Here is a 61,754-nt window from a genome sequence, read left to right as displayed (position 1 = left end):
TATATATATATATATATATATATATATATATATATATATATAGAGAGGATGTGGAGCGGACGTCTGCACTCGGCTTAAAATGCGGACGTCCATCTGTTCTCCACCCTTCGGCGCACCTCCACTCAAGAAGACTCTAGGAGCGTCCCCGACCACCTTCCCTCCCCGGCGAGTCCGTTTTCTCCAGTTTTCCTGCGAGATCGACTTTGTTTGAAGTTTTGGGTGATCTTGCCGGAAAACTGGAAAAGAATGGACTCGCCAGGGAGGGAAGGTGGTCGGAGACGTTGCTGCCTGCTGGAGTCTTCTGGGGTGGAGACGCGTCGTCACCGGTGCCGGAGGGTGAAGAACGGACAGACGTCAGCATTTAAGGCCGGTGCAGACATCCGCTCCACATCCGGCCTGTATATGTAGATATGTAGTAAATCCATCCTGGCCATAAAGCCGTGCATGAACTCAGCTTTCTATCTTAGTACGTGGAAGAATCACCAGTCCAAATAAGGCTGCCGAGGTAATTAAAATCCACTTCAATATGACATCCTGATGATTAAGGATTGGTCTGGATGAGATAGAGGACGTACGTTAGCGATTTCATTCTTGTGCTCCAAGGCCTCGCGGTTCAGGTCTAAGCCCCACTAACAGAACCATGCAGAATGCAGCTCATGGCGATCGATCAAGAAGCAACTTGGTTTTTCATCCGTGACGCCTTTTGTGAATCAAAGGGTCCTATGGTATATGTGTATTATTCCAACATATATACTGTACTTCTCTTAAACCTTAAACCATACCTTTCAATAAAACGATTTTTTTTTTCTTTTTCGTTTGACTTGTACGTGCTCTTATATGTTAAGGTTTGAAGTATTTTGGAAGGGTGACAAAACAGTGACCGACCTATCCTATTTATATTGATCATAATGATCATAATACAAGATATACATGAGTAGCAGTAGTTATCTTGCTGTAGAAGAAGAGATAATTACATAGAAGAGTAGGGTCATTTGCTACAGGTTTTGGTTAATCGAACACTTGTCTCTAACTGCTTTTGATTTGATGGTTTATCATCATGCCTGGATGGTATATCTCTTCTTCTGCATTTGATATTTGACAAAATGAAACCCTAAAATCTCTCTGTTTTTCTTGTTTTATTCTTGAGAAATACGTTTGGTACTCTTACTGTGTGTTTGGATCGATGCGGGTGAATTCCCGGGAATTTAATCAAAAATAAGAAATTTCTAATTTCTTATGACTATTTCTCTCGTTTGGATTGTGGAATTTGAAAGCTTAAATTTCCGTCTTGAATTCCTCACAAAATATGTGTCATTTGTCAATTTCCTTAACTGAGGTTAGTCTATAACTCTATATTTCAAATTCTTGTCATTTCAAAACTCTACATCATGAAATCCAAACAATGAAATTCTCAATTAATGGAATTTAAATTCATGAAATTGTAATTCCCATGATTTTGAAATTTCTATGGAAATTGAAATTACTTTATCACAAATGAATCCATATGTTGAGTGAGGACTACCATCCAGCGATAAAGAATTCAAGCTTCTTGCAGAAACACGTACGGCTTGCCCTTGTTGCGCTCAGACCAAATAACAGCAGCAATAACAGAGAGTAACAGCAGCAAGTAACAGAGTAACAGCAGCAACTAACAACGACTAACAGATGAACAAGAGATTACTACGGTGAATATCCCACAGATCAAATCTATGCAAGAACAGAGAACAAAAGAGAACACAAAAGGATTTAACGTGGTTCGGCAATAGCCTACGTCCACGGAGCAGCAGGGAGAATGAAATCCACTAACAACAAGGGTTTACAAAGTGACACAACAGCTCTGTTATCACAGCAGCTCTCAAATAGTGTTTTTCGGCAGCAGAACAACAACTACCCTCTTAATCCGGGAGAAACCCTATTACTACCCTTATAAAGCCTTAAGATGGCTTTTACAAAACAACCCTTAATCCAATACAAGATTAACATAGACAAAATGAGCCACTAAACAACAGCCCTAACTTCCCCGGATTCAAAACTTACCACTGTTATTGATTCAGTTACGATCTCCAATAAAAGAACTACGAAGCTGTTAGAATTTTACATTCTGGGAATTATGCTGCAGGCCTGCAGCTAGTAAGAGTACCAGATAAAAGTAGTAGCTGTGTACATCACAACTATCTAGCTAAATACGCAAACGCTCAAGCTTCATCTCTAGAGCGACCTTCGCTTTCATCGTCTTGACAAGATCTGCAGCACTCACATTTTCGACAAAGCACCTCTCCACAGCCCTTCTTGCTGTCTTTAGGCTCCAAAGTGAACTACTCACAAGAGTAGCAGAGTTTACCTGTCAATAATACATATATATGTAGATTTTCAGGCACATGTAAAGATCATACGATACACTTCAATACATATACAACCCAATGCATCAGAATACCAAACGAGAATAGTAACCCTTACATTAACATAAATCTGACAACTCAACAGGCGTTCAAGTTCCTGCATCCAAATCGTGATGTTAGCTAGAAAGATCTAAACATATAGCTGGTATGTATATATCATAGTGAAGGGGATCGGAGATTAGTAAAACATAAACTAAACTGCTCCATAGATGCACCTATCTGTGGCTCATGAGACTCTTCCGCTGTTTATTAAAAAGTCCCTGGCAAAATAAGAAGATATTAGAAAAGCTGAAAATTGAGACAATAAAGAGTGGGTCCATTTATAGGCTCATATCATACTCTCCGTTCAGTACTAACTAATTATGTTTCACTAAACCATAAACCAGCTCTAAAGCAAAAAAAAGAAGTCACCACTACAGAAAAGGAATAAAGGATTATGAAAACATAAGGAAAGCTGGAGATCGCCAGGAAAGCTAGGAAAATGCAGTAGTAACCCACCTTGCTGATGCCATGCATTATGCACAACGCACCTTCTTGGAATCCAATAAGCTTGATGAACTCATGATGCAGATCGCCATTCAGTATTTGTATACACTGAAATCACATTGTTATGAATCCAAGTAAGATTGATAAATGCTAATACAAAACAGCTGAAATACAAGCTGGTAACAATACAAAAAGAAATTGCAGCTGCGAAGTAAAAAGAAAAGGCAACATAACAACAATAGCATATAATAAAGCTTTAAATTCATACGAGAAATATTGAAACATCGGATGCAGTTAACAGAAGGTGAGTGTTTGAATCTGAAGCAAGTAATGTACGTACCCAGCAGATATAATTGACATGAAAATATAGATTGAAACGAAGATAATAAGTACATTATATTTAAGAATACGAGTATATATACAAGTCCCTAGCTGGATGCAGGATGTGGAATTCGTACCGTAGATGGTGAAACATCAGTTTTAGACAAGAGCTGGATGAACTCCCTATCCCTTTCAATATATCTGGATCCCTCATGTATTTGGTGGTTTTCATTTTGATGTAGCGCTTCTCCTGACCAAATATATTGATTTCATATAAATCAAAACTACCTTGAAATCGCAAAGTAGTCCAGAAAAGAGTTGGAGTATGAGCTAGGGCATATACCAGGTTCACTAGGCAAAAAATACCTTGCTCCTGCAAAGCAGGTCCTATCAATGGCCAACCTTCTCTGATTATTGGTACTATACAAAGCAATGACTTGTGAATAATGAATCTAAAGAATGGATTAGGAAGCAGAACGTAAGAACAAGGTGGAACAAAATAGGAATTGAAGAGGAAGATACGTACCATGGTGTCTTATGAAGCGCTCAATATAATAGATCCTTGGAAAGTATCTTCATTCGAAGTCCGAGGCCAAGCTTTTCTATCTCCATGCCATCCACTTTCCGGTCCTCCACAGCTCCGATTTGAGGTGCTGCTCCGAGGCCACAGCCGTCGCCGTCACCAGCGCCATCGCCATCGCCGTTGTAGTTTTACTTCTGCCAATTAAGTAGAAGTAGCTGAACGTCACGAGGAAGATTGTGATCCACGTTTTTATATGGACGCCAATGGATTAGCTAGGAAGACCTGATTGGACCCTGATTGGCCAGCCAATAAGGTCGTGACACATGGATTATCGGTAAAAAATAATAATCAGGGTTATGTTTTTTTGGCTAACTCGCACCATTCACACAATGCCTCTATTGAGTTCTGATCACCTGATAAACATGAACAAGACCACGAAAAGTTAGAACTTTACAAATATAAATTTCATTCGTCTTATTATATCATTCTAAGAGTATGTCACCGCCCATTCATATGATATCATATTATAAATACATAAGAAAAAAATTATGTAATTTCACCTTGAATATATGTATACACATACATTTTCTTTTGAACATTAGATATTAGAGAAAATTAATTACATTATGCCAATTCATGTTAGGGAGTACTCCACCTCCCGGCTGTTTTATACAAGTGGAATTGGAGTGTGAGCATTCTCAACAATAATTGAGTTAGACAGACCTTGAATCTTAATCGAATTTGAGTGAACGAAAATAAGGGTGCTGATAGGTACAGTCTGTTTAGGGTTTAGACTCTTATAGTCCGCTTGGCGTGTTTTAGTCCAAGGATGCAACATAGGCTTAAAATATTTATTGTTTAGAATCCAAGGCCGCAATTGGCGCATGAATTTAGTATCGGCTGTAATAGCTAATAGGGTTGTATTAATTCATGACAGAGATGTAAAAAGTACTCATCAACTCATCTCCAAAACCTAATAATGAATCCCTTTTTGTTTCTTCATGCCGTTTAGAAGAGATGGGAACTCAATATAATCACAAGTTCAAATACTAAGCTCTTTATCATCTTGTTTTAATTTATTTCGACCTTCGAGCATCGGACAACTTCTCTCGAAAGCTGTGTAGCAGCAGTAGTTCGACTATCTTGCTCTATAGCTTGATTTGAACTTTAACTGTGATCTACACTACTTGGGATTCTTTTACATCGTGCCGATTACAATATGTGTTTTCATGAGTAGATGTCAAGAGCGGGGTTGCTAGAAGTAGAAATTGCAGGGTTGCTTCGAATAATCTGGTTTGGGAAGCAGTCTGGTATCTGAATGTTGCAAACAAAACCAAAATTGTATATTGTATTAGTGGCGTGCTTGCCACGAAACAATGGTCCAATGCTTGTTCTCTTATGCAAAGGCAAACAAACTTTGGAAGCATGAAGCATTACTTGGTGACCTATTTGGGTGGCATGACTGATATGAAGAAATTGAAATGGACGAACTACAGCTCTGATTTCTGCTCTGATATCCACGGCAGAAATTAAGATTGTCATTGTTTGTTTAAGTTCTACTTTTAAGATTTTTGTATAGCCTGACGCCTAGAAATTTTGTAAATATAACTTCAAGAAGCCATGGGTAAAAGAACATATTCAGCTCTAAGGTAATGCATAGAACTTTCAAGTAGATAGCAAAAAGATTTGTTAATCATCTTTAGTATGTGTATATTTCTCAAAATTCAAACAAACTTAATGAAGAAGTGAAGATAAGAGCTCAACAAACTTAATTACGTTCAAGACAAACAAACTCGATCGAGTAAAATTATTATAACTCATACTATCATATCTCTAGCTATACACCAATTAAGCAATAATACTTGTTCAAGGAAAAGCAGTCTATACATATATGAATAATATGAAACCAAACGAATCTAAAGATGAGGCATTTGATGTCGAGCATCATCGATCGTTCTTGCTAGTTGTCTAGTAGCTGCTATCTGTATATACGCACCCAAACCCTAAATGGTACTGAAAATGATCTATAACGTTCTCTTAGACAAATATACACACACACACACAAAATTTAGAAAGAGTGAGTTCAGATGTGGATCTGGGTATTCTAATATTGCTTCCACGATCAAACTATCGGAAATGAATTAATAATCACCAAAATAAGAAGAATGTCATGAGTTAGTCTAAGGCTTTACGCATCAGACTTGCCGAAAGCTACCAGCAACTGGATTTAAATAGCTAGCTCTTCATGCAAGAAATACAGGAACCATTGGAATTTGGAAATCTATTTTATGTTGGACTCTGGTTATTTAACTTCTTAGGTACTCTCAGATTAAATGAAGCATAACTTTTCCAAGATTTCATTTCATTTTTTCTTTTCCCGCAAACACACATTACTAGCTTTAAGACATGCATAAGCAACCAGATTGCCTTCCATTTACTTAGATTATGGATGTATTACCTTAGATTATGCCATGAAGACATAGTCTTATTACTCTTATATACAGAGGCATTCAGAGGCGGACGTCCGCACAACCCTTAAAGTACGGATGTATCTGATTTCTCCACCTTCAGGTGTCGACGATGCCATTTCTTCTTGTCGGACGGACAACAGACCTTGATATTGAGCTTCCTTTTGCCAGTGGACTCGCCGGCTACAAGTTTGCAACCAACTTTGATAGGTTTTGAAGTTTTCAGTGAGGTTGCTGCCCAGAGCTCTGATCCTGATCTCCTTGACCTTCTTCTTAATGTCAACGCCGTCCTGGAGGCCTCTGGTGTTCATCCGGCAAGAGAAGTGCCGCCGTCGACGCCTGAAGGTGGAGAAATCTGTTTCCGAGACGTCCGCCTCTGAACGGGTCTGGTCTTATATATATGGCTTACGTTTTATGAAATTATATAACGTAATCGGACTAATATAATTTGAACAATAGATGGTTAATTATGATGTTGCATTGTAGCTAAGGAGAATGGACAAAACACTTGGAATTCCAAGTCTACATCTGTGAGTGCGTAAAATACAAGTCTGATCTGTAGCTGGTGTGAAAATATCAAAAATAATTGTATGCACGACGCGTACTGTGCAATTTTAGCTAGAAAGTAATTAGGAGAAGATAGAGAAGTACCGAGTGTTTGTGGTGAAACGAGAGAACTGAAATTAGGGATAGAAACTTGGACAGAGATGGATGATACGACTGGATCGAACTAGGCCGGGAAGCAAAACAATATGCTTCAAACAGTAACCATGTAGCAAAACAATATGCTTCAAACAGTAACCATGCTACAAACACTACAGAGATTACTGATTAAGTTTAATAAGTTACAAAGTCTTATGACTGCAGCAGAAACACAGCTGATAAAAAGTCATATAATTACAAAACAAGCTTTAATAATCAGTGGATTAGGAGAATTACTAATTGTGATATCGGAGATTGTATTCAGCAATCTTCTCCCACGATTTGAGACTCTTATCTTTGTAGTCAATTTTGTACAGTGCAAGTTTAGTTATGGGGAAGCTCATTCTAGTAATGCTCTCATCCAGAATACTAACTTTTTCTTGAGCTCTTGTCCTCTCTTCCTCTGTCAGATTCCCATATAGAAGACTCAAATGTGGCCTAACACCTGTGTAGAACACACAAATCACATTCCACGGAAAGAAAATTAGTGACAAAACTACACAAGCAAAGGCTCGAAGTAATACTTGATTTTGCAGAGTAATAGCATTGGCAAATCTAAAATATACTGTCTAAATACTCAGCAAGAATTAATTGGTTTACATTAAATGATCGAGCAACTGATAACTTCTATATATGTTATCGTATGATTTAGAGGACAAGGTATAGAAATAAACTTCATAACTTGGGTTCAGCATCAGATTTAAGGGAAGCGTTGTGATTCAAGAAGCCATGGGTAAAAAAAATATCATCCGAGTTCAAACTATAACCAACATCCCGGCTCTAAGGTAACGAAAAAGAACTTTCAAGTTTCAAGTATAACAAGAAGATTATCAATATTCTTTAGTATGTCCCAAAGTACAATAACAAATTGATTGGGGATGAAGTTCCATTATCATCCTAACAAAAACAAATTAATTATCATAGTTTCACAATGGAGTAGTGTTCTTAGATTTCTTAAGCAAAAACAAGATTAAAAAGCATAGTTATTAATATGCCAGTAGTGCCCTTCAATTCATACAATCGTATGTTCAGTTTTGAACAACTTTAGTTAACTCAAGACTTTAGAAAGAATATAAGCCAAGATAGAACCACCTCCCCCCTCAAAAGGCTATGTTTTTCATTCCTTCACATTCGCACATTTGTTAGAAACTAAAACATTACTAAACACCAACTGCAGTACTCCACAATGAAAAGAACTTACCGCTCTGGAAACCAAAACAACTTCCGCAAAATCCAGTTGCTCTCCATAACTGAGAGATAGAAAAAGGAAAAATTATATGTATCGGAGTAAATAATTGCATATAAGAAATATGATGTTTCACCAACAAGAAGTTTCACAGATATAACTTTTAAGTAACAAAAATCGTGCACATTGTGCAGTTTTATATATCCAAAGACAAAATGACACTGACAAATACATACAAATCAAATCAAACAACAAAAGATTAAAATGATATGAGGAAGTGGAAAACTGAATACCTTACTGGACTCATGTTCATTTTGAAATGAGGAATCAATGAGGAGCGAAACACACTGGTAATAGAAACTCCTAATTACCAAGCGGTTAACTATAGCTTTGTACCCGGAAGGAACACAAGACTGAAGAGATCTAAACTTATTAAGCACCTCTGCGTGTGTCATTCGAATAGACCCTACAACGGTAATATGTGGTTCAATCTCCGGACCACCAAACTCCGACCTAAGGCCCTGAATCACCTTCCTTACCTTGAGACACACATCATCTGGCAGTATCGCCCATACCGAATAGGAATGCCATTCATTGTCTATTATACTTGACGGAAAAGAAGAGTGCTCCAAAAGAGAAGAGCCAGCCTATAAAATAGCAGGTAACATCTGTAAATTTGTGAAGTGCTACATCTCTGATGAACTAGAGATAAGTTTATTTATACATAGTTATTGATGCATATTTTTGTCAAGGACTTGAATAGAAAACATAGTGAGAACTTACATTGGTATAACGATCGGTGTTCTTCAGCTCGTTGCCTCCCAAAATTGAAACTATACTGTAATTGTCATAGACAACAGTCGCAGAATCATCTTGCATGCTTTCAATGGGAAGATACTTGAGCCTTTTGGTGCTGAGGTTATAAGAGAATATGCGTCCCTTTGTGTCCTTTGTGTCCGCCATAAGGATCTCATCGCTCTTCAAAAATGCCAATGGCTTTTCAATGAGATCGAAAGATATGTGTTTAGTCCAACGGCTCTTTGGACCATCAAAATCATCCATCACCCATATCCCAAAAGAAGAACCGGAGAATGAATTACCATTTCGCATTCCAAAAAGAGCAACTGATTCATTCCACACTAGAAGGCGCATATTAAAACAAAGTACATTAGGATCATATAGACTATCCGGTAACAGCATATCATGAAACACCTCATCAGCCATATCAAACAAAATGATAATGTTCCTAATGAACTCGTCAGTCATCGCATCAAACAAAAGTATTTCCTTGTGCAGCTCACGTCCAAGCCAATAACACATTCCCTTGAAGTACACTTGGAAGCGGTCAGGAAGAAGGATAGTGGATTGTGTTTCCAAAGAGAAGGTCTTCATCTCTCTCCAAGAATTGGAACTCAAGGTGTATATAGCTGTTTTCGGAGGAAGATTAATATTATATCCATCAGCAGGATGTTCTACACCAGGAAATCCAATGTTAACAACTTTGTAGTCATTAGACCTAGGATCAAAGCCAAATCCTAAATTATCCATGTAATCACGGTGTATACTAATGGGAACATCTTTAGGCCAACCCGGCAACGGCGATCCAACTATTTCTGGAGAATCAGGAAGGTATGGTTGAAGGGGAAGAAGCTTAAAGTCATGAATTGCTGGGTTCCATAAAATCACCTCACCGGAAAGGGCTGCAACTAGACAGACAATCCCATTACAGTGGCCAACAATATGAAGTGATGAGCCTTGAGTCTTTAAACTCAAACAAGGAGGAATGTCAATGTCCTCTACCCCCGAAACAAAACTATGTTCATCATCGCCACCATCATTATCAATATCAATATCAACATTGTTGCGAAATTTAAGCAATGAGAATACCTTCTGAGTCTGATCGCCATTGTTGTCTTCATGGAGTAAACGTTTCAAAAGGACGCAAGGAGTACAGCGATTGTTTTGCTTGGAAATGGAGAAGTGCTTAGCCACAAACCTGGGATCGGTGATCAGAGCATACCACCTTTTAGAAACACACTTGAATCGCATAAGAGATTTGGGAGGCAGAGTTGATAGGATTTGTTCCACAACATCTTCAATGTCTTTGTGAACCTCCCTCATATTCACGTCTTCTATCTGCAATTACACAGACAAAAATGACACCCAGGTCAGAAGATCGAGTTCATAGTTAATATTGATCATACGAAATCATAAATTAAATAAAAGAGCTTCAGAGTTCAGAATTACCTGAGTCCTTGACAGAGGTGGACAAGTAAAAGAAGAATGTGACTGACAGTGATGAAACGGGAGAGTTGAAATTTGGGATTAAGAATTGAGACCGAGATGGGATGATGACAGTGAAAGTAGACTAGGAGATGGGATGATCAGAGTGTTTGACTAGGGATTCTATATATTGTCCTCTGGTTATGAGTTTCTGTAGCAACAGAGGAATTTCTAGGTTCCGAAATTACCTGTAAAATTTCCGCAGTGAAAAGTTAAAAAAGAACTCTGCCCAAATTCGAGATTAATTCAATATTAGTGAAGAAAAGAAAAACCTAAATGGTAATTTTCTCTTATATTTGTGATTAATTTCATTTAATCACCAAAATGCTGAAACAGATACGGTACAAACAAACCTTTCATTCGTGGGTTTGACTGCTATACACATTTGTATAGTTTACATCAAGTTGTGAACCGTCCAATTGTTTAACAATTCAAAATTCAAGATGATCGACAGTTCACTGCATGTTATACACATATGTATAGCAGAAATCCCTTTCGTTTAGTTCCGCATCAGATTGTGATCTACGATTATATTTGGGGCAATGGATTAGGATGACCTGATTGGGCACTGATTAGCTAACAATTGATCCTAAGAGAGGAAAATGGGATTTTACCCTTTGTTTACCAATGGATAATTTCACCCACATATTCACCCCTCGTTTGGCCAGCCAATCAGATCGTGAAACATGGATTATCACTGGAAAAATCAGGTTTACGTGTTTTTTGCTAACTCACACACAGTTTCACACTTTCACACAATGCTTGTTCTTGACCTTATGATAAACATGAGCAAAACTACAAGAGCGTAGAGTTGGCTCCTTACAAATATAAATTTAATTTGTCTTGACATCATTCTATGAATATGTCACCGTCCATTCATATGACAGCATACTATAAATGCAAAAGAAAAAGATCTGTCATTTCACCTTGAACTGAATACATGAACACATATATACATTTTCTTTTGAACATAAGATGTTAGAGAAAATTAAATCACATTACGTCAATCCAATAAAGCCTCTTTCACTTGAGACAATTGTTAGACTCTTATGGTCGACAATTGAGACATTCATACTGAGGCTTTATTGGGGCCATTGACTTGAGATTGGGGTGTTATAGGGATGTATTTATGATTATGTTATGTACAGATTTGACAAAACAAATTGGATATTGATTCTCCTTTTTTGAATTTCATAGATTGTTTATAATTTCCTCCACAGGCAACAAAAAAAAAAGTCACATCAATGTCCAAACTGTGCCTATTCCACCACCATAATCAAGGGTTAAATTAAATAAATCCTTAAATTTCAAAGCCACGTTTACTTATATGGAATGAAATTAAAAAGTGAGGGAATAATTTCGATAAAGGAGAATTCCAGCGTTTACTTACATATAATAGAATTGAAATGAGTGTGGGTCACACCTCATAATAAGGAATCGATTCCTTGACAACCCTGAATTATAATACCAAGGGGGGGTGGATTAAGAATGGTGTCATAAAGAATGAACTTTTATACCGAAAATACTCTCTTTAATTTTATTATGCTAATAATATTGAAGAATTTGTTTAAGGTGCTAATAATTTCATTTTTTTTTCTTAAAGGCTTCTTTTTTATATGCTAATAATATACTATTTGTGGAAGTTATTTAATTTTTTTATTTATAAAATTGCTTGCTTGATTTAAATATAATATTACTAAAATGTATAAAAGTATGATGCATGCCTTAATTTTGTTGTTCAACCCTTGCAACTTGTGGTTTGAGATACACCCAATATGCTAGTACTAGGTCCAAATGATTTTTGATAAATCATGGTAGAGGAGAGTTTATGCAAGGATGAGATTGCAATATAACCACGTAGCCTCTATATTATATTATTAATATATAATCACATGATTACAATCAATACACTGAATCAAAATAGTTCATGTGGTTTGTTTATTATACATCATTTATCAACTCAGACAATCAAAATGATAAACAAAACTAGATCAACATATAGAAAAAAATTGTGTTGAGAGTGATCGAAAAGTGTACATTTTTTTCATGGGTATATTAGTAATTAATTACATTCTTATTATAATTTCATGTGGTAAGTAATCAGCTCAATGAAATTGAAATATCCATATACTATTACATTCCGTCTCTCATTCCTTACGTCTTTCATTCATGATAAATTCAATTCCAATCAAGTAAACGTGTAATTGGAGTATGAAATGAAACTGATGTATCTAAAATACTCATCTCCTAACTTACTAATGAAGCCCCTTGTTTGTTTCTCATCCTATTTAGAAGAGATGGGAACTCAATATGATCACAAGTTTCTCATCCTAGACGGGAACTTAATATAATCACAAGTTCAAATACTACTGCAGATTCTTTCGTGACCTCGGGTGCTTATTTATACCTGGTTGTTTGTTCCACAGTATTCATCACATACATAATCCATCATATTCACCCAAACAGAGTTGTGTTACTGTGTTAGTAACATGGGCATCATCCAACTTACTGTCCTGCTGCTTCTCTCTGCGTGCGGTGCAGCTGCGGCGAACCTCTACGATTACATGCTGCCAAAACAAGATGAAGAGCTTAGTATTTGAACCCGAGGTCACGAAAGAATCTGCATTATTTCAACCTTCGAGCATCGACAACTTTTATAGATCAAAAGCTGTGTAGCAGCAGTAGTTCGACTACCTCTTTAGCTTGATTTGAATTTTAATTATGATCTACACTTGGGAATCTTTTACAGGTGCCGATTACAATATGAGCTGTCATGTGTAGATATCAAGAGCGGGGTTGCTAGAACCTAGAAGTAGAAATTGTAGGGCTGCTTCAAATACTCTGGTTTGGGAAGCAATCTGGTATCTGAATGTTGCAAACAAAACAATGCTTGTTCTTGACCTTCTGATAAACATGAAGAAAACTACAAGAGCGTAGAGTTGGCTCTCTACAAATATAAATTTCATTTGTCTTGACATCATTCTATGAATATGTCACCGTCCATTCATATGATAGCATACTATAAATGCATAAGAAGAAGAAGAAGATCTGTCATTTCACCTTGAACTGAGAATATATGAACACATATATACATTTTCTTTTGAACATAAGATATTAGAGAAAATTAATCGCATTACGTCAATCCATGTTAAGGAGTACTCCACCTCCCGGCTGTTTTATCCAAGTGGACACTTTAGGTGTAGGCGTTCTCAGTGATGATTGAGCTACATAGACCTTGAGTCTCAATAGAACCCAAGTGAGAGGGCCAATGGGGACACTGTACTTTCTGTTTAGACTCTTATGGTTGATAGTTTTTGTTTAGACTTTAGACTTTTGTGGTCGACAATTGAGACATTCATACCGAGGTTTCATTGGGGCCATTGGCTTGATATTGGGGTAATAGGGATGTATTTATGATTATGAGATGTACAGATTTGACAAAACAAATTGGATATTAATTAAACTATCAAAGTCCAAACTCTGTCTATTCCACCACCATAAACCCTTTGTTTCTCATCCTACTTAGAAGAGACGGGAACTCAATATGATCACAAGTTTCTCATCCTAGACGGGAACTTAATATAATCACAAGTTCAAATACTAAGCTCTTCGTTTTAATTTATTTCAACCTTCGAGCATCGACAACTTGCTGTGTAGCAGCAGTAGTTCGACTACCTCTTTAGCTTGATTTGAATTTTAATTATGATCTACACTCGGGAATCTTTTACATTCCTGCCGATTACAATATGAGTTGTCATGTGTAGATATCAAGAGCGGGGTTGCTAGAACCTAGAAGTAGACATTGTAGGGCTGCTTCAAATACTCTGGTTTGGGAAGCAATCTGGTATCTGAATGTTGCAAACAAAACAAAAGTTGTTTCGGGGAGTGCTTGCCACGAAACAATGGTCCAATGCTTGTGGTCTTATGCAAAGGCAAAGAAACTCTGGAAGCATGAAGCATCCCTGGGTGTTTATAAAGTTTCGCATCAGCTAGCTTTCATCGACCTGTTTCGTTTTGCTCTGATGTCTACAAAGGACGAACTACAGCTCTTTGGGTGGCATGGCTGATATGAAGAAATAGAAACGGCTTTAGGCATCAGAAAGAAGGGGTTGAAGCCAGCAGCTGGTTGGTTATTAACCTATTAGTAATGCCAAAAGAATGGCTGGACGTCTATCTGGGAAGAAAGGATACCTGATCAAAATCGCACTACGCCAGATCAAATGAAAGGCTTCCGATCAAACTGGAAAGCAGTCTCCACCAAATGGACCGGGTTGAAACTTAATGCCACGCTGCTACAGCCTACGGATGGTGAGCAAGGAGTTTCAGAGTGTAGGCATGGTCTTGAGAGATGGAGTGGGGCGACTCAAGTTTAGAGTGTAGGCATGGTCTTAAGAGATGGAGATGGGGCGACTCAAGTTTGCAGCTCAAGTAATATCAGGTAACCTCGTATTCTAGGAGTTGTAGTATTAGTCCTGGAGAGTGACATATCTAATGTCACCCTCGCCTTGCACAAAACAGGATTGGACTCCACCTTTAGAGCCATTTCTGATGAGATTCGTAAGTTGACGCAGGAATTTATAGCATTAAAGTGAAGGGAAATAGAAGATACATGTAATGATAAAAACTTTTTGAATCAGGGAGGGTGCTACTTTTCTTTTCCGATAAGACAAAAAAAAAAAAAAAAAAAAAAAAAACAAAAAGAAACTACAACGTAAAACGACAAAAACCTCTCTGGCTCTATGTACACCCCCTTCCCTGCTCATCCAAGTAAAGCGCTAGGGAAGCAGAATGGGTTGGGCAATGAAACCAAACCTCCATCTTTTACTTGCTCTAATATCAAGCAAGACTTTTGACGAGGCCTTATAGCCCCAATAAACATTGTAATTGACCATACTTAATAATAGAAGTTGAGTTTATTATTATGATAAAAAAAAATTTTAAAAAGAAGAAGAAAGAATTCAACCTTGATCAACATGATGGAATAAAATAAGGTAACTGCAAATCTTTAAAAACACCAACACTTTGATCTGTCAAAATAATTCTAGACTGTTTATAATTTCCTACACAGAAATAAAGGTCACATCTCTATGACATGTTCTTGCTTCTTACTAATATCAAAACTGTCTATTCCACCAACTTAAGATCAGGGGTTCAATGCAAGGTCAACGAAAAAGCCTAATTCACAGAAATCCTCAGATTTTGAGTGTAAAATGAAACTCATGTTTCTAAGAACTCACCTCCAAAACCTGCTAATGAAGCCCTTTGTTTCTTTCTTCATCCTATTTAGAAGAGATGGGAACTCGATATGATCATAGGCCAGGTCTAGAACAATCGGATTGCGAGGAATTGTTTGGAACGGAGGAGGAAAAGCTTCAATCCGCGTACCACTTCTCACATTTGAATCTCCAACAGCAGATTCATAGACCTCAAGTTTCTCAAGGAGGAATTTCTCCTGCATATAAGGTCAAGGATAACCCAAAAAAGAAGAAACATGTAAGATACTGTATGAAAATTAGACCCTGGCAAACTTTGCTACATATTTGAGCAGAATCACATAGGTGCTCATCGTGCAAAATTATCTAGATTTAAGGTACTTTATTAAGAGTATCAATGCTTAGGAGTCTGACAACCTAGACAAGATGCTAGCTTGAATATCTATAGAGAAGCCTAATTGTAACAAAAAAGGAAAAAGGCCTGGCCAATCCAAGCTGGGTTACCTAGAATTAGGAACAAGACCTTTTATAGTACCAGAATCCAGATTCAACTAGACCCAGTACACAAACCATGCCACATGGACCGAATATTGCTTTAAATTGAATAATTAGCAGAACACAAGATAACCTAGGCCAGTCCTACAAAACTATGGTGGTTCAGGATAGCATTTGTTCACGTCCTGACAAGAGGAAAAGCATAATCTGTACCTTCGTGTCAACTCCAGATATATGAACATTAGAAATTTGTTTTGAGAGATTTTCAGGGGCCTTCAACACCTCCATGATTCCCGTTGCATGCTCTATACAACTGTTAGATCTGCATTCATCGCACAATAGCTTCAACTCTTTGGTCACCACCTGTTAAGATGAGAAGGGAAGAACAAATAAAAAGTTATTAGTTCATCTTGGTTTATCAATAAAATATGGCATATGGTTTGATAATGTCACCAAATGAACAAAGTTAGCTTGAAAGGACCTTTGTGTTTCCCCATTTACATGGGTTATCAGAGGCCTATAAAATAAACAGAGAACTAATGCTGGACTACTAGACAGCTGAAAAATACCAATTTAAAAGGAAGCCCAGACATATTTACCACATGTTCCTGCAAATTTAATGCCTAAAAAATAAAAAGCCTACACTAATACACACCTGATCGGCATTATCAACAGCTTGGAATTTTTGTAGGGCATCCTCGGCAAGACTGCGAGCACGGCAAAACAATGCATATGCTTCCACCCTCTTACCAGCCAAACTATATGATCTACCTAAAAAGAAACACCTGCCAAAAAGTTGGGCGACTATAAATTGACAAAACAGTATGACATTCTTTGACACCAAATAAAATGCAGACCCTTGGTTGATGAGTAAGAAGCAGGGGCAAACTAACAAGCATGAAATTGTAGATGAAACAGTGAACTCTTGCCATTCTTAGCTCTTGTACGGGCCATAAAGAAAAAGGAAAAGAAAAAGAAAGAGAAGAGAAGAAAAAACCTTTCGGCTCGGAAAGCCAAACTTTTAAGCTCCAATTCTGCAATAAATGCATCTTCCTCTGGTGTTTTATGTCGCCCCGAACTGACTAAATCTAAAAGATCAGCTGTATTCTGCCAATAGTAGAAAAAATTACATAAGATCAAGTATTGTTAACATGAGATATCAGCACCAAAAAAACTTAGCAATATAAAATAGAGATAACCGACCTGTAATAGGAGATCGTATAAGCGGACAAGCTCTTCTGGCTTAGTAGCTCTCTCGTTTTTGTCATCTCGTCGCTTGGTCAGTTTGCTCTTTGCAATGCTAACCAAAAGTTGGTTCCGCTCAATGGTCCGTTGTCCTAATACAGCACCAACAGCTTTATCAAGGCCACTCAAGTCATCTTTTACATTTTCAGAACTACTTGCACTGACCTACATACAAAATAATGATGAGCCACATGGCCAAAAAAAACAAAAATCCTATATCAAATGGATAAAAGAAAAACAGAATATAATATACTTTAGCACTGTAGCTTACACACCAAATCACTGCGAATGCAGCTCCTTGCCTCATGGTATGCAGTGAAAATTTTGTCAAAAACGGCTAGTCTTTTCTCAGTAGGGAGTGAATTAGCTGATGAACCAAGTATATCTTTCTCCAAATCTTGAGCTGAAAAAGTTTGTCATCCAAACAAAATTTGAATCAATATTGGGATTCTACCGAGCAGAAAGAAAGAAGAAGCTTCACAAAATGAATCATTAACCAATTTTTCATCCGAATGAAATAAACTTCTTAGGTTGCATACCAAAAATGTTTACGATTACTCTAGTGAAATGAAGTAGTCTTCATATGAATTTTTAACCAGTATCCGATTCTGGCTATAAATTTGTATCAGAACATTATCTAAACAACATGACAGTTTACTATTTAAATGAAGAGTTCATTTTTGTGGTTCTCGGATCCATTATATTGTTTCAGTAAATCTGACAGTCTTTTCAGCTAACTTTCTTATGTCAAATAAAACTCCAAAGTATAACTAATTGATCCACGTATACAGACAGATCGTATGAATATCAAGATATATCAATTCCTTAATGTCATCTATGAACTGAAGAAAGATAATTGAAACGGATAAGATAAAAGCTGTCGTATTGGAGTTCTACTAAAGAGATTACTGACCTTTCAATATGGAAACCCGAGTTTTTGCATTAGAAATTGGAAATCTATGACCTAGCCAATCAAATTCTGTCATGGAGGCAGCCTGTTGAGATCTTGCCTCATCCATGACAGCCTGCAAATAATTTCATTAGTAATAAAACAACAAGAAGCCTCTAAGACAGATCAAAGAATGAAAAAGCATCACAGCTACTAGTACACAACTGACAAATTATTATACCTCCAGTTTAGCCTTAAATAGGTCCAAAGCAGGTCCTTCCATTTCACCAATATGTAGAAGTTCAGAGCCTTGTAGATTTGACTCTCCAACCTTGTGTAGACAGTACCGGATACTAGGTTCTAATTCCTCAACACGCTCACGGCATAAAACTTGATTCTCCAGGTCTCCATATTTTGCAAGTTCCTCATAAACCGCCCTAAAACATAACTACAAAGTTAACCAAACTATATTCACTGACCAAAAGAATGATCAACTCTGTACATACATACCCAAAATCCTGTTAGTGCTCATAAAGAATTGTAGTACTGTAGGCTCAATCTGAAATAATATCTCAGATTTTCTTTCTTTCTGGTGATCTTTTTAGATGTTAAATCTTTATATTTACCCTAGTTCAAATATGGGGACACACATTCTAAGAAAATAGGTAAGACTTTCTACAAGGGAAAAATTTAGAGGACCTTCTGAAGGAGTAATTAGAAGGTTAGAGCTCTCATCATATGACAGGAAAGATATGACGACATTGCATTATTTGAGGCACAGTAGTAGTGTTCTGTTTTTTCATACTTTTAGGTGTGACTTGCTTATCAAAGAGACATTGAAACGCTTCCAATAAAAGCAGCAAGAAAATTCACCAATATCAATGTATATAACATGAGACAAAAATGCACCTGGCACTTTTAAAGTTCAGTAATGCTGTGTCCCAATTTCGATCTTGTTCAAACAACAGGTTCCCTTTCATAAAGGAGGCATAAGCCTGCATAGTGACTTTAAAAGTTAGCAAGGTAATAAGAAAAGGTATGTCTTTTGGAAATAATTTATCTGAAGTCCATTTAAATCATAAGTTAAGCACACCACATATCCATAAACAGTTTCATGTGGGACATCCGGAAACATCATGTTATGAGATCTATAAATAAAACAATATCTATAAATTAAGGACATGACATGATGACCATGTACAACTCAAAACAACATTGATGTACCTCTGCTTCTAAGGAAGTTCTGGAATCTCCCTTGATTGCAGACAACTGTGCAAAAAGAGTAGCCCATTTTACTGCCTTCCTCAGCCTACCAATCAGATAGATTCGTTGACGAGCATTTGGACCATCGAGAACTTGCCTTTTTTCCATGGCATGGCTCCAAGCCCTCTCTGCCGTATATAGAACAACATGGAGAAACCTATGAAAAGCCAAGATTGAAACTGTTAAGGACAAAACTAAAAGCAGTTGTTATTTACGGATATGCTAGTGAAGTAATGTAACTAGAAGACTCACACAAGTACACTTAGTGATCCTAACTAAATGCCTCAACTGAAGAAAAGCAAGAACAACTGATGGTATGCCACAACTATTCAGCACAAGATCGGTTCATGCAATTAGACAAACAAAACGTATTACAAAAAGGACGCACCTCACTTCAGTGACAGTTGATTCGGTTATTGCTCGGCGGTTGTACTTGCCGCGGCCGTGAGTGAACTTCAATGACTTGTACAGCCTCCTCAACCTTGCAGTGCAATACCTCCTGCAAAAATATACAAAAAAAAAAAACAATCACAACATACTGAACCTAATACTCAATTCCACTAAACAATCACAACAATTCCGATTTCGCAACGCAGACAAACACACATCATCACCAAAACAACAGTCTCATCAAGCAAAAACTGAACCAAACACAACCAAAACATACCGATAACGAGTGTAATCCCCGTGGCGCAATCCATGTTGCATCTGAGCAGATTTCAACAGCTGTAAAACTGTAACAACCGAATATCAACAAGTCGTACAGAAATTCGATAAGAAATATCAATCGAGCAACGAAGATAACGAAATCGGAAAGCAACGGATCGGGAAACGAACCGTTGATGGAGAATTTAGGACCGATCTGATCGGAGGTGTTGGCCTTCGGATTGTCGATCTCCATAGCCAACGTCGTCTGGTTCTGGTTCTGGCTATCTTTCCCCATCTCGAATATCCTTCATTAACAAATGACAACGAAACTGATTAGTGGAAAGCACAGGGGAAACAATACTGCGTCGTTTTGGCAGGCGGGAAATGCAAGAGACGACGGAGATTTTGGCGGACGGAAAACGTACCTAAGATTGCTCCGGCGGCGGTTTCGCAGTGATCTCTACTAGCTTTCGGCTTTGGACCTTGGTCTCTTATATTTCTATCCAATTTCTTTAAACATATTCATATACGTTACCAATTTACCAAAGTTAATGTTATTAAACACTCCATTTTATTTAATTTTATTTACAAATTTACTGTTTAAATTTATTTCATGTATAATTTTTATTATAGATAAAATGTGTTAATAATATAAAATGGTGTGTTAATAACACTAACCATTTACCAATACAGTTTTCTCATCTTGTATCTTCGTCTGAGAGCAAACCCTAAGAGCGGCGACTTCCACTCCAAAACCCATCTCGGTCGGGGCCGGCCTCTGGGCTTTGGCGACGTTGAGTTGTGGCTGCCGGACGAGATCTATAAACTGCCAAGTAAGTTTCTTCTATGGTTTTTAGCTTAAGGTTTGAGCAAAGGGATCTCGGCTTGCAGGCTTGTGCAAGGAAGGTGGTTGTCTCTTCCAACCTTTGAATTGCAGCGGCGGCACGATTTCGCCTGAAGTTTTTGGTTCTTGGTGTATGCGACAAAGCTAGTCCGATTGGGGCAGACTGATCAAAGGGGAGTCGTGGCTTGCAGTCATGGTGAGGAAGATGGTGGATCTATCTTGTTCGGAGGCTAATGGCGTGGATGGAGGATTTTGTGGCTTCGCGGTGGTCATGGTCGACGGTGTTCAAGGTAAAGGGTTTTGGTGGATGCAGGTTGGGTCACCCTTTGTTTGGGCAGGTCTAAGTATTTCGATAGTCTATTGACAGTCATTCCTTTTATTAGGAACTTAAGCCTTTGTGTGTCTAATTGTTATGGTTTGTTATCATAGTCTAATTAGGTTCACTTTTGAAATAAGTGAACGAGATTTGTAATGAATTGTGCTAGCATGTTAAATCTTTAACTTGCACAAACGTTTGACAAGGCAGGGCATGTATCCGCACCATTTTGGCTTCTGATTAATAAAATTTACCGCTCAGCTTTTTATCAAAAATATAGTTTTTTTATTGTTCGCCTAGGCTGGCAGAGTTGGGCCTGTCTTTATACTTGGGCATGTATAGCTTGAATAAGGGCCCAATAGTCGTGAGCCGCGACTTACGAAAAACAAGCAAAATTATATGAAATTTGTGTATACCCACGGTGGTACAAGTATACGGTGTAATTTTGATTTTTCATGTATAAAGATCGTATATATTTGTATTACATGGCATATAATCTGAACACTCTAAAAATTGTCCATCATATCAAACTTTAAAGAGTGTGAATCTCATTAGATAAGTTGTTACTACTAGACCAATTAAGTGTTGGTCCAACACTAATTTTTTCCTTCTCTGTTGGAAGTAGTGATCAAGCTTTGATGATAATTTTATTGATAGAATAGAATCTACTAGTATTGTTTTGGGAAAAATCAAAATGCAACAAATGACACAATTGCTTGGAGTACAAAACATGAGTGACAGGCATATTGACTAGAAGTTGATTATAAATGTTCGCATTTCCAATGGTACAAGATCAACCACCAGCTTTGTTGGATCAATTTCTCCTCCCCTCAAAGCTTTTTGTTCTTTGTTGGAGCCTTCTATGTACATTCCAGACCAGTCTCTTCCTCTCCATTTCCCTTCTCTCGTGGTTAGCAGTTAAGCTTATTTCTGGTATTTTGAAAGAGTTGCTTTGAATGTCTGTGGGTATTTTGCAGCCGCGAATTTCTTCTAAAAACTTTGTATCAGAGTTTGCTGTTGAGAAACTTATTTGTTATGGAAGAATCTCAAACAAAAAAAAAATGTTATGGATGGAGAAACTTTATCATTGTCGTTACTACCCGTATTTTTACCAAATATTACACCGATGACCATCTATGACCAACCAAATTGCATTGCTTGAGAAAAAAAAACAAAATATTATGCAAAACTATGAATTCTAAACAGGGACAGAAGTACATACGGAGATTACGGAGACGGAGAGGGAGAGGCAGAGTAGGATTCCTTTGGTCCTTTGGTTTACTAGTTCAAGTGTAACACTAATGCATTTATCTTGTATATATACAAACCCTAGTTGAATGTTATGACTAAAGCTAACCTAATTCCCTTCTTCTTCTTCTTCTTCTTCTTTTTTATCCTTCAACTTCCCAAAGGGGTGTCAAGAAGCCTTTACACTCAACACGACGGAAGAGATGTCAATCACGGCCGGCTCATCATCATCATCATCATCCTCAACCTTTCTTCAACCTTCGGGGCCTCAACTCATGCCAATCCAACTGACCTACAATAATTATCTACTGTGGAAATCCTTGTTTGTCCCAATTCTGGAGGCTTATGATATGCTGAATCTCGCCGAAGGAAGGGAGCAGTGTCCACCACAATTCCTGAGTACTAGTGAAGATGACAATAAACAAGGCAGTATCGAAAACCCTGCCTATAGGAGTTGGATCAAGAGGGATAAAATGTTCCTGACTTGGATCAATGCAAGCTTGTCTCCGAACCTACTCCGACACACAAAAGACTGCACAAGCGGACAAGCTTTGTGGCTACACTTGGAAAACCTTTTGGCTCAATCTGCAGAGTCCTTTGTCCTACGGCTCAAGGCTTGCCTCCAAAACCTGGACGCCCGCAAATTCCAGAACGCATATTCATACAATATTATGGCAAAGTACTTCAACTACGCTGGAGAAATCGCTGATGAACTTGAAAAAGCAGGGTCTCCTGTTAATGAACGTGAGCTAATTTCCCACATCATTGAAGGACTACATCCACCTTATGATGAACTGGTTTCCTCCATCATGATGAATCGACCTCTCCCCATAACTCGACAAGAATTGCGTGACTTAGTGGAAACTCATGAACATCGTAGAACTCTAAAAAGAGAGAATAGAGTATGTTGTATCAAATTTTTGTCTATGTTCTTCGGGTTTGTTTTGATCGCAACTCCTACTATATATTTTATGTTGCGGACTACACCCTAAGACTGAAGCTTTGCATGACGAGGAAATCACTATCCTAGATATTATTTTTTGGATGTTCCTTTTGTTTGTTTTAATTCTTGCTGTGAAGGAGTACTCGGATCACAGTGGACTAATTCTGCATGTTTTTACCTTAGTTTGTTTCAAGTTTCATATTTAAGTTGAAGTTGAAATCCAGTTCTATTATTGTCTTCTATCTTCAGTTTCAGCTTCCTTTGTTTTTAACATGATCGATCGATCGATCGGCATTCCCGGAGTTTATGAATTTTGCATATCACTGTCTCTGATTAATTTAATCAATTCAAGTTTTTTTTAGAATAATCAATTCAATTTATATATACTAGTCTTGCCATGCGTCGCACGCGCGTGCGAATTTTGTTTCGCCTCTTACTCTTGAGCGTGTCAAATTACGGGCGGGAGTGCAATATATTTTTTGTGTTGCATATCACTAACTCGCTGCTGTGACACGTACAGAGATACATTAGACCCAAGAGAATGCATTACTTTTCATCCCAGTACGTACATGTGGCATTGATTTTTTCTTTTCTTTTTAATCCACATGAATAAACAGGAAGGATTCGAACTTGTGTTGATCTAAGTATACAAACACAAAAAGACAATTGTAAAAGGCCGTGATAGTATTACTTGGAGTACATTCGCCTCTCTATATAGTATATACTATATAGAGCAATACATGCACTTTCAGATAAGAAACAAATTAAAATGACAGGACTCTTCTTCTGATATTGAGCAATCACTCGTCTTAAAACCTAAACCATTGAACATTATAGGACTCTTCTTCTATAACAGTCTCCTTCGCCTTTACTTGTCTTCTTTTCTGTGTTTCTTTATGTAAAAACAGTAGAATGATAAAAAGGTTGAACCGATGCACCATAATTCTGCAGGTAACTACACATATTTAGCATAAAATTACCAAATTATGTCGAAATATACCATGAATTATCTCTCCCCAACTATCTCTTCTATTATCCCTCCTCTTTCAACTATTAGTTTCAGTCAATCCAAGCACAACCTTCGGACAAAACCCAAACTCCCCAACTATCTCTTCTATTCTCCCTCCTCTTTTCCTTCTTCTTTCTTCTGTTTTTTTTCTTTCGTGTCTCTCTTCTCCCTCTCCTACCTCAGTTCCTTCTTCCTCCCTATTCTCCCTCCCTTTTCTTTTCTAGCTATCTCCCTTTTTTCATTCTTTCTTTTCTTCTCTTCCTCTCACAGTTCTCCCTCTTCTCCCTTAATAATTCCCCTCCTCTTTCCCTCTGGTTTCACCCTCTTATGTTTTTCATCTTTTTTATAATACGGAATCCCATAAGTGATGTATGTGTGTGGTTTAATAAACAATGCATCACATAAGGAGGACAACAAGACTTGCCTGTACGCTTCCAGTTCCAGCAATCCATCTTTTTGAAAGGGTTGTAACATGAAGTCTCATCTGACCATTTTAATGCTAACGACTGAAGCAAAATATATATCTAAAATAAGTAAACATATCTCCTTCTATCATAAACAAAACGACATGATTAAAATTAAACTTGGCCATCTTAATATGAAGATGTACACAGAACTACATTTTAAGTACAATTAAACGAAAAAGGAATAGAATTTGAACCCCTGAATTTGCTTTCAGATTTGAAGCTAATTTACAACCAAAAGAAAATTGACATGCTCAGCAAAGTGGTAACTTAAAACCGAATACTCCACTCGAATAGTAATCCACTCAAATGAATCCATTACTCTTTATCCTTAATTTGCTAAGAACTGAAAGCTATTCAGATGAGGGTGTTAGTCATGTCCCTGTAAACACTTGAAGAATCAATCAAGTGTTTAGAAGATGTTAGAAAGAAGGCAAAAGCATTTTTCTTTTCCCCTGGAGACAAAGCAAAAGGTATAGACAATGCTGATAGATTTTCATTTTCAGATTTCTTAGCTCCATCCTCAACGGTCAAGATAAGTACATTGACATGGTCATCATCCATTATGAAAAAACAAAAAACAGAGTTGTTCACAGTTCACACACAAAAAAGTTAAGCATTCACTTTAGCAATGGAAGTAATACTAAAGACAGTTGAAAAGGTAATTCCTAATACAGGACCATTTACAGAACAGATGAAACACGAAAAACAAAAAGAATAAAGGATTCACCACTGCGAGAGGCTTCTGTACTTTGCCTGATAGCGATGAAAAACAAAACAGATACAAAATTTTCAGATCGAAGGACTTGGTTCCCACCCAAATGCGTACAAATTGAATCTTTGAAGACTAAAATAACAGAGTAGACCGAACTCATCTAATTGAACCAATCTTCTCGGGTTTGTTTTGCTGCTCCCGTTTTGAATTCAATTTTTGCTTTGAAGTTGAAGAAGATCAACTGCACACACCCAAACAAAAACCAGTTGCAATGCACTAGGAGTAGTCTGAAAAAACTATCGAAATTTGAAAAGCAAAATGCGAGGACGATCGATGATCGAAGGAAAGATACCCAAACAAACCTCGGACTGATTTTGCTCTTCTCTTCTCTCTTCTCTCTGAGTTCGATGTTATATGTGTTCCGATAACCTCCCACGTCGTTTTTAGTGTCCGTTTTGTCTCGAGTTCGTGCCCCTAGCGGTTATCAACTGCAGATCGTGACTGCGTGTTTAATCCTGTTCCTTTCTCTTCGGCAAATCTCTCCGCTTCCGTTTTATATATTCCCTTCCAATTATTGACCTTTTTACGGTATTAACCATGGTTGATTTATTTTGTTTCAAGTCTTGTTTTCTCTGTCAATGGTAACGTGGGGAGTTCAAAATTTTGGTGAAGCTTTTGACACCGGTGAGGGGCCTCGTTTTCTAATAGTAGAAATATATACATACATACACAGTTCTTAGCTTCATTTTGATTAAAATATGAAGTTTCTTATTTGACTTATTTTTCAGTCATATTTCCACATCTTCATCGTTCAGTTTGTAGAACCTAATGCATAGATCACTTATACAAAGTTTCATCAAATTTGAAGATCGTTTGGGTCTTCGTAATCGTTATTTACACATACAGTTCTGGTTAGACAAATTTATGGTTCGTTCATTGATTTAATCTAATTTGGTACCTTAACGATTATCAATTTGGATGAAATTTTGTTGGAATGATCTATACATTAGTATCAATAAACTCAACGATTGAGCTGCGGAAATATGACCGAAAAATAATTCAAATAAAGAACTTCACACTTATCAGGTCCAAATATCTTTATTTATTTAAAATGTACGGATTTTCTTAATTGATCCACTTTTTTAGATCATATTTTCTCATCTTAACTGTTCACATTGTAGGTATATATGAGCAGATCATCTTTACATATTTTCAGCCAAACTGATAATCGTTAAGGCATTCAAATATGTGATTTAGAACTAAAAACACGAACGGTTCAGGTTGAACAGTTTCAATTCGTTCATTGATTTAATTCATTTTCGATACCTTAATGATCTCCAAATTAGCTAAAAATTTTTAGAGATGATCTACTCATATATACCTACAACGTGAACAGTTAAGATGAGAAAATATGATCGAAAAGTGGGTCAAATTAAGAAAATATGTACCTTTTGAATAAATAAAGATGCTTGTATCTGAAAAGGCCTATATATACATATAAATATGGGGAGTGAAATTTACACACCCCTTTTTACAATCCACACACCCCTACCCCATTTTTTATAAGGAAATGTCCAACCATTCATGTTTTAATCTTTTCAAGTTGTCTAAGATAGTGACATTTTAGATATTTTCTTATAAAAAGTGGGACATGGGTGTGTAGATTTTAGCCCCCATAAATATATACAGTTCCTATCCAGAGTGGGAGACCGCTTTGAAATGAAAGTGTAGGACTCTTTATTTGACTCATTTTTAGGTCACATTTTTTATCTCCACCGTTTAGTGTCTGGAATATAGTGTGTAGATCGTTCTTGCAAAGTTTCATATAATTTGAAATTCATTTGAGTTTCCGTAATTGCGATTTACACGAATAGTTTTGTTTGGACATATTTTGTTCAGTTGATTCATTTAGTCTAATTCGGTAGGAATAATCTACAGTTCTACACACTATGTTAACAGACCCGGCCCTGGGGCAAGACGGACCAGGCAAGGGTTTTGGGCCTCAAAATTTGGGGGCCTCAACTTTTTTATTTTATGTATAAACCTATAGTGAAAAAAAAATGGATTGAAGAAGACATGTGCGTCTCTTCTTTACGCATAGTCCAAAACAATTAAACGTGTGTGCGTCTCTTCTTTTGCTCATAGAAGAATAGAAGAAATAGGAAAAAAAAAAAAAAAAAAAAAAAGTAGCAAACTTGACGGAAAGAGCAACACAACTCAATTATATCAATCTAAAAGGGTATGATTTTTTATTCTTTCTTCTTTGAAGATATTTCTTTTCTACTTTGAAGAAATTGTGATTTTCCCTTAGTGTTTCTTGATTTGATTTGTTGAACATTGAATATGAATATATGATAATTATGAAATTTTGAAGTTTGAATTGTTTGTCGATTTCACATAATCACATCCTCTTTTAAGTGTTTGTAGATGCTCTGCTATGTTTGGATTTTGAAAAACACATACTCTTTGATTTCGTGTTGATGTCAAGAGTTTTTGAAAAAAAGCATAGTTGTTGTTTTAGGGCCTCAAAAATTTTCTTGCCTTGAGCCTTTCTCGACACAAGGCCGACCCTGTATGTTAAAGACGCTAAACGGTTGAGATATGAAAATGTCACTTAAAAATGAGCTAAATAAGGAGCTCTACACTTTAATTTTAAAGCGGTGTCCCGCCCTTGATATGAATTATATATATAGATAGAAGGTCCTTCCACTAAGGGATCTTTTTTTGTGACTTATATAAAGGTCGAGGTTTTACACCAACTTTTCGATCGCATTTTCCCATCTCTACCGTTCAATTTACAAGTCTCATTTATGGAAATTTTCAGCACATTGATGATCGTTAAGGTCTCGATCTAGCTAAATTAATGGACGGATCAAATCTGCCAAACCTAAACCGTGCATGCAAATTGTATTTTTGAGCTCCTTAATGATCTCCAACGTGGCTGAAAATTTCCATAAATAATCTACTCATATAGATTTATAAATTGAACGATGGAGATGAAAAAATGCGATCAAAAAGTCGGTGTAAAATCACATCCCTCGTATAAGTCACATAAAGAGATCTCTTAGTGGAAGGGCTCTACACACACACAGTCTTTCTCCACTAAGAAAATTCTTAACTTAACTATGGTGTGAATTTTCTTATTTTGACTCACTTTTAATTATATTTTCTTATCTTAACCGTTCATTATCTAGGTATATCATCTCTACAAAAATTCGGCTAATTTGGTAATTGTTAACTGCTCGAAAATGTATAAAAATAAATGAACGAATTGAAACTGTTAAACCTGAACCGTTTGTGCTCTTAATGGTAAGTCACAATTTTAAATGGCTTAACAATCACCAAATTAGCTTAAATCTTGCAGATATGATCTACTTATATATATCTAAACACTGAACGGTTAAGATGAGAAAATATGATCGAATTGCGACTTCTTAGCTATCACCGGTTTGGCTGAAAATTTGTAAAAATTATCTACTTATATAGACCTAAAAAGTAAAAACTAAACGGTTGAGATAATAAAATGTGATTGAAAAGTGGGTATAATAAATCATTAATGATAAAGTCCTCAATTAATCATCAACTTTACGGTCCTCATTAGAACCCCGTCTTGTCATTTTTTTTTTTTAATAAACCCCTCTCTGTCGTTTGGAAGGAAGGGATAAAATTGTTTTATTATTTATCACAGTTTTTTCATCATACGAGTGTTCCGTAAATATCAAGTAATGATCAAAGATTAAATGTGTCGCGTAAGTCATCTTACAAGACAATTTGCTATCAAATATAAAACGTGACGGCTACCGATGACTTGTGAACCAAATCATCATGCAAGAATTTTGTCATATGATTGACAAATTATACTTTTATTTCTTAAGATAACGACAGTTTTATTTCAAGCATAATGTTTTATTTCAAGCATAATGTATATGAACTAGTAACTATTTTCCTCTCTAGAAAAAAATTAGTAATTACTAAAAAAAAAAAAAAAGTAAATTGTCTCATCGAAAAACAGACTCACACAGTCACACTCACACTAGCCTCGCTCTCGCTCTCGCTCTCGCCCCGAGACACGCGCTAGTGAAAGGAGAGTTATACGCACGCGCCTAACAAACTAACCGCTAGACCCACCGACCCGATTCCTTTATTTTCCCGCCTTCCCACTCCTCTCTCTCTACTTCAGCTTAAAACCCCCAAACCCCCCCCAAATCGATTCTTCAAGCCCTAAAATTCAAGAGAAAAAAGAAAACCAAAATCCCTACGCCAAAATATTTGTGAAAAAAAGAAGAAGAGAAAAGATGAAAGCCTTTACGATCTACACCTCCTCCTTTGTTGTTGTTGTTCTGATCATCTCCCTCTGTCCCGCTTCCTCCTCCGCCGTGGCTTCTCCGGTCGCGGCGTTGACCCCCGCCGCTTCGCCCGCCGTGCCTTGCCTCGCCGAAACGCTCGTCGCCGCGGCTAAAACCCTATCAGACTCCGGACACCTTTCCATGGGGCTCTCTCTCCAGCTCGCCGCCAGTGCCGGCCTCGCCCTCGGCTCTCCGACAGCGACGGTCTTCACTCCGCCGGAGACCGCCTTCGTCCAGTCCGGCCCTCCCTCCCTCCCACTCCTCCGGTTGCACGTATCGCCACGACACCTCTCCATCGGAACCCTAACCCGGGGGACGACGATCGAGACTCTGCGCCCCGATTATACTCTGACGGTGACGTCATCACTTGCCGCCGAGGGCAACATCTCGGTTAATGGGGTCCGGGTCGACCCGGACCCGATCTATGATGACGGTTCAGTGGTGATTTACGGTGTGGCTACGATGTTGATGTTCAAGAAGTCCGGTTCGGCGGCTTCGGTGGCTTCGTTGCGGACGTCCTCCGATCCAGAGACTGCTCAATTTTTGCCGCGTTCTTCGAAGCACAACTTGCAGAGTTAACCGGGTCGACCCTTTTTGCTGAGGTCGATGACGCGGTGGAGGAGTTCGCGAATGTTACTTCCGACTATTCTTTGTTGTTCAGGTGGCGCGTCGTGCCAAAGTTGATGAGCTTCCAAGATCTGCTGGATATGGCTGACCAGAGCGATCTTGATACATTTGCCGAAGGGAAGAAGCTCCGGTTAACCAAGGTGGACGGCGAGCCTGTTGTGAATGGCGATTCTGTGGTAATCAGGCCCAGTATCTTAGATACGCCGTCCTTCAAGGTCCACCTCCTCCGATCGATGCGGTTGCGACGCCGCCCGGGCTTCTTTGCCGGTGGTTGCAGAAAGGAGGTAGAGGCGGAACTCCGGATTAACACTGTCTCGAAGGTGCTGAATGCATTTTTCGGTATTATAACAATTGGAATCCTAGTCTGGTCGGTGATACTCTTTGTGAGAAACTGCATCGCCAGTTTTACAGACATCCCGAACGCGCCACCAGTTCCCCTCAATCCAGCAGCAGCGGCAGCAGCACTGCAGCAGCAGCCGATGCGCCCACGCACTGAACTCGATAACATGATCCGAGGTGCTCAGGAGGAACGCGCCGCCGAGATGAGAGAGGATAATGCCTTCAACCGAATCAATCGAGCGTATCACTTCACTGCAGACTATGTGTGGCAGGTGGGAGTGCACTTTGGAATGGCATACTTCTTATTGAGGCTTTTCTGGTCCGCCCTTGAAAGCCTTGACCCTCGCATGCATTGGGGGCATGGCCTCAATATAGGGGTCTGAAGATTGCACCATGACATTGAGTGTTTGTAAACGGAGGCGAGTGTCATAATAAAAAAACAAAACTGATTGATTGATTCCATTTTACATTCAACTTTGCAAGCTTTAACAATTACATGATCAAAAGTTCAAAACAGCACAGTTGCAAAGCAGAAATAGCAGCATTCCATCCTACATATACTAGATAACTACATGATATATCCAAGAGTACATTGATCCGCTGATGTACTTCATCTAACAATGGACCCCTCAAAACAGTAGGAGAAACCTGAAAATTATAATGGTAATTCCTGTAATTTTCACTATGATTGCAAAAACATATCCCAGTCTTACAGAAGATATCATGTCAAACCTCCCCTTCAGAGTTAATGGGATATGTACCATTAGGACGGAAGATATAAGCTCCAGAGGCCTTCAACAGAAAATTGACGGAATGTCAGAATGTTAGTCTTCGTTAAATACACACACATTTAAAATGTCTCTCAACCGCAATACAATCGTGACTGATTGACATTAAGAAAATAACCAATGGCCAATGTTACCTGTAAATCAGATTTATTTGCATGTGTTCCATCGTCTCCTGGGTAGTAGCTAAATGATTGATCTACAGACTCTTTTTAACCTTCAATTATAAACATGATCCAGAAATTCAGATGCACACAATATGTAGTTATAAACAAAATCAAAACGGTTTTGAGAAAGGATTTTCATGGAAACAACACAACAAGTATCAGAGAAAAAGTTGTCAGAGAAAAATACTTGAATTGAAAATGAGAATGTCAGCCAAAACACATACTGAGCTTTTGCTGTTTGTGTATTCAATAAGTTTTCCATCATTTCCAGAATAAATGAGTTTCAAGTTCCCTGGCCCAACTTTGATTTCATCGTTTTGACTTGGTTCTGTCTTGTGCAATGTAAGTCTCTCTGAAGTAGTAGCAGCAATTGCAAGGTAGCCTATGAAACAGAATCTAAGAAATTATGCAGAACTAATCTTTCCTATATATTGCATGAGTATCAAACAAATTAAAAATTCAAATGGCTAACCTGTGTGTTTGGAACTTGAGATAATGTAAGTGCTAAAGCCAAGAGGTGGTACAGTTGCTGAAAATGCAAGCCAATAACTTGAGGTCTCACTCGGAGATATACCCAGATATGCCTTAACAAGGTTGTTTCTTATGCTCAGGGATTCATTAAGCAGGGGTAGAATCTGTGATTCAATTTCTTTTCCTGCGGAGTCCTTTACAGTGACATGTTCACTGACAACCTGTACAATGTCAGTAAGATGAGATCATTCAGTCAAAATATCAAACCAAGTGTTCAAAACTAAACATAGTAGAAACTAATTACTTGCAGGAATCTGTATCACATCCTTTCTTTTCCTTCCCAGAGAATTATAGACAACTATAACCTACAAAGCGAATACATCATGAAATTAACATTAACAAGAAAACATGACAGATTTTTCTTGATCATAAAAAAAAGGAGAAGCTGTCATCATAAAACTATCGCTCACCAGGTCTTTCCCCTTTGAAAGACGAACTTCTGATGGGAATATAATTGAACAATAGCTAATGTTCAGAAGGGGACACTGAAACAGAATATAATTGAACAATGAGACCAAAAGAAAGAATATATGTCAGCGTGTACTAGGTGTGGAGTGAAACAGCCCAACACTAGAGTAAAAAGGGGTCATTATAATTTGCCTGTTGAAACTTGGTTACTACACTCTTGCAACCAGCTTGTGATGGCTCTGTCATGCAAGCCAGTGATTCTGCAACAACTTTCTCCGTCTGCAAAAGACAATTGAGTGACAATTGAGTGATGAACCAAGTATATCTTTCTCCAAATCTTGAGCTGAAAAATTTTGTCATCCAAACAAAATTTGAATCAATATTGGGATTCTACCGAGCAGAAAGAAAGAAGAAGCTTCACAAAATGAATCATTAGCCAATTTTTCATCCGAATGAAATAAACTTCTTAGGTTGCATACCAAAAATGTTTAAGATTACTCTAGTGAAATGAAGTAGTCTTCATATGAATTTTTAACCAGTATCCGATTCAGGCTATACATTTGCATCAGAACATTATCTAAACAACATGACAGTTTACTATTAAATGAAGAGTTCATTTTTGTGGTTCTCGGATCCATTATATTGTTTCAGTAAATCTGACAGTCTTTACAGCTAACTTTCTTATGTCAAATAAAACTCCAAAGTATAACTAATTGATCAATGTATACAGACAGATCGTATGAATATCAAGATATATCAATTCCTTAATGTCATCTATGAACTGAAGAAAGATAATTGAAACGGATAAGATAAAAGCTGTCGTGTTGGAGTTCTAAAAAAGAGATTACTGACCTTTCAATATGGAAACCCAAGTTTTTGCATTAGAAATTGAAATCTATGAACTAGCCAATGAAATTCTGTCATGGAGGCAGCCTGTTGAGATCTTGCCTCATCCATGACAGCCTGCAAATAATTTCATTAGTAATAAAACAACAAGAAGCCTAAGACAGATCAAAGAATGAAAAAGCATCACATCTAGTAGTACACAACTGACAAATTATTATACCTCCAGTTTAGCCTTAAATAGGTCCAAAGCAGGTCCTTCCATTTCACCAATATGTAGAAGTTCAGAGCCTTGTAGATTTGACTCTCCAACCTTGTGTAGACAGTACCGGATACTAGGTTCTAATTCCTCAACACGCTCACGGCACAAAACTTGATTCTCCAGGTCTCCATATTTCGCAAGTTCCTAATAAACCGCCCAAAAACATAAGTACAAAGTTAACCAAACTATATTCACTGACCAAAAGAATAATCAACTCTGTACATACATACCCAAAATCCTGTTAGTGTTCATACAGAATTTTAGTACAGAAGGCTCAATGTGAAATACTATTTTCTTTCTTTCTGGTGAATATTTTAGATGTTCAATTTTTTATATATACCCTAGTTCAAATAGGTAAGACTATCTACAGAAGAAAAATTGAGAGAGCTTCTGAAGGAGTAATTAGAAGGTTAAAGCTCTCATTGCTCATAATGGATATGACAGGAAAGATGTGAAGACATTGCATTATTTGCGGCACAGTAGTAGTGATTTGTTTTTTCATACTTTTAGGTGTTACTTGGTTATCAACTAGACATTGAAATGCTTCCAATATAAGCAGCAAGAAAATTCGAAAAAAATGTATATAACACTAGACAAAAATGCACCTGGCACTTTTGAAGTTCAGTAATGCTGTGTCCCAATTTCGATCTTGTTCAAACAACAGGTTCCCTTTCATAAAGGAGGCATAAGCCTGCATATTGAATTTAAGAGTTAGCGAGGTAAGAAGAAAAAGTATGTCTTTTGGAAACAATTTATCTGAAGTCAGTTTAAATCATAGGTTAAGCACACCATACATCCATAAACAGTTTAACGGGATGATAAAACAATGACTTATACAGCCTCCTCAATCTTGCAGTGCAATACCTCCTGCAAAAATAGATACAAAACAATCACAACACAGTCTAGTTACTCTAGTACACAATTCCACTAAACAATCACAACAATTCCAATTTCGCAATGCACACAAACACAAACCATCACCAAAACAACAGTCCCATCAAGCAAAAACCGAACCAAACGCAACCAAAACATACCGATAACGAGTGTAATCCCCGTGGCGCAATCCATGTTGCATCTGAGCCGATTTCAGCAGCTGCAGAACTGTAAAAACCGCATTGAATATCAGCAAATCGCACAGAAAATGCGATGAAAATATCAATCAAACAACGAAGATAACGAAATCGGAGAGCAATGGATCGGAAAACGAACCGTTGATGGAGAATTTAGGACCGATCTGATCGGAGGTGTTGGCCTTCTGATTGTCGATCTCCATAGCCGACGTCGTCTGGTTCTGGCTCTCTTTCCCCATCTCGAATATCCTTCATTAACAAATGACAACGAAACTGATTAGTGGAAAGCACAGGGGAAAAAATACTGCGTCGTTTTGGCAGGCGGGAAATGCAAGAGACGACGGAGATTTTGGCGGACGGAAAACGTACCTGAGATTGCTCCGGCGGCGGTTTCGCAGTGACCTCTACTAGCTTTCGGCTTTGGACCTTGCTCTCTTATATTTCTATCTAATTTATTTAAACATATTCATATACGTTACCGCTTTTAGTTATCTTAATTTTCGACTGGGAATAAAAGGAACTGGGCTGACAAAGTTAGGCCTGTCTTCATACTTGGGCCTTGCTGTTTGAATGAGCCCACAAAAGTTGCGACTAAAAAAAGATCAAAATTACATGAAGTTGTTGTATACACGGTGGTGTAAGTATACGATGTAATCTAAGTCATTTATATATAAAAACCGTTATATATTTGTATTAATGTCATCTAATCTCAACCATCTACATTATATTGTGTCTCTACACATCATACACTAAACACTTTCGAATTATCGATCATATCATACTTTAAGGAGTGTGATTGTATGAGTCTCATTAGAGAAGTTGCTAATAGTAGACCGATTAAGTATTGGTCCAACACTAATTCTTTTCTTCTCTTTTTGAAGAAGTGATCAAGCTATGATCGATGATGATTTTATTTGATAGAATCTACTAGTATTGTTTTGAGAAAAGCAAAATACAAAAAGTAACACGTACAATTTCTTGTATAAAACATGAGTGACAGACCTATTGGCTAGAAGTTGACTATAAATTCATGAGTCCTAACGTCCAAGCCAAGATATTGAGCCTATCTTTTTTCTCCCTTCAACCTGCCAAAGTTTTACACCAATCAACATGACTCAAGAGTCCTTAGAAAAAAAACCTGGGTCTAAAAAAACTTTTAAGAAAACCGTGTGATCTTGATAAAAATAAAAATAAACATGACTGAAGAGTCCCAAATAATAATTAGCATTTTGGTGGCCAAAGTTATATTATCCTGTACTTACTAATCTATGACCAACCAAATTGCATTGCTTGATTAAACAGAAAACATTGTGCAAAAATATGAATTCTAAACAGAAGTACATACGGAGAGGGAGACGGAGACGGAGACGGAGAGTAGGATTCCTAGTTCAAGTGTAACACGGATGCATTTATCTTGTATATATACAAACCTTAGCTAGTTGAATGTTTTGATTAAAGCTGAACCTCATTCCTTCCTTCTTCTTCTTTTTTCCTTCCCAAAAAGCCTTTACACTCAACATGACGGAAGAGTCCCACCATCAACTAGAGATGTCAACAATATCGCCTCCTCCCGTCACGGCCGGCTCATCATCATCATCCTCAACATTTCTTCAACCTCCGGCGCCTCAACTTATGACAATCAAACTGACCTACTATAATTATCTATTGTGGAAATCCTTGTTCATCCCGGTTCTGGAGGCTTATGATATGCTGAATCTTGCCCAAGGAAAAGAGCATTGTCCACCACAATTCCTGACTAGTGAAGAAGAGAATAGCGAAAACCCTGCGTATACGAGTTGGATCAAGAGGGATAAAATGTTTCTGACTTGGATCAATGCAAGCTTGTCTCCAAACCTACTCCGACACACAAAAGACTGCACAAGTGGACAAGCTCTGTGGCTACACTTGGAAAACCTTTTGGCTCAATCTGCAAAATCTCATGTACTACGGCTCAAGGCTCGCCTCCAAAACCTGGACACCCGTGACCCGCGGATACTATATAGAAAAGTACTTCAAAGAAGCTGGAGAAATCGCTAATGAACTCGAAGGAGCAGGGTCTCCTGTTGATGAACGCGAGTTAATTTCCCACATCATTAAAGGACTACATCCACCCTATGATGAATTGGTTTCCTCCGTCATGAGTCGACCTCGGCCCATAACTCGACAAGAATTGCACCACTTATTGCAAAGTCATGAAGACCGTATAGCTAAACAAAAACATGATAAAATCTCTAGATGCGTTTTGCGTGTGATCTGCGTCATCATCATCGTGTTTCTTTTGCTCCTATCTGTTGTTATATATTTTGCGGTGCGGACTACACCCTAATAGCTTTGCATGATCCTTGCTTGGATGGAGTTGTTTTAATTCTTGCTTTGGAGGAGCACTCTGTTTTAATTCATTCCCGGAGTGTATGAATCTAAGTTGTATTCAGTACGTTCTCAAAAAAAGTACGTACGTTGTTTATTTCAAGTTGAATTCCGGCCTCTTCTATTATTGTCTTCTATCGATCTTCAGTTTCAGCCTCCTTTGTTTTCAACATGTATGCAGCGCAAGAGATCGAGTAGGCAAGACATTATTCCCAGAGTGTATAAATTTAATTAGCTCATGCACAAAATAGTAGAGATCTCTAGTAACTGGAAGCTGCTTCTGCATATCACTATTCTCAGATTAATTCAATCAATTCAATTTCTGTCCAACATCATATGTAGGCTTCTATTCTAATCCTCTACATATTCACAAGTACCTCTGTACACAAACCAAAAAAAAATAATAATAATAATAATCACCCTATAGAATAACGTAGGTACGTTCTCCTTTTCTTCCGAATAAGTACATTTTTACTCTAGTCATCACCAAAGACACCTTACCTACCCTAATTTTGGCTACACGTAATAATCTTGAGGGAAGACGAGCGAGCATTCTGAGATTGGACATAGCTAGCTAGATTTGACCATGCATAACTGCATTCTTTAAAACAGGCCACTGCAGCTTTGAGGTACTTTGAGATTGTTGCGCCCAGAGGCTGGGAAGACCAAGCTGGTGTCATTGCAAAGCATCATCTTGATCCTCAGCTATTGCCTACTTGAAGTAGACAACAAAAATGGAAATATATATATACACACACAGGCCTTTTTAATACAAACATCCTTATTTATTCAAATGGTACAGATTTTCTTAATGTGACCCACTTTTTTATCATATTTTCTCATCTTAACCGTTCACATTGTAGGTATATATGAGTAAATAATCTCTACAAATTTTCAGCTAATTTGGAGATCGTTAAGGTATCAAAAATGAATTAAATCAATGAACGAATTGAAACTGTTCAACCTGAACCGTTCGTGTTTTTAGAGTGAATACAAAAAGTATGATGATGATTTTATTTGATAGAATCTACTAGTATTGTCTTGAGAAAAGCAGAATACAAAAGGTAACACAATTTCTTGGAGTACAAAACATGAGTGACAGACCTATTGGCTAGAAGTTGACTATAAATGTTCGAATTTCCATTGGAGCAAGATCCACCACCAGCTTTGTTGGATCAACAGCTCCTCCCCTCAAAGCTTTTGGTTCTTTGTTGGAGCCTTCTACATTCCAGACCAGTCTCTTCCTCTCCATTTCCCTTCTGTCTTGGTTAGCAGTTAAGCTCATTTCTGTTATATGCTTTATCTGAATTGCATGAAAATGTACAACATTACCAAAACAATACAGATGGCCTAGTAAAAAGAAATTCAATATATATCTACCTACCTTTTTGTTTGCAAACACCTTTTTCAGTTCCACACTTGCCATCACTGAAAGATCCTTGTCTTCTTCAATCTAGCATTTCATACAAAATATGAATTTGATCTCAGATGGCAAACTAAATGTAGCAAGGATGAGTGAGAAAGAAACTAAAACCTCGTATAAATGCGCCAGGCGTAAGAGTACTTTTCCATCTTCCAGCTCCTGCAGAGTTACAATACAGTATTTAGTGAAGTGACATCTTTCACAGGATGCGCAGAGATTGAGTTTGACTACATTATGATCTTCATAGTATTGCAAACCTGGAGGGTTAGTAAGGCAATGTTATCAGGTAGAGCATAGGAAGGATCCATTCCTGAAAAGGTTGTGACATGTGAGCTAGTCCAGTTATCTCCATCCTGCAATAAGATACCCAATAATTTGAGTTACGTACGACAGATGGATCATGGATCACACGCTACCAAAAGAAGCACATCAACACTGTTCTATTACTTTTTCTGTGAAGGCTAATAGAAATGGAGAATATATCTCCTGACCAAATGATCGACGCCACTTAGCACCCTCTCCTAAAGGATCAATTCTCATGTGGTACTTCCCTGTAATCTGTCAAACCATTAAAACTCAACTCAGATCGATATGTAAATCAGTAATAACCTTAGGGTTTTTGTATGATCTTACTGTTAGTCCTTTGCAATCATCTTGAATGCACACAGTTTCATTTAGTTGTTCTGCAATACCTTTGTCATCGTCTGCAAGCAACCTCCTAATAACAGGTAGTAAATTCATGCCTAGGCTTAAACAACCATGTGATGTAGGATAAATCAAATTGGTAGAACAAGACATTACAACATCAAAAACAAAACAAAAAACAAGAAGACAGTGCTGATTTCACTAGAATAAACCTATGAAGCATCAGTTCCAACTGCCCGTCCACAATGCTGGATCCCCCTACAGATCTATCCACTAAAACTGACAGCTCTGTGTTGTTATCTTTCATATAGATTCCCAGATTAATCTGAAAGAACAAAAATAAGTTGGAATTTTGACATATGAGGACTAAAATTGAGTCTAGTATGAAATGCTTTTTTCCATACTGTAAAGTGCTAACTATGTCCACAAAATTTATAGTGATCAAAATAAACTTTCACACTACATGAGTACAATAGGTGATACCGGATGATAGTTTCCTGCAACAGGTTGATTTACTTCCAGGTTCCAGTCTTTTCTGTAGTCTCGAATCTTCAAACAGAAATCATTAGTAACCGAAATTCTACATACTGATGAACTAGGGTGTACGAAAATCGACTTGCAAACATGTTTTATGTATTGATTGGTACTATAAATGAAAGAAAGCACACAGCATACTCTCTGAATAAAATCGCGCCCGTTAGAATCTGTGTAGAATTGTTTGTTGGTTCTCATGCTGGTTGTAATCTTAGTTACAATCTCTTTGCCTATTCCATCATCAGCTGGTATAGGCCCGATCTGAAAATGAAAACATTGTGGTAAAGTCTATTAATTCTCCAAACTTTACTAGTCTTCTGATATTCATATGCACACGAAATGGAGATAAGAAAAAGAGTGCAGTTAACTCACAATAAATTCAATCTCAGCATGCTCTTTTTCCTTGTACACTCTAGTCACCTGTTATGGAATGCAACACAACTATTATTACTGTTGGCAATGTTAATTCCAAACAGATAACTATTTGTTAACAAGAGAAAGGAAGATTGACATTATCAAAGATACATCAATTGTTCAAATTGCACAGCTATATATATATACCTGATATATCCAAGAGTTGATCCTTTGATGCACTTCATCCAACAACGGTCCCCTTAAAACAGTCAAGGAAACCTGCAAATCTGAATGTTAAATCCTCATTTTTCTCCCTGTGATCCCAGAATAAACTTCTACAGTACTATGTCAAAAGGTATCATGTAAGCACCTGCTCTTTGGATTTGATGGGATATGTACCATTAGGACGGAAGATATATGCTCCTGAGGCCTTTGAAAAATGAAATATCTCCTTCAATTCTTCACAGTATCTTTACTTCCAAATATGGATCAACCAGAAATATTGCAACAACATGCAGAAGACTTCCATATATGATACATCTTCATTACCTGAAAACGTGGATTTCCATCCTCACCGTAGGAATCCACCACACTACCATCATCTCCAGGGTAATAGCTAAATGATTGCTTTACCGACTCTTTGACCTTCATTGTAAAAAAGATGTGAAATCAGATCATGCAGTATATATACTAAAGTAGTGCAAAATGGAGGTGAAGAAACTTGTAGAGAAAAAAAGAACAGAAAAAAAGAGAGAACATGTATGAAATAGAGCTAAATCTACATGTATGTAAGCCAAATTTACATACCAAGCTTCTGCTGTTCGTGTACTGAATCAGTTCCCCATCATTTCCAGAATAAATGAGTTTCAAGTTTCCTGGCCCAACTTTGATGGTTTCATCTTGACTTGTTTCTGTCTTGTACACTGTATGTCTCTTTGAAGTGGTAGCTGCAATATTAAGGTCGTCTATCAATCAAAATCTAACAAATATTATGCCGGACTAATCTTTCCTCAAACAGATGGGAATTAGATGCTTAACATGTCTGTGTGGCGGCACTTGACACAATGTAAGTGCTAAAACCAAGAGGTGGTACGGTTGCTGAAAATGCAAGCCAATAGCTTGGAGTCACACTTGGAGCTATACCCAGATATGCCTTGACATGGTAATCTCTTATGCTGACAGATGCATTAAGCAGGGGTAGAATCTGTGATTCAACTTTCTTTCCTGTTGAATCCTTTACAGTGACATTTTCATTGACAACCTGTACCAGGTTGAAGATATCATTCTCTCAAAGCAATAGAACAAGTATTGAAAACAAAAAACATATACTTAGCCACATAGGTGAGATTACTAAATCTTTTTCCTTGTACATAAAACAAGCATGCAAAAGTTATATGCATACCGCAAATGTACTCATATTGTATCTTAAAGGACGAATAGATTGCTTATTGTTGATTTCTGAAGCACACCTGGATTGTACTTCAGGCATCAAAGACAATAAATAATCGAATGACTTGCTTGAATTCCATTTAAAAACACTTGCAGTAAGGATAACAATATCTTACAGAAAATAATAACTCACAGGAATCCTTATCACATCTTTTCTTCTCCATCCCAGAGGGTTATAGACAACAATAACCTACAAAGGCAAATATGTCATGGAATTAGTATTTTCACCTCTGAATCAAAATGGAATCATGGACTTCATCTGTAAATCATGGCAATGATCATATCTCATCATTGGACTATCCTCACCAGGTCTTTCCCCTTTGTAAGATCAACTTCTGACGGGGGGCAATAGCTAATATTCAGAAGTGGACACTGAAATAAGCACATAATTTCCACATATTAATTAAGATGTTGAGTGAAAGAGCCTAAAATATCTATATAGAGTATCTTTGCCTGGTGAAACTTTGTTATTAATCTCTTGCAGCCAGTGCTTGATCTTGAGTTTATCAAGCAAGAAAGTGATTCTGCAACAACCTTCTCAGCCTGCAAGAGACATTTGAATGGAAAGCTTAAACAAAGGTACAGAAACTACTAATAATATCAGCCTATCAGGAGATAAAACATTTTACCTCCTTGTAACCTATATAAAGTCGTTTTGTATAATCATCAGCTACATGCTGCCGAGATGTGCCACTAACTGCATCATGATGTTGAGCAACTGCTAAAGCGTCAGCCAGAGAATCTGTGTTAGGCCCTGATTTACGTATTCCCTTAAAAAATTCCAATTGCCTCGCTGCCTGCACATACATTGAAGCAACCATAAGAGTCTGAAATGCTTCTCTAAAAGCCTGAAACATGATTATCAACAAGCACTAAGTTATTCAAAATAGTATACCAAGTAGTAGCTGCTCATCATTCTAACATAGCGTTTGAGGGCTGGCCTGCTTGTAAAATATCCAGTCCAGTAAGCATTCACATCGCTGGCATATCTGATAAATGAACACAATTAACTACAGGATGCGGTACTGGCAGTTACTTTGGATTCCAAACACTTGAAACTCACGGAAAGAAGTCATCACTCTTGATTGGCCAGGACTCATTTGTGGCATATTTGGCATTGGTGTACATTGAAGGGGTTGAGTATAGGGCATTGACACGCCCATCCTAATTAAAACCATTTATACCAGTGATTTCATCAAAGCAGAGAATTTATTGAGTTCAGATAAAGGCTACTAAAATGATAGAAATGCTGTATGGAAACTGAATTACAGCATGCACTCGGATCAACTAACTTGATTCACATGATGAATGAATTTGTCCATCTGACGGAACCATGAATTAGCATATTGATATGCGAAATCTTTTCCCATGGTCCACATGATATGATTTGTACGAGTAATATTTGCCTGGGAAAGAGAAGCAAGCAACTTTTCTAAGCCTTGAGAGATTTGGAAATTGAACTATTTCTTAAGAATATAGTATAAGAGTTCACAGATTGTATGTTTGAGTGTCAATATTAATACCATGCTTTGATGTATCTTACTTGTGATATTGCTTCAGATACAAAATCATTAACGCGCTCCGGCATATTGTAGTCACCTAGATTCATATCATCCTTCAAACAGGAAAAGCAAAGTGAATGAAAATTTATAAACACAGAACCAATAGCTAGATGTTAACATTTTCAGGTCATTGACTGTGGACTCACTTGTACAAGAGGGGCAGGGTCATCAGTTTCAAAGTAGAAATTATCTGAAGGAGGAACATATAGCCCAGGGAATGCACCAGCAAAAATCTGCGCAGCCAAAAAAGTTGATTTGTAATAAATTTGCAAAACTTCGAAAAATACATGATCAAAACAGCATGGTTCCAAAGCAGAAATAGCAGCATTCCATCCAACATTATCAGAAGTCAGAACAAACATAACACTGTGGCACCCACCTGTGCAGATGAACCGAGACTCTTAGAACCTCGCCACACAACCTCAAGGCTTTTGTCATCTTTTCTCTTAGCCTTGTCTTGGTAGTCAATTCGTCCAAAAAAGAGAGAATCAAAACCAACCTATGCCAACAAGAGGACTAATATTAGCAGCTGTTAACTTACCAAGTTACTATGCATTCCTAGTAACAAGTTAGTCAAGAAAGGCTTCCCAATTTTTGGAGGTCATAAAAGGGGCAGGATATTTTGACAGATATGTTATATGCATATGTATGCACAATACAAATAGTGATGATAAATCAATAATCGATATTCTCAAGAACAAAACATTCCACAGATTAGCATACCTCGGCCCCCAAAAGGTAAGCCTGCACAGAAGAATGTCCAAAAGTATCGATTTGCCAGCCAACTCTTGGAGTCACATTGAACTCTTGCTTGATAAATCGATGCCCTAGAGTTGTCTGATCGATCATATCAATGTAATGCGTAGCAGCCTCATCATGCATGCACATTCCCCCATTTCTGCAACCCAAGAAATACAAATCCCAAATGAAAAACAATGACAACATGCATCATAAATAGGTCACATTGAATAAAACTTTTATCTGGAAACAAAGATTGCATTATTGGCTTACATGAATTCCAGTTGACCAGAGCTGACTAGCTGCTTGACTGTGTCTTGGATCGCCTCGCTTTGTTCTCTCCACCATAGTTGGAAAAATGCCTGTACTAACAATAGTGATGATTCTGATTCATATAACCGCCACTTCCATAGTCCAAGAGGAGATGAGATCTTCACAGAATCACAGTGTTGAACATTACCTGTTCCGCATATATGAACTTGCGGTTCTTATCAGCCAACAATGCGGGAACTAAAGAATCCAACACGTTTCTAACACTAGCGGGAGACCCCTGTGTTTTTGGGGAGAAATGAACATGAGAATTAATGTTGGAAATTTATGAAATAAAATACAACTTCTGTGTGGTTAAATTTGGAACAATATCAGTGCGGTAGACGATAGTGAGTCACCCGCCTCGCTTGTTGCTGTTTAACAAAGATCACAAGTGGTCGAAGACTACTGAAGTCTGAAGGGGGTGACATTTTACATATAGCCATAGAAAGTTTGATGAAAATGAACAGTAAAGACTAAAGTGAAACTATTGACAAGGATCTAAAGCAATACAAAATGTACTAGAAAAAGGACGTTAAGGTAAAGCAGTAACTATTATAAGCATATGATGGAGGTGAATCATGAATGAAATACCAGGAGGGAGTTATTGGCACCGGTGTAGTACTGATCAACGGTTTTCACCCATCCGACGTCGTCATGGGTGTGAGGGACTAAATGAACGTTAAGCTTTCCGGGCACAATCTGCGAGGTTGTGTTGTAAGCAATGAACTTGGATTCTGCAAATAGAAACACAACTAGTACCATGAGAAGCCGTAAGCAACAAGCTTCAACCGCCATTGATGTACCAAGAACTTGTATGTTGAGAACTGTTCAATCAGCTAAGAAGCTAAGCTGTGTTTCGTATATCTATTAAGCTGTTTTTCTGCTCTGGTGCTACAGCATTTCGTTGTTAACTTCATACCAAGTCTAAGTCTTGGTCTTCGGTTGTTTCTGTTCTAGCTACGAGTGCATCATGAGTCTTGGTCTATGTCAACTAAGGATTTTGTATTGTGACAACAATTTTGAATTTAATTTCACATCTGTGGTACCCTGATAATCGATTCATTAATTAGTACTATTCTTTAAATGGTTTAGGAGACCAGTTTGGATCATTCGTGGAAAATTATTCTTGTCTAATCTAGTTGGATGTGTATGTTCAAAACTCTGAGAACTTCATTTTTCATTTCGCATAGCAGTCTCATTATCTATGTTGTTTTGTGCTTGTCTCTATATTGTGGTCATATTACTTTGATTAGATCGACTAGTTCTCTCACTTCTCTGCATGCATTTGCAGCATTGAGTAGCTGAAGCAGTCAAATGGACAAAGTGGAGCAGAAAATACAAATCAGCTAATCTCCAAAGACTAGAGAAAAGAAAAATTGATTTTATTAATGGGTATACTTGGTGGTTTCATTACAAGCACTAACAATGGAGACTTCCAATCCAATATTGGTGCCCCTAACGATGAGAGGCATGAATGCACGACAGTTCAGCAACGGCTGAGCTGAACTCCAATGGCACCTGAAGAACTGACCAAACATATAGTCCACGTAAAACTAATAATGCTTGGAGTCTAAACACTTGATTATCAACCTAGATACAAGAGAGAGAATCTGTAACTACTTACTCCGTACCTTCACTTTTCAGCAAAAGTGCTTGGACTAGAAGTTTATGGTAAATGTTCGAATTTCCATTGGAGCAAGATTCACCACCAGCTTTGTTGGATCAACAGGTCCTCCCCTCAACGCTTTCGGTTCTTCAGAGGAGCCTTCTACTTTCCACACCAGTCTCTTCTTCTCCATTTCAGCTCTTCCTTGATTAGCAGATAAGCTCATTTCTGTTATTTGCTTTATCTGGATTTGATCAAAAGGTAGACATTACAATGAGAACTCGGATGGCTAGTGTTCACTAGTAATAAGAGATCAATATCTACCTACCTTCTTATTTGCAAACACTTTTTTGAGTTCTACACTTGCCATAACCGAAAGATCCTTGTCCTCTTCAATCTAGCATTCCATGCAATTCACAAGAAAAATCAAATTCTTATTAGACTGAATAGATTAATTTGTAAACTGAATTTACGAGCATATGAGAAAGAAACTAATTGAACCTCATATAAATGTGCCAGGCGAAAGAGAACTTTTCCATCTTCTAGCTCCTGCAGAGTTTAAGGAATGAGATCAATAATGTAATTCCAGTATATTTCAGAGGGGGCTGCCTGGTATTCATGCATGATAGGTTGACTCCATTAGGATTGCAGAGTTGAGTACCATTAAACGTTTATCAATGATATATAGATATTGATTACCTCACATTTCACCAAATAAAAAAAGGTGGTTTGCTTTTTTTGATCAACTTCTTGATGAGAAACAAACCTGGATGGTTATTATTGCAACATTATCTGGTAAACTGTAGGAAGGATCCATTCCTGAAAAGGTTGTGACATGAGATTTTGTCCACCGATGACCATCCTGCAAGAATAACAATACACTTGAGTTGCAGATGAACCACACTATCAAAAAGAAGCCCTCCAACTTCCTTCTTATACCTGTTCTGTGAAGGCTAAAAGAAATGGCGAATATATCTCCTGACCAAATGATCGACGCCATTTAGCACCCTCTCCTATAGGATCAAGTCTGAGATAGTACTTTCCTGTGACCTGTGGAAGCATTAATATCAAACAAATTAAAAGTTTGTTCTTTGTTGATTTTTCAGACTATAAATTGTTTTAGATGATCTTACTGTTAGTCCTTTGCAATCATCTTGAATGCACACAGTTTCATTTAGTGCTTCTCCAACACCTCTAGCATCATCATAGAGCAACCTCCTGAAACAAGGGGAAACTCCGTGTTCATTTTTTTCCAATTGTCAGGAGATCAGGAGATCGACAGAAAAAAAAAAAAAAGAGAGACCTGTGAATCATAAGTTCCAATTGTCCATCCACAATGCTGGATCCACCCACAGATCTATCTACTAATACAGACATCTCTGTGTTGTTATCTTTCGCATAGATTCCCAGATTAATCTGAAAGGACAGAGGGTGAAGGAAATAATCAAATCATAATTTACAGTAGCTTTAATCATTAAATTAAACTTCTTATTCAGTAAGCATAAAATGATAGGTGGATCATACGGGATAATAATTTCCAGCAACAGGTTGATTTACTTCCAGGGTCCAGTCTTTTCTATAGTCTCGAATCTGCAAAGGAATAGATTAACTAAGACAATGCAGTACAAAACCATAGACACACTTGTTTCTAGAAACTTGCAGACAATGAGAAAAGGTATCCATGGCTTACAAACGGGTTTTATACATTATGATTTTATACTACAAATGAAAGCAAGCACAAAAACCTACTCTTTCAATAAAATCACGCCCATTAGAATCTGTGTAGAATTGTTTGTTGGTCTTCATGCTGGTTGTAATCTTTGTTACAATCTCTTTGCCAATTCCATCATCAATTGGAATAGGCCCAACCTGAAAATGAGAATGTTATTGTAAAAGGAGAAACTCCCAAATTGTAATTATATCTCCCAATTATATCATATTCAAATGAAGATGAAATAGATAATACATTATTCAGGGCAGTTAACTCACAGTAAATTCAATCTCAGCATGCTCTTTTTCCTTGTACACTCTAGTGACCTGTTGAAGCATGAAACCGATATTAACATCAGTAAAGAAATCTTCATGCCAGAAGCCTGTTTATCATTTTCCATGTGTTTACTTTGAGCATTAACAGATAAAGAAGGTTTGACAAAATGACTGATACAGTGTTAAAGTGAGTGATAATTACTTGATAACTACCTGATATATCCAAGAGTTGATCTTCTGATGCACTTCATCTAACAATGGACCCCTCAAAACAGTAAGAGGAACCTGAAAATTATTGTGGTAACTTCTCTATTCCTCATTATGATTGCAAAAAGAATATCTAATAGTCTTTCAAAAGTCATCATGTCGTACCTCCCCTTCAGAGTTAATGGGATATGTACCATTAGGACGGAAGATATAAGCTCCAGAGGCCTTCAAAAACAAAATTGACGAAATTTTAGTCTTCGTTGGATACACACAAGACACACACACACACATTTAAAATGTATCTCAACCGCAATACAATCATGACTGATGGACAAAAATAACTAAGGCCTATGTTACCTGTAAATCAGTTTTATTTGCATGGGTTCCATCATCTCCAGGGTAGTAGCTAAATGATTGATCTACCAACTCTTTAACCTTTCATTACAAATATGACTCAGAAATTCAGATGCGCGTAAAGGTAAACAAACCGGTTTCGAGCAAGGATTTTCATCGAAACAACTCAACGAGTATTAGAGAAAATGTTGTTGTAGAAAAATACTTGAATTAGAACTGAGCATGTCAGCCAAACCACATACCGAGCTTCTGCTGTTTGTGTATTCAATTAGCTTTCCATCATTTCCAGAATAAATGAGTTTCAAGTTCCCTGGCCCAACTTTGATTTCATTGTTTTGACTTAGTTCTGTCTTGTGCAATGTCAGTCTCTCTGTAGTAGCTGCAATTGAAAGGTAAAGCCTATGAAACAAAATCTAAGAAATTATGCAGAACTAATCTTTCCATGATCTTGCATGATTAATGAGCATCAAAAAATTGGAATTCAAATGTTTAACCTGTCTGTTTGGCACTTGAGACAATGTAAGTGCTAAAGCCAAGAGGTGGTACAGTTGCTGAAAATGCAAGCCAATAACTTGGGGTCACACTCGGAGATATACCCAGATATGCCTTAACGAGGTTGTTTCTTATGCTCAGGGATTCATTAAGCAGGGGTAGAATCTGTAATTCAATTTCTTTTCCTGCGGAGTCCTTTACAGTGACATGTTCACTGACAACCTGTACGATGTCAGTAAGATGAGATCATCCAGTCAAAATATCAAACCAAGTGTTAAAAAATCAAAACTAAACCTAATAGAAAATAATTACTTACAGGAATCTTTATCACATCCTTTCTTTTCCATCCCAGAGAATTATAGACAACAATAACCTACAAAGCGAATACATCATGAAATTAACAAATAACAAGAAAACATGACAGATTTTTCTTGACCAGAATAAAAAAGGGAGAAGCTGTCATCATAAAACTATCGCTCACCAGGTCTTTCCCCTTTGAAAGATGAACTTCTGATGACGGACAATAGCTAATGTTCAGAAGGGGACACTGAAACAGAATATAATTGAAGAATGAGACCAAAAGAAAGAATATACGTCACTGTGTACTAGGTGTGGAGTGAAACAGCCCAACACTAAAGTAAAAGGGGTAATTATAATTTGCCTGTTGAAACTTGGTTACTACACTCTTGCAACCAGCTTGTGATGGCTCTGTCATGCAAGCCAGTGATTTTGCGACAACTTTCTCTGTCTGCAAAAGACAATTGAGTGGGAAGCATTGGATTATATGTTAAAAGTAACTTAACTACTAAGCTTAGCAGTAGCAAGTTTTACCTCCACATAACCTATTGAAAGCCGTTTTGCATAATCATCAGCCACATGCTGCTTAGATGTGCCACTAACTGCATCATGATGTTGAGCAATTGCTAAAGCATCAGCCAAATACTCTGTGTTGGGCCCTGATTTACTCCGACCCTTAAAAAATTCCAATTGTCTTGCTGCCTGTTTATAGATTGAAGGGCAATTTAGATAAGAAGAAGTTGGTTTTGTCACTCAAGAGCCTAAAACAAACTGGTACAAGCTAAAGTGTTCATGTAAGTATACCAAATAGTAGCCACCCATCACTCTAACATATCCTTTGAGGGCTGGTCTACTTGTAAAGTATCCAGTCCAATAAGCATTTATATTGTCAGCATATCTGAAAAATACACATAATTATTAGTCAACAAACAAGAAAATGAATGGATACCTTTAACTGTAAGTGACTTTAATCTGAAAAATTTAAACTCACGGAAAGAAGTCATCACTCTTGATTGGCCATGACTCATCTGCTGCGTATTTGGCATCAGTATATATTGATGGGGTTGAGTACAGGGCATTGACACGCCCATCCTACAACCATGCAATCCAGTAATTCCATTAGCACAGAAAATGAATCAAGTCTTTATATATGATGCTATTGACAGAAAATGCAGTAGTATATGAACTAACTTGATTGACATAGTTAATGAATTTATCCATCTGCCGAAACCAAGTATGAGCATATTGATACTTGAAATCTGTTCCCATGGTCCACATGATATGATTTGTCCGAGTAATGTTCGCCTGCAAAAGAAAAACAAGTACATAATCCTTGACAGATTTGGAATCTCTCTTTAAATAAGATATAGGAACAAATGAATGACTATGAGATCACTCAAACTGTTGCAGAAGTGATAAAGTTACACATCTCCATTTAAAATGCTCAGTGTCTTACTTGTAACATTGCAGCAGATACGAAATCATTAACACGGTCAGGCACATTGTAGTCAAACAAATCCATATCATCCTTCAAACAATGAAGCACAGATAAGTTTAGAAACACAAGCAAATATATAGATGTCAACTTTGCAAGATCCTATGAGATTTGCTTGACTGTGGACTCACTTGTACAATAGGGGAAGCATCATTAACTTCAAAGTAGAAATTATCACTAGGAGGTTCATAGTTTGCAGGAAATGCACCAGCAAAAATCTACACACGCAAATTGCTCAATTAGTAAGATCAAGACTGCATAGTTTAAAAGGAAATAGCAATCTATCCATCCTTAATATCTGAACTGAAAAAGGCTAACCACGCAGTCCTACTACATTATGGACTCGGAACAACATCACTTTGCAGCACTCACCTGCGCAGATGAACCTAGACTCTTAGAACCCCGCCACACAACCTCAAGGCTTTTGTCAACTTTTCGTTTAGCTCTGTCTTGGTAATCAATTCTCCCAAAGAAAAGAGAGTCAAATCCAACCTACTAGGCCAACAAAAGAGCTGTGAGTCAACTTCCAAGATACGGTTTCTAATAGTTAACATTTTCACAAACAAAAAGTTAAAAGAAAGAACATAGACCTCAGCCCCCAAAAGGTAAGCCTGCACAGCAGAATGTCCAAACGGATCAATCTGCCAGCCAATTCTTGGAGTCACATTGAACTCCTGTTTAATAAACCGATGCCCCAGAGTCGTCTGATCAATCATATCAATGTAATGGGGAGCCGCCTCATCGTGCATACACATCCCCCCATTTCTGCAACCCATAAAACAACAAAAACATCACACTGAATTTCAAACCTTTAGTACTCCTAATATCCAATAACTCAGCTATTTTCATCCAAAAATCAAAACTAATATAAAAGCCATTGCATTCAGTACATGAGCTCAAGTTGACCGGAGCTGACCAGCTCCTTCACCGTGTCTTGCACCTCCTCGCTCTGATCTCTCCACCATCTTTGGAAAAACGCCTACCCAAGTTCACATTACACTCAAAATTTTAACTTTTCATTTTTAATTTCATCTCAAGTTTCTTTCAGCACTAAATAGCAATCAAACAAAATGAAATCAGTAATGATCACCTGCTCGACGTATACGAACTTGCGGTTCTTATCAGCCAGCAATGCCGGAATCAGCGAATCCAGCACGTTCTGAACACAAGCTCCCTGCGACATTCATATTCTTATTCATTAAAAGTTACAGTAAACAAAAAAGAAATAAGATTAAATCAAAACAGAGGAAGCTAATTAACCTGGATGGAATTATTGGAGCCAACGTAGTACTGGTCAACGGTCTTCAACCATCCAACGTCGTCGTGGGTGTGAGGCACCAAATGAACGTTCAGCTTCCCGGGGACAAGAACCGACGTCGTATTGTACTGTATGTACTTGGCCTCCGCCGCGTACAGAAACACAGTAAATACTAATACAACCGGAAAGTAAGCCACAACTGCCATTGAAATGCAGGAGTAAATTTATTTTCCCGGAAGATATGTATAGTGTGAAGAATGTGACGAAGCGGGAATAACGATGAGGATCAGGGCGGAGATACGAGACGGTGGCTTGTAGTGGAGTGTTACTGTATTTCGTTGTCTTTGTCGATTAATTGATTGATACTAGCTAGGTGTGCATTGGTGTTTGGCTCTTTGTGGGTCTGTTAAGTCGAGGCAGTAATTAGTTTGAGTGTGTTTTGGTAAAAATGGTGGGTGTTTTTGGAAAGTTGTTTCTGTCGCGTCGGGGTCGTACAACGGCGGAGTGAAACGTTGTCACCGGATTTTGTTGCGCGCCACTTCTTAGGGGGTGTTTGGAGAGTGATCAAAAGTAGCTCTATTGGTACAAGTGTTTCGAGAATACTATTTTGAACTTTCATTTGCATTTCTTCAGCTTATGATGATTAGGTATGTCTAGCTACTTGAAATAACGACGAGATCAAATAGATCAAAGTTCATGAACTAACAAAAAATTGAGGACGCTTGTAGTTTTAATTCTCGAGTGAACGAGGAACTCTTACGTAAATGTTTTTACATTCTAATATTCACAATCAACATACTTTATGTAGTTTCACACGTATTATATATAAAATAAATGTATGATCAGTGTGACATTTTCGGATGCGAGATGAGAATGAGAAGTCCTTGAAAGGGTTAAACAAGAGCAAAGGTAAAAGGTGAAACGTGAGGAGTTAACTTTGAAGGCTAAAACTATATCATAATATGAACCTCTATACTACCTCTTTGACATTCATTACTACTACTTGTAACAAAACTATTCATCCTATGTCCCCAAATGGACACAACAAAACAGCCTATAATACTACTGAACATTAAAATTTTGAAGACCGAAACCATTATATAACTCACAAAGCGAAAGCAAGACACATTACAAATAATTGTGAACAGTTTACAATCTAACAATTTGCAAATTAAATTTCGACTCTAAAGATTCAATACTCCGTAGTACTGTAAAATAAACACCGAGCCTAAACATGAAAAAACATGCCCCACGAGAATCGAGGAAACACGATTTCTCTTATCCAAATACTCATATATCCAGATAAGCTCATGAGTTAGTTACACTCCCCGCCTCACTCTCCGCACCGGAGAGACGACCCCAAGTCCACAATCTTCAATGGCATTCGCCGCCTCTCTCTCTTCCCCTCTCCACTTCCGCAACCCCAACCCTCTCTTCTCTCCCAAGCCCACCAAACCCTCCAAACCCTTCACCCTCAAGCCCCTCCCCGCCGTCCCTCCCTCCCTCGCCTCTGACGTCGACAGCGCCACCATCGCCGCTATCGGCGGCGGCTCCGTCGCCGCCCTCGCCGCCGCGCTCTCCCTCGCCGACCCCGAGCGCCGTCGCAAGCTCCAGGCCGAGGAGGTCGGCGGCGGCGACAAGGAGGTCGTCAAGGACTACTTCAACAAGTCAGGGTTCGAGCGGTGGAAGAAGATTTACGGCGAGACCGATGACGTCAACACTGTCCAGAGGGACATCAGGCTCGGCCACTCCAAGACCGTCGAGAATGTGATGAAGATGTTGTTGGATGAAGGCCCGCTTGCTGGCGTCACCGTCTGCGACGCCGGCTGCGGTACCGGATGCCTCGCTATCCCGCTCGCTAAGGAAGGCGCCGTCGTAACGGCCTCCGATATTTCCGCCGCGATGGTCGCCGAGGCCGAGAAGCAGGTGAGGTTTCCGTTTCCAATTCCTTTAATTTTACTCAAAACGACGTCGTTTATCAAAATGCTATGATTCTGAGGTTTGGAATTTTGAACTCTAGGCAAGAGAGCAGCTGGATTTGGGGAAAGAAGGAGTCATATTGCCGAAATTCGAAGTGAGTGATCTAGAGAGCTTGGGAGGGAAGTATGACACAGTAGTGTGTCTAGATGTTTTGATTCATTATCCACAGAGCAAGGCTGATGGGATGATTGCCCACCTTGCTTCGCTGGCCGAGAATCGGTTGCTTCTGAGCTTTGCACCAAAGACATTGTATTACGATATCCTAAAGAGGATAGGAGAGCTGTTCCCCGGGCCTTCCAAGGCCACGAGGGCGTATCTGCACTCTGAGGCGGATGTGGAGAGGGCTTTGAAGAAGGTTGGGTGGAGGATAAGGAAGAGAGGACTAACAACTACACAGTTTTATTTTTCGAGGCTCGTGGAGGCTGTTCCTATGTAAGAAGGGATGGAGGTCGTATCTGAGCATTCGTCTAACAGTTTGTAAAGCTCTTCTACATGTACGTTCCCACTCTCTTCTACGTGTATGTATGGCTTGTTCTCTTGTATACTAGATATTCATGTATCAATATGTCAATGTATGATGACAGTTTTGTGTTCTTTTATATTAAACTTCAATTCATTGATTGCCTATGATGCTAATTGATGACATTACTTGATTGCAAATTTATATTTGAGTTTCACTATGGTAGGCTAGATGGTAGAAACTCTTCTGAACTTCAATTCTCGTTGTTTTTGTTTCAATATTGCTAGATAGGAAGAGATTTAACACCTGAATAAACTATGAAGAACAGTCTAAATATTGTTGTTAAGACTTAATAAAGGCGAAATTTGCTAGCTTTATGTCAACAACTGATATAAGAACAATGTAGAAATGACTAATAACTCCCAAGCAGAAAGGAAGAGATTAATCATCAGAATAACTAGTCAAGAACAGATTAAACATTGTTGCCAAGACTTAAAAAAGAGCGAAATTTGCTAGCTTAATGTCAATAACTGGCACTAGAAGAAAGTAAAGATGTATTAATGACTCTAACCAAACCTCTCATTCATGGTACACTGTATGCGGCTTCTCTAGGATTTTTCTGTTGACAACTTGTCTGCAATTCTTACCAGAGCATCTGTGACATTTTTTATTGCAGTGAGTAAGTTGTTGTTATGCTCCTTGTTTTGCTCCCTTTCCAATTGGCTGTTTTTGTTATGAGCTTCTAGTTGAGCAGTCATCATTTTGCTATTTCTCTCCATAACTCTGATCAGCTGGTCAGTGCAGTTGTCTTCACATCCATCTCTTGACAACCGCCTCTGTTTCTGTTTCTCCTGAGAGACACATCCTCTCCGGGTATCTGACCCTAGCCCTCGTTTCCCTTTTACAGGACCTGTAATGTGGAATCAAAAGACAAGTTCTGAATGTGTTGCCATTATATTTTTCGTAAATTAATAATATCAATGCCTAGAAAATGAGAAATAAGACTTCAGTGAGAATTAGTCACCTGGAGTAGACACAGGAGTTGTGGATGTTTTTGTTGGACTCTCTGTCACCTTTTGTTCCTTTTTGGAGTTTATGGCAGTCTCCTCCTGCCCAGATTCCTCAAAATCTGAAAACAGACCATCTTCGGTTGAATCATTTCGAATGCTGTTGAAAAATTTCTCAGGTTCTTCCTCCTCCGCGTCTTCTTCTTCTTGTTCTTCTTCCTCTTCTTCTGCAGCTGCCTCCATAGTTTCATGACTCGCATCTTCCATAGGCATTGAATTTAGTGGCACTGGGTATATCACTGCCAATGGAAATGCTGGTGTTGCAGTCACATCTTTTCCATCCAAGACATCGTAGACTTCCCTATCGAAGAAACCTGGAAGTTTCTTGTCTCTCCTCAAATCATTCCTCATTACCCAAAAAGACTCTGCCTCTCCCTTAATCTGTGACTCCCAGTTTCTGATTTTCTTGAAATCAACAAGAAGATTACTCCATCTCTTCCTGCACTGAACCGGTCCTCTGCTCATGCCACGCTGTCTGCAAAACGATGATATCAAATCCCACTTGGGTTCAACAGGGTCCTTTCCCAAGGCAGCAATCGATCTTCGACCCTTTTGAAATTGAATCCCATTTTCTATAACCTTCTTGCCCTCTATAAGGACCAAGGTCTCATGTCTGGTCCATCGAGGGTGCCTAATTGTTTTCGTTCTCTCTTCACTGCTCCCACTTGGCACTTGTGATTTCTCAACTTGATCGGACGGAGAACCACCCTCTTCATGTTTGCTTGAGTTTGATGCCATTGAGGACTGAGAGAGTGCTCTTGTTCGACAAAGTTTTGATTAGATCGGAGGACTAGTCCAACGAAAGACGAGCAATATGACGTGTTTGGGACGATCTTATCCGACTCTTAAACGCAGAATTAGAGGCTAATCTTCTTTTTGCTCCTTCCTGAGGTCAATGTGAGTTTATATTCTACCATATAGGAGCACCAACCCTCCATGGGTGCATAATTTCCTTTACAAGCAGTGCTGGAAAGTCTGTAACTCATACTGTGGGTTTTGGCGTTACCTTAGTCTTAAGGAAATGCCTTACAAATTGAGATTTGCTTATCGTGTATTAGTTAATGAAAGTAAAGGTTTTTGGTGAATGTAACGTATTTGAATTTCCTTATTCCGATACGGAATTCACAATTCATGGTTTGGAGAGACGGAAATGATGATAATATCAGCCATCATTATTCTTTAACTATAATAAAAGGTAACAATTTAATCATGACAATGTGAGCAGCTGTCATGAAATCTCCATCTTAATTTGCAAATCATGTTTGAAACAAGTTAGCTTCTTGAAAATAGTTGTCAGAAACAACGGAGATTATTATTTTCTGAGTAATTAGTAATTTGATGTAAACGGACAACGTCAATGTAATGATGAATGTTAGTCTCCAATGTGCCAACGAGAGGGTTGAGGCCTTGAGGGTTGCCATGACAAGAACCTTGCCCCAATTGTCATTGCTCATTCCGGCACTGCTCCAAGATCGCCGGCATTTACTTAAACACTATCGACGTGCTAGCGGCTTTAACTACTCAATGAAGTCATCCCTCGATCTAGATCTCTTCAATTGGGTGTAAAGGGATAATGTCTCTCGATTAAGATTCTTAGGCTAGGGCTCCAACATTTTAACCCTCTCCTAGCTCGGAAAGGAAAAGCATTGCAGACTGAAATCGTTACGTTGGGTTATTTGAGGGCATCATAATTGAGTTGCCAAAAGCCCAGATGAATTGACGAAACAGGCCCAATTGATTGCCGTAGCTAAACGCAGCGTTTAAACACAAAAGCTTTCAGCTCTCTACCTTTATTTTACCATTTCATATTTTCATTTCAATTTCAGAAAACGAACCGCCGAGCTCTCTCTCCGCTTTCCCGCGCTTAGTTATACCACTTGCGACGGAACCCTAGATTCTCCAGAAGAGAGAGAGAGAGAGAGAGAGAGAGAGAGAGAGAATGGAGAGAGAAGAAGACGAATCGGTGAGCGAGCTTCTCAGAGATCGATTCCGACTCTCCACCATCCATATCGCCGAATCGGAAGGTAACTCAAATCTTCACTACACTCACTAATTCGATCCAATTCGATTTCGATTCTGGCCTTCCTCACTTTCCGATTCTCGTACTCCGAGCAGCCAAGAGAATCGGGATGGAGATATCCGGACCAGTGATGGCTTGTATTTCCGACCTGGCCTTCAAATTTACTGGTAATTTTACTTGTCCGGTTTGCTTTGAAATTGAGGATCGACAGTAATTTTGTGGTGAGTTTACAATTCTCATAGGAATGAAATTTACTGAATGGTTAGGTTATTGTGTTTGCGTGATTAAGATTCCAACTGGAAATGGAATGCCTCAAATTGATGGAGTTACTTTTGTAGGGGTTCTAGCTGATCCTTGTATACTTGTGATATATGAACATATGTCTGAATATCTAACTCAAAGCACCAAGTCAAGTTGAGCTTGCTAAAGCGAGACTGAGAATATTGTTCATCGAGTGTTGTTGAGATGCTAGATCAGATTTTATTCAGTAGAGGGGTTTGTAAACTTTGTTTGATGATTTCGTTAGGTTATTAACTCCACAAAGTGATACTTTTGGGGTTTTAGCTGGTCTTGAATTATTTGTGATGTATGAATGTTGCTGAAAATTGTGGCAAATACTTGGCTCAGAATATTGCTCATGGAAATAAGAATCGTCATGTTGCCCGAGCAAGTTATATGTCATAACTTACATGTCTGTTCAGTCGAACAGTCTAGAGTGGTACAATATTGCGCATGATATATGTGATTCATGGACTTTAATCATCATTAGGAAAAACTGTGTTACAACTAAAAGAAAACTTCCTGTTTTGAAACCAGAACAATTGGCAAAGGACCTGGAGTTATTTACTCACCACGCTGGTCGTAAATCTGCAAATATGGAAGATGTCATACTTTGTGGTGAGTTATTCAAGCCTTACAGATTTTAAAGTATGGCTTCGTCTTGAATGCTATAGTAATATGCCAAAAGTTCCTGTAAACTTAGTTCTCCTGTTCCACTTTTCTTTCAATATATATAGTTAGGGATCTGGCTGTACTTATGCTTCTTTGGAAACATGGTTTCAGCTCATAGAAATGAACATCTAGCTGCCTTGTTGAGGTCCTACCGTGATGATCTGAAGGCTAAAGAACCTCAGTCTGACAGGAAGAGGAAGAAAGCATTGAAGAAGGATGACAGAGCACCTGAAGATATAGTCCCTATTCCAGATAACTAGCTCGGTATGCCCCTGTCACTCTGTCATAATTTGATGTCTAAAGGCGAAAGAACTCATACTAGGCTTTACACCTTTTGGTCTAGGTCCTGCAAATTCATGTTATGTAAGCAAGCTGCACATTTCTGATCTTTTAGTAAATAGTCTGCAACTCTGCATATATTGACTAGCTGATAAAGTTCGAGTTAATGCATGTGAAAACTTAGCTTGAAGTAAATTCTACTTCAGGTTATAGTACTGTAAGTCTGTAACTATTTGTCTCCCATATTTTTCTCGTGTTTAACTCTGTAGTCTGTACCACTTGGTTGTCAAATAGCAGAATGATTAGGTTGCTAATTACAGTACAGAAATCATGAGTATTGACTATTAAGTGGTTTCCCTTAATTGGTTTATCATTTGTATCAGACTATTACTCATGTTTGAATGTTTCTGCCTCTTTTGAAGAAGAAACGAGGTTGGTTATATGCATCTAGATCCCTTCTATTTAGTAATATCGTACTAATCAGCATGGCATATTGGCATATATGATATATCCAAATCTACAGTAGAAACAATCTCTGGTTCTCTACCCTACATGAACAAGTTTATCTAGAACTAAAAGCAAGTAATCTTTGAATTATTGATACTAGGACGAGTATCATTTCTTGAATCTTGCTATGAGTTGTGACCCCATACTAGGCCCCTTTGGCCCAATTATGTTTAATCGTGGGCCAGCCAATGTGAATTTTAGGTACGCTTTTAGTTTTTTACTGTCTCAATGGATCCTACTTGCCCACACCAAGTGCCTTTTATCTTTCTTGTCATGATGGAAGAGAACTTTATATATTTACTCATCCACTGGCCATCATAGTACATGCCCAATATCTTTATTATAGATCGTCCATTGAAAATTGAACCAGTTTTCAATTCTGTTGCTGCTAGTAGCAAGCAATGCCATCATCCTAGTTAGGCATGGAAAATGTAAATTGAACAAAACTAGGAAAGGAGGGAAAGATGTTCAATTTTGTGAGGGGACTTGGTTCAAGTCCAAACCCTAGAAAATTTGAAACCCAGAAAAATTATTAGAGAGAGAGAGAGAGAGAGAGAGAGCTTAGATTCCTTAGTGTTGTTTGGTCATGGGCTGTGCCGCTGTGGTGTGAAAAATTATTAGGGATGACGAAATTGATTTTACCTTTTGTCAGAGAGATATTTTTCTTGAGGTTAAAGCCAAAGTAGAGATAGTCAGGTCCAGTCAACCTGAAATGGTAAAAGTGAGAGTGACGAAAGAAAAGGATTCAGTTTCAGTTCCAGTCCCCTTATAAGCCTTTGTCCGATTCCTTTCCCTTCCTGCACAAGCCAACACACACACACACACCTTGATAAACTTACCTCTTTTAACCTTTTCTCTAACTGAGCTGAGTGGTAGGGTAATTTGGAGTCCATTTGTGATTGGGTGGGAATGGTAATAATAACAGTAATGACCTAAACCTGAGGCAGGCTTTTGAGGAATGAGGGGCATCGAGTACGAAAATGAACAGTGGGGCTAATCTATTATAGCGTGTGTGAGTAGGTTTGATTACTATTATTAGTTTTGAATTTGTCTTGTTTTACATCGATGGTCCCAGGGGGGGAATTTCCAGTCTTATCGTCCTCTCTTTCTCTCAGGCCATTGTTACATCACACTTGCAATTTCACATGGCCCCTTGATGGACCAATATCAACTGCTTCCGGCTCCTTTTTTTCTTCTTTTTTTTGTGTGGATTTCGGGACCTTTCTTCTTCTTCTTCTTCACTGCCGATGTAATCGACTTGGCTGACAATTAATCGTGCAGATGTTTTTCACCCTTTCTGTGTTTCTTGTTCGGAAATGCTCTCCCACTTGTGAAAAGATGGACATGACATAGACTAGCTAGGGAGGGGTTTTTTTTTTAGCATTTTCTTTTTGGTGCCCTAAAGTATGGGATGTAACATGCCAACATAAAAATTGTTGTCACATCTGTCTTGTTAGTGATTTAGGGTAACACTCGATGCCATACATCAATACAATTAATAAAAAAATTAATTTCGGTATACTCTATGAGGTTTGAGAGTAACTTAATGTTAATTCCTATATTTTTAATTTCATCATCAGTTTATCCCTCAAACTTTTGAATTTTCCTCAACCGTAACCAGTATCATATATTTTGTTCAAATCAGACGTTAATTGCTGATAATTTTAACTTTAACTATGAGGTTTAACTATGAGGTCCGTATCTAAAATTAACGGTCAATTCAAACGGAATATGAGAATTTGTGCACGGCATATAAAAATTGAAGAGTTCAGGAGGTAAACTGATAAAATTAAAAGTGTATGGACAAATATGAAGTCATCTTCAAACCACAAGGGGATAAACTAAATTTAATTTTTAATAAAACTCGTACAGTAAATTTTTCTACTCTCTGTTTTAGTATTTTCGAATCTAGTTAACCAGTAAACACCGCTTAGTAGTTCAAGTTTTCAAATCGGGTGTATTGTACAATAAAATTTTATTTTCGGATTGAAGGTAAGAATTGTATTTCTGTATTACAGTATTTCGACTCTAGTTAACCAGCAGATGCCGCTTAATAGTTCAAGTCTTCAAATAGGGTGTTCAGCCAATAGATATGCAATATAACATTGTAATTCCATGTTTACAAGTGTACATCAGGATTTATAATCCTACCATAATAATAATAATAATAATAATAATAATAATAATAATAATAATAATTATTGAATCACATCGTCCTAGCAAGGTGACCTAACTAGGGCTGGGCACGGAACAGGACGGGCCGGGATTTGGTGAATCCCGTCCCGTCCCGAAAATAAAAGAACGGGACAGGACGGGAAGGTGTTTTTAAAAATCTGTCCCGTACGTCCCGATCCCGACAATTTTTTTTTTTTT

At 38.0% G+C, this 61,754-nt stretch overlaps 7 protein-coding genes across 7 annotated transcripts; 2 read left to right on the top strand and 5 right to left on the bottom strand.

The window, feature by feature from the left end:
• Positions 1-7,135: 7,135 nt before the first annotated feature.
• Positions 7,136-10,206, bottom strand: LOC101311372 (F-box/kelch-repeat protein At3g06240-like). Its single transcript, XM_004298479.1, has 4 exons — positions 8,869-10,206; positions 8,457-8,732; positions 8,101-8,149; positions 7,136-7,344 (listed from the first exon to the last, which is right to left on the bottom strand). Exons 1-4 carry the CDS (start codon positions 10,204-10,206, stop codon positions 7,136-7,138), a joined length of 1,872 nt encoding a protein of 623 aa, XP_004298527.1.
• Positions 10,207-12,772: 2,566 nt separating this feature from the next.
• LOC101310984 (signal recognition particle 68 kDa protein-like) lies at positions 12,773-20,614 on the bottom strand. The gene is made up of 15 exons (XM_004297443.1): positions 20,547-20,614; positions 20,311-20,426; positions 20,141-20,207; positions 19,862-19,972; positions 19,435-19,630; positions 19,120-19,205; positions 18,452-18,647; positions 18,235-18,346; positions 17,597-17,724; positions 17,280-17,486; positions 17,074-17,183; positions 16,732-16,861; positions 16,290-16,439; positions 15,606-15,820; positions 12,773-12,935 (listed from the first exon to the last, which is right to left on the bottom strand). Exons 2-15 carry the CDS (start codon positions 20,414-20,416, stop codon positions 12,929-12,931), a joined length of 1,821 nt encoding a protein of 606 aa, XP_004297491.1. The 5' UTR covers positions 20,417-20,426; positions 20,547-20,614; the 3' UTR covers positions 12,773-12,928.
• Positions 20,615-38,516: 17,902 nt separating this feature from the next.
• On the bottom strand, positions 38,517-45,217 carry LOC101310692 (lysosomal alpha-mannosidase-like). Its single transcript, XM_004297442.1, has 29 exons — positions 45,014-45,217; positions 44,571-44,660; positions 44,384-44,472; positions 44,096-44,270; positions 43,752-43,871; positions 43,519-43,605; positions 43,354-43,425; positions 43,103-43,216; positions 42,874-42,974; positions 42,706-42,799; positions 42,440-42,607; positions 42,264-42,353; positions 42,117-42,182; positions 41,944-42,000; positions 41,400-41,622; positions 41,169-41,308; positions 40,950-41,006; positions 40,732-40,812; positions 40,569-40,640; positions 40,380-40,427; positions 40,149-40,268; positions 39,957-40,022; positions 39,686-39,798; positions 39,462-39,546; positions 39,276-39,386; positions 39,086-39,181; positions 38,940-38,987; positions 38,790-38,858; positions 38,517-38,708 (listed from the first exon to the last, which is right to left on the bottom strand). The coding sequence occupies exons 1-29, from the start codon at positions 45,215-45,217 to the stop codon at positions 38,517-38,519; spliced, it is 3,048 nt and encodes a 1,015-aa protein (XP_004297490.1).
• A 749-nt stretch (positions 45,218-45,966) lies between these two features.
• LOC101310406 (lysosomal alpha-mannosidase-like) lies at positions 45,967-52,323 on the bottom strand. The gene is made up of 29 exons (XM_004297441.1): positions 52,120-52,323; positions 51,950-52,033; positions 51,750-51,838; positions 51,450-51,624; positions 51,232-51,351; positions 50,991-51,077; positions 50,821-50,892; positions 50,556-50,669; positions 50,356-50,456; positions 50,169-50,262; positions 49,899-50,066; positions 49,729-49,815; positions 49,549-49,614; positions 49,384-49,440; positions 49,070-49,289; positions 48,818-48,954; positions 48,579-48,656; positions 48,387-48,446; positions 48,228-48,299; positions 48,018-48,065; positions 47,778-47,897; positions 47,553-47,618; positions 47,332-47,444; positions 47,162-47,246; positions 46,968-47,078; positions 46,795-46,890; positions 46,530-46,577; positions 46,357-46,425; positions 45,967-46,272 (listed from the first exon to the last, which is right to left on the bottom strand). The coding sequence occupies exons 1-29, from the start codon at positions 52,321-52,323 to the stop codon at positions 46,081-46,083; spliced, it is 3,033 nt and encodes a 1,010-aa protein (XP_004297489.1). The 3' UTR covers positions 45,967-46,080.
• Positions 52,324-53,456: 1,133 nt separating this feature from the next.
• On the top strand, positions 53,457-54,723 carry LOC101310114 (magnesium-protoporphyrin O-methyltransferase-like). The gene is made up of 2 exons (XM_004297440.1): positions 53,457-54,043; positions 54,138-54,723. The coding sequence occupies exons 1-2, from the start codon at positions 53,495-53,497 to the stop codon at positions 54,531-54,533; spliced, it is 945 nt and encodes a 314-aa protein (XP_004297488.1). The 5' UTR covers positions 53,457-53,494; the 3' UTR covers positions 54,534-54,723.
• A 442-nt stretch (positions 54,724-55,165) lies between these two features.
• Positions 55,166-56,362, bottom strand: LOC101311089. The gene is made up of 2 exons (XM_004298478.1): positions 55,582-56,362; positions 55,166-55,467 (listed from the first exon to the last, which is right to left on the bottom strand). Exons 1-2 carry the CDS (start codon positions 56,360-56,362, stop codon positions 55,166-55,168), a joined length of 1,083 nt encoding a protein of 360 aa, XP_004298526.1.
• Positions 56,363-57,563: 1,201 nt separating this feature from the next.
• LOC101310795 (uncharacterized protein C2D10.16-like) lies at positions 57,564-58,855 on the top strand. The gene is made up of 4 exons (XM_004298477.1): positions 57,564-57,648; positions 57,740-57,811; positions 58,461-58,541; positions 58,707-58,855. Exons 1-4 carry the CDS (start codon positions 57,564-57,566, stop codon positions 58,853-58,855), a joined length of 387 nt encoding a protein of 128 aa, XP_004298525.1.
• The last annotated feature ends 2,899 nt before the right edge of the window (positions 58,856-61,754 follow it).

Source organism: Fragaria vesca, linkage group LG4 (assembly GCF_000184155.1).
Source record: "Fragaria vesca subsp. vesca linkage group LG4, FraVesHawaii_1.0, whole genome shotgun sequence".
Classification (NCBI taxonomy): domain Eukaryota; kingdom Viridiplantae; phylum Streptophyta; class Magnoliopsida; order Rosales; family Rosaceae; genus Fragaria; species Fragaria vesca.
This window is presented reverse-complemented; position numbering and strand designations above follow the sequence as displayed.

Bases quoted from the DNA above. Each gene is read 5' to 3' on its own strand.
- LOC101311089 (XM_004298478.1), bottom strand. From the start codon at position 56,362: ATGGCATCAAACTCAAGCAAACATGAAGAGGGTGGTTCTCCGTCCGAT. The intron at 55,468-55,581 runs GTGACTAATTCT...TCCACATTACAG, and splicing joins AACTCCTGTGTCTACTCCAG to GTCCTGTAAAAGGGAAACGA.
- LOC101310114 (XM_004297440.1), top strand. From the start codon at position 53,495: ATGGCATTCGCCGCCTCTCTCTCTTCCCCTCTCCACTTCCGCAACCCC. The intron at 54,044-54,137 runs GTGAGGTTTCCG...TTTGAACTCTAG, and splicing joins TCGCCGAGGCCGAGAAGCAG to GCAAGAGAGCAGCTGGATTT.
- LOC101311372 (XM_004298479.1), bottom strand. From the start codon at position 10,206: ATGAGGGAGGTTCACAAAGACATTGAAGATGTTGTGGAACAAATCCTA. The intron at 8,150-8,456 runs GTAATTAGGAGT...TCTATCTCTCAG, and splicing joins AAGCTATAGTTAACCGCTTG to TTATGGAGAGCAACTGGATT. The intron at 7,345-8,100 runs GTAAGTTCTTTT...TGTTCTACACAG, and splicing joins TTGTTTTGGTTTCCAGAGCG to GTGTTAGGCCACATTTGAGT.
- LOC101310795 (XM_004298477.1), top strand. From the start codon at position 57,564: ATGGAGAGAGAAGAAGACGAATCGGTGAGCGAGCTTCTCAGAGATCGA. The intron at 57,649-57,739 runs GTAACTCAAATC...TACTCCGAGCAG, and splicing joins CCATATCGCCGAATCGGAAG to CCAAGAGAATCGGGATGGAG. The intron at 57,812-58,460 runs GTAATTTTACTT...TTTTGAAACCAG, and splicing joins CCTGGCCTTCAAATTTACTG to AACAATTGGCAAAGGACCTG.
- LOC101310406 (XM_004297441.1), bottom strand. From the start codon at position 52,323: ATGGCAGTTGTGGCTTACTTTCCGGTTGTATTAGTATTTACTGTGTTT. The intron at 51,352-51,449 runs GTCTATGTTCTT...TTGGCCTAGTAG, and splicing joins CTTACCTTTTGGGGGCTGAG to GTTGGATTTGACTCTCTTTT. The intron at 46,578-46,794 runs GTTTGTTTCTCA...TAAACTCTGCAG, and splicing joins TTGCAATAATAACCATCCAG to GAGCTAGAAGATGGAAAAGT.
- LOC101310984 (XM_004297443.1), bottom strand. From the start codon at position 20,416: ATGGGGAAAGATAGCCAGAACCAGAACCAGACGACGTTGGCTATGGAG. The intron at 20,208-20,310 runs GTTCGTTTCCCG...CGGTTGTTACAG, and splicing joins TCCTAAATTCTCCATCAACG to TTTTACAGCTGTTGAAATCT. The intron at 19,973-20,140 runs GTATGTTTTGGT...ATATTTTTGCAG, and splicing joins GGGGATTACACTCGTTATCG to GAGGTATTGCACTGCAAGGT.
- LOC101310692 (XM_004297442.1), bottom strand. From the start codon at position 45,217: ATGGCGGTTGAAGCTTGTTGCTTACGGCTTCTCATGGTACTAGTTGTG. The intron at 41,623-41,943 runs GTGAGTTATTAT...AACCTGGTACAG, and splicing joins AAGATGTGATAAGGATTCCT to GTTGTCAATGAAAATGTCAC. The intron at 38,859-38,939 runs GTTTTAGTTTCT...ATGAAATGCTAG, and splicing joins GCCTGGCGCATTTATACGAG to ATTGAAGAAGACAAGGATCT.